We start from the raw sequence: 72,089 nt of genomic DNA, 5'->3' as shown, positions 1-72,089 counted from the left end.
GAACAACCCTTATGACGAGAATATCTTCCTGTTACCTGCTGTTGAACAACTAAACTTACAACCTAAGGCTGCTGTACTAATTACAGATGAAACACGAGGCTTCCTCTCCCTGGAGCGGAGCGCCTCTGTCGTTATCTTGGACATTATTACAGAGGAATACCATACCACTGTACCCACCCATATCCCAGGCATGGGTACCACGACCCTGGACGCTGCTGTTAGGTGATAGGTACGTGTCCAAGCCAGAGGTTGTGCCTTCAACCTCTAACATGATGGCCATCTTCAACCACAGCTTCACGACTCGTCTAGCGACCAAAACATGGCAGACTTAACAGAGCACCAGAGATATACTCTGAATATTTACTACGTGACATGGAGTGTACGGCAGATGTCTGCTCAGTAGAAGGATCCACCGCCCAGCTGTGACGAAGTGCTTCACTCCACCCTGAAGCCACTCAAATTTTCTACTCATGTTGATCTTGTTTGCTGGGATTTTGGGGGGGCCAAAATCTTTTAAAATAACATCTATTCGTTAATAATTTTTGCATTATTGTACATGTAAAAATAAGTTATAACCGTCTCCTTATTTATTGTTTTTTGTTCTTTAACAGGTCAAAATGCACTCACGGAAGTAAAAAATCAAATTCACAATAATAAGTATATATAAAATTCATAACAAAAATTATCGCATCAGGGGGACGAATACACCGAGAAGTGCGTCCCGTGTCTCGTTGTATATACAGTGAGAGTTTAGTTTAGTCCTGGACACTGTATGGGACTAAAGTATACTGGCTGCTTGGTCAGTAGGCTGTTGTAGTCGCCTTATTTATTTATTTATTTATTTATGCATATACAAGAATGTACATAAGGAATGTGAGGATACAAATATGGTAATTACAGTCTTGTAAAGCCACTAGCACGCGCAGCGTTTCGGGCAGGTCCTTAATCTAAGAAAATTTTAAGGAGGTAAATACTTGCAAAATTTATAGACAAAAAATGATAACAGATTACATGGAATGAAAAAAAAAAGATGAGAGAAAATTATAGGTACAGTATATTAAAGCACATAGGTAGCTATGATTGATTGCAATGACAGCTTAAAATGGTAGTTGACAACAAATTGGTAGGCACAATACAGCAGAAACAATATAAGATTGATTGCAATGACAGCTTGAATGGTAGTTGACAAAAATTGGTAGTCACAATACAGCATATGGCTAGCACATAAAAGAAGACAGCAATGAACACAATGATAAGGTTGTTTGATATTACATAAAAATTAGGAGATTGGGTAACACTAGGTACAGAGCAAATTTAAAGCTCAGTGTAGGAAACTAAATAGATGAAGTTAGGTACTTTTTGGTTTTGCTTTTAAATAAGGCAAAAGTTTTACAGTTTTTCAATTCACTAGGGAGTGAGTTCCATAGACTAGGTCCCTTAATTTGCATAGAGTGTTTACACAGATTAAGTTTGACCCTGGGGATATCAAAGAGATATTTATTTCTGGTGTGGTGATAATGGGTCCTATTACATCTGTCCAGGGAGAGTTTCAGAGCATGGTTTGCATTTAAGAACAGGGTTTTGTAAATGTAGTTGACACAAGAGAATGTGTGGAGGGAGTTAATATTTAGCAAGTTTAGGGATTTAAACAAGGGAGCTGAGTGTTGTCTGAAAGCAGAGTTAGTTATTATTCTGATAGCAGATTTTTGCTGTGTGATGATGGGCTTAAGGTGGTTTGCAGTGGTAGACCCCCATGCACAGATACCATAATTAAGATAGGGGTAGATTAGTGCATAATATAGTGAGAGGAGAGCAGAGTTAGGAACATAATATCTGATTTTGGAGAGTATACCAACTGTCTTAGAGACTTTCTTAGTTATGTGTTGAATGTGGGTGCTGAAGTTGAGTCTCTTGTCTAGGAATAGGCCAAGAAACTTGCCATCATTTTTATTACTGATGTTAATGTTGTCTATCTGTAGCTGAATTGCATTTGATGATTTGCTTCCAAATAAGATGCAGTAAGTCTTTTCGATGTTTAATGTTAGTTTGTTCGTTGACATCCATAAGTGGACTTTTTTTAATTCATTATTCACAACATTATTTAGTGTATGTGGGTTGAGGTTTGAGTAGATAAGGGTAGTATCGTCAGCAAACAATATAGGTTTGAGAATATTAGAGACATTAGGCAGATCGTTTGTATATATAAGAAATAGAAGAGGTCCTAAGATGCTGCCCTGTGGCACTCCAACGGTAATTGGTAGAGTGGAAGAAGTTGTATCATTGATGGTTACATATTGGTGTCTGTCACTAAGATAGGATCGGATGTAGTCAAGGGCAAGGCCTCGGATTCCATAATGCTGGAGTTTAAGTAAGAGGTAGTTGTGATTAACAGTATCAAAGGCTTTTCTTAGGTCAATGAAGAGTCCAATCGGAAACTCATTTTTGTCAAGGGCTGAGTAGATAATGTCAAGGAGACTAATGATTGCATCATTGGTACTCTTTTGGGACCGGAAGCCAAACTGGCAGGGGCTGAGTATGTCGAATTTTACGAGGTAGGAATAGAGCTGTTTGTAAATAATTTTTTCAAATATTTTTGATAGAATGGGTAAATTTGATATTGGTCTATAATTGTTTATGTCCGCCGGATTGCCTCCTTTATGGACTGGCGTTACTCTTGCTTTTTTGAGGATATCAGGGAAGGTGTGATACTCTATAGATTTGTTGAACAGTAGTGCTATGGGTGGGGCAAGGGCATGGGAGGCTCTCTTGTACACAATGGACGGAATTTCACTGGTGTTCCCTGCCTTGGTTTTTAGAGAATGTATGATGGACACAACATCTGCCGGGCTGATTGGTGAAAGGAGAAGAGAGTTTGGATAGCTGCCTGAGAGATATGTGTTGATATGTGTCTGAGTCTGTGGGATTTTACTGGCAAGATTAGCACCAACCGATGAAAAGAAACTATTAAATTCATTTGCCATTTCTAAGTCAGTTGACGGTATACCCCCATCCTTGTAGAGTTTTATTTGGTTATGTGAGTGTTGTTTAGTTCCTAGGATACTAGAGATAGTTTTCCAAGTGCTTTTCATGTTGCCTTTTGCTTCATTGAATCTATTCACATAATATGCAAGTTTTGCCTTTCTTATGATACTGGTAAGCATTGATGAGTACCTTTTAGCTACTTCCTAAATAACCTTAATAACCCTCCAGAGGATGATAGGCTTTAAGCCTAACACCAGTGCAAGCTGACAGCAATATATATACACGAGAGGGGCTGTATACCATTTATCGAAGTATATATAGTCTACAGTTTACATTAGTAAACCACATCATAGGTAGCTCGTAAAGACTTCAGTCCTTGTTTACAGAAAACTAGTAAGTAATTATCAAAAATAGTCGCCAAGCAGGGGTGACTATGTAATAAGAGAACTAGTAAAACTAACTTGACCACATACACCTAGTTAACCAAACATGAGCCATTAGGAGATAGGTTGCGTCATATGAATCCAGCTTTTGTTATATGAGGACAATGAGTCACAATAACGTCACAAAATTATTGCTGGGGATTTTGTTTTGTGATGTAATTATTGCTGAGGATTTTAATGCTCATCATCAAGAGTTAGGTGCAACTGGGCCAGCCAATGCAGATGGGCGCCATTTAGCTGCAGCTCTGCGAGAAGTACCTGAAATTACACTTCTCAACACTGGGGAACCCACTCACATTCTAGGAGGTTCCCTTGATCTTACATTCATCTCAACAGCACTCCAGCATCAGGCGAAGTGGGAAGTAGACCCGGTGATCACCAGTGACCACTATGCTACTGTCACAACACTAAACATAGAACGACCTCCTACACCACCTGCGCAGCCTCGGTGGAATTTAAGAAAGGCCAACTGGAATATATACCAAGAAGAACTTGAAAAATGGTATGCAACATACACGCCACCTGAGGATTTGAACATACACGAGACCAATCTGCAGGAAGTCATTGCAACTGCTGCAAACAAAGCTATTCCAGTTATTATCACAGGAAACACAAAGCGAAAGAACTATTGGTTCTATAGTCATGAAGTTAAAGATCAGAGTCAACATCTTCAGAAAACATCTAAAGAGAAACCCCACACCAGAAGGAAGAACTCTGCTAAGAGCGGTGATATCTGAAGCAAGACGAGAGTCTAGAGAAGTTAAGGAGGCAAGATGCTTTGAGTGGTGTGAAACTCTAAATGAACATAGTAGTCTTGGCAAGATATGGGGTCAGATTAAAACCATATCAGGTCGACCAGCCCGACCACAGACATGTATTCAACCATTGCAGGAGGCTGAGAGACTTGCTCTCCAATTTGTAGAAAGAACAGCTTCATATCAGCTTCCTGCAATGGTCCGAAGGCAGCGAGAACAATTAAAACAAGAGAGGTTGACAGTCATTCATGAGAGCATAGCTACAAATGACGAATGTGACTGTCCCTTCACCAAACAAGAACTAATCAGAGCCAAAAAAGGTGGTAAGGACACTGCACCAGGTGCTGATATCATTACATACTCAATGACCGCACATGCAGGTCTTGCTGGAGAACAAGGAATATTGGACGTCATCAATGCATCTAGGCAGCAAGGCAAACTACCAACCTCTTGGAAGAGAGCAGACATCATACCGATTCCTAAGCCGAAAGAACCTGGCAATTACAGACCCATTTCATTAACATCATGCATTAGTAAACTGCAGAACGGATGGTCTTAAATAGACTACTGTGGAAGACTGGAGACCTGCATAAAGACTGGAGACCTTCATATTTGGCTTCACTAGAGAAGTAGGTACTGCCAACTGCATAGCTACATTACTAGGAACAGTTAACTCAGGTCCGGCTATAGTGATCTTCCTTGATCTAGAAAAAGCATTCGAACTTGCAAGCCCGCAAGCAATTTTGCACACCTTAGTTAAAACAGGTGTAAAGGGAAATATGCTAGCATGGATTCAAGATTACCTAAGTCACAGGTATGCCAGAGTAAAGTTGCAAGGACAAGTGTCGGACTACCACTTGCATGAGAATGGGACTCCACAAGGAGGAGTCCTCAGTCCTAGTCTTTTTAACATTCTTATGGAAAACCTTGTTACCATGACATTTACAGAAGGGGTTAAATTGCTAAGCTATGCTGATGATATAGCATTAGTCATTACAGGTCCTTCACTTCTAAATAAAGCACAAGGTGCATTAGATAAAGTAACATCTGAATGCAGCGTTTTAGGGCTAAAAATATCTGCACAGAAGTCTAAGGCAATGAGACTAGGCGACAACACTCCAGACAGGCACCTACGCATTCAAGACATTAACCTTCAGTGGGTTACACAATATCAATATCTCGGAGTGTGGATAGATTTTAAAATGACATTCAACAAGCAAATTGAATATCTAAAGGAGAAAGCAAAATCACGACTAAATATAATGAGAGCAATCACAGGGCCCCGTCTGGGAGTCGGATACAAAGTGTTAAGAATGTTTTACATACACGACGTTCGTTCCCTAGTTGATTATGCAGCGCCTGCCTTATTCACTTTTTCTCCTGGTCAGTGGGCAAACGTTGAGGTTATTCAAAATGATGCAATGCGAATCATAACAGGAGCTCCCAGATGGACTAAAATACTGAACCTAAGACTACAAACCAAGCTAACGTCGATTGAAATAAGGGTAAAAGGGATTGCTGCGTGCATGCTGATCAAGATATTGACTAGACCTAGAATCAGTTCACTTAAAGATATAATCACTGGACCACTAACTCTGGACAGAAGAGCCTCCAATAGCAACAGGTGGACCCATTGTGCGATAAACACCATCAATACATTCGATATAACAAACACAGTCACTGAGAATGGTGTCGACGAAATACATGCAGACTTTGTTATGCAAGCCTCTTGGGAATCTCCGCCAGCAGACTTTAAGATTATGGTTATTGAAGGAAAAAAGAACTAGACAAATCCTCATCTGCTACGTAACATTGCACAGATGCATATAGAAGCAAACATGGCATCCGACAGCTTCACTTACTTCACAGATGGATCAGTAGACCAGCAGGGACAAGAAACCGGAGCTGCAGTTAAAGCAGGAAACTCTGTAAATAGTTGGAGACTCTCAAATGGGTGTTCGACTTTAAAAACAGAGATGCTAGCCATTCAAAAGGCTTTGGAACATGCTCTTGCTGAACACCAACAACATGTTATCATACATACAGGTTCGAGAACCGCCATTGAAACCTTGCAACAAGAACACATATATGATAACATACATCTGATCACAAATGTCATATCATTAATGCAAACACTCAAACGACAAGGCTGACGGGTACTTATCAACTGGATGCCAAGTCATGTGGGAATAATAGGAAATGACATTGCAGACGAAGCTGCAAAACTTGCAACTAAGAGAAGAAATGTAGACATGTACATACCACAGAGTCTATCACAGATTAAGAAAGTAATTAGAAACAGAGCAATGCAAAAGATGTACAGTGACCACAACACAGCAGTTGCAACATCAGGATCTGCGGGTTGGTACAAGAATTCAACCAACTACGAACCACTTAGTTTGATGAAAGGGAGCAGTAGAGCAACAGAAGTACACTTACATCGCATCAGGCTTGGATACCCATGTGCATGGGAAATAGGCTTACAGGTTCCGGAAGATGAGAGGAAATGTCAACACTGGAGAAATGCCCGACAGACCACTGGAACATTATCTAACACAGTGCACAGTTACAAACCCATTAAGATTTCAACTTAGATTCAACAGAGCAGAAGAAGTTGTTAAACACATATGGCAAAATCTTACTGAAACGACCATACGAGTCATAAATACTCATACTCCGCCCAAGTAAAACAGAAACAAGCAACACTTAGTGGGCCAGCCAGAGGCTTAGGGCCTCTGGCTGGCCCAGGAATATCCCGCGCAGGAATATCCCTGAAAAAAAAAAACAGCTTAAGTAATGAGAGGATATCCACCAATATTTGAGACGTGCGTCGCAGCGCTAAGCGAAGTGTCGAGGTATTTGTAAATACTTGTAGAGTTGGTTCCATCCGGTGGGTGTTATGAGTGGGAGGCGGGGGATGAGGAGTACGAGGGGTGGAGCTGGCTAGCCGGGGAAGGGTGATGAGGGGAGGAGGGTACTTGGTGAGTGGTGAGGAGGAGGGTAAGAGGCAGTATAGTCCGTGACGGGAGAAGGTGTTGATGGCGTTGTTAGTCTAGCTGGGACGAGCGAGTTCTCCCGCTTACAGTGTAAGTCTTTTTTCATAGCTTTGTCAAACGGAGTTAATTCAAATTTTTGGGATAGGAGGCGACTGAAAGCAGGTTCAGCGCGGAGCTTCAAGACACGCCTCCTTGTGTTCAATCCTCCTCTCCTCCTTACCCTTCCCATCAAGCCAAAGTGCCGCCCCCTCCCACAGCCCGAGTGAAGCCTCGCCCGCTTCCAAGTGTCGCGTTTAGGCAAATATATAAGAGGAGTCACAGCTGGTATCACCATCACAGCAGTGCTTGAGGTCTCAGACGACAGCCAGGAGTGTCACACCACAGTGCCTAGAGCCGGGTGATTGAGAGGTGGAGTGCCATCACTGCCAGCGGGAATTTCATCTGGCACAGAACATTATGATTAATTAAGTGTCGCACAAACAAATTCCTTCATTTTGGGTCTTCAAGGGGCGATTCATACAGACCTAACGTCTTCAAGTTCACTGTGAGCCTTGAGACAGCACTTGCAGACTGTCACTATATAACGGTATGTTTGCAACATCATCTGTTCAGTTTGCAAAGGCTGATGATAATTACAACATTAGTTGAGTTAGTCATACTCTAGCTATTTATATCTTAACTAATTACTCACTTTTTTAATTTCTAACATTACGTTAATGGTTGCAGATGGTCAGCGTTGAAAGTCTCGTGTTTTTAGTGGTGTTGGTGGCGTCATGGGGCGCTGCCGTCGCCGAGGGCGGCCAATACGCCTTCCAGAGAGTCGAGTACTTCAACTACGAGGTCCCTCCCCAACACCATCATCACCACTACAGCCAACCCGCTGTGCAGGAAGAGCCGCCCCGAGAGGAGTGGATGCCGGTCGACTCTCTACGTGGTTTGGACTGGACCAAAAAAGGCTTTGGGTTTCACACCAGGAAGTTTCGCAGCCCCCATAGACGGGTCAACAGAATACGCGACGGGCGGTAAATCAAAAGTCCACCTTATGATGGAGAGCGTTTGCTGCTATCTGTTGGGGGACCAACGCGTCAACTGACGTTACAATCTGAGGCTGCAAGTGGAGGTCACACACTTCCTGAAGGAGTGCTCTCAAGATGTGTTCCTAAGACCAACGTCGCCGCCTAGCCCCACGCCACCCTGACGACAAGGTCCAGGACTGCCGTACACAACAGCAACTTCTCTAAAAGCATAGTGAGCGTTCCTAGTGGACCGAGGCTTCAACATTAAACTTGTACTCGACGATCACCCAGGAGAGCCTAACAGGCATAACACAAGCAGCAGTGAAGTGTTCATTATATAGCCATGTTGACATTATACTACGGGCTCACCATAGCCCGTGCTACTAGGGACTTTGTGTTCCAGGAAGCGAATCTTAAACAACAACAAATTGTATCAAGAATGTAGACAGCAGTTACCGTATTTGTCAGCGTATATGACAAAGATAGTGTTTGGGACAAACATCTTCAGAATGTTTCATCATACATTTATTCAAAGTGATGTTCAAGTGGCTTTGATCAGAAAACACGATTTTCAGAGCAACAGAAGTACACTTACATCGCATCAGGCTTGGATACCCATGTGCATGGGAAATAGGCTTACAGGTTCCGGAAGATGAGAGGAAATGTCAACACTGGAGAAATGCCCGACAGACCACTGGAACATTATCTAACACAGTGCACAGTTACAAACCCATTAAGATTTCAACTTAGATTCAACAGAGCAGAAGAAGTTGTTAAACACATATGGCAAAATCTTACTGAAACGACCATACGAGTCATAAATACTCATACTCCGCCCAAGTAAAACAGAAACAAGCAACACTTAGTGGGCCAGCCAGAGGCTTAGGGCCTCTGGCTGGCCCAGGAATATCCCGCGCAGGAATATCCCTGAAAAAAAAAACCAGCTTAAGTAATGAGAGGATATCCACCAATATTTGAGACGTGCGTCGCAGCGCTAAGCGAAGTGTCGAGGTATTTGTAAATACTTGTAGAGTTGGTTCCATCCGGTGGGTGTTATGAGTGGGAGGCGGGGGATGAGGAGTACGAGGGGTGGAGCTGGCTAGCCGGGGAAGGGTGATGAGGGGAGGAGGGTACTTGGTGAGTGGTGAGGAGGAGGGTAAGAGGCAGTATAGTCCGTGACGGGAGAAGGTGTTGATGGCGTTGTTAGTCTAGCTGGGACGAGCGAGTTCTCCCGCTTACAGTGTAAGTCTTTTTCCATAGCTTTGTCAAACGGAGTTAATTCAAATTTTTGGGATAGGAGGCGACTGAAAGCAGGTTCAGCGCGGAGCTTCAAGACACGCCTCCTTGTGTTCAATCCTCCTCTCCTCCTTACCCTTCCCATCAAGCCAAAGTGCCGCCCCCTCCCACAGCCCGAGTGAAGCCTCGCCCGCTTCCAAGTGTCGCGTTTAGGCAAATATATAAGAGGAGTCACAGCTGGTATCACCATCACAGCAGTGCTTGAGGTCTCAGACGACAGCCAGGAGTGTCACACCACAGTGCCTAGAGCCGGGTGATTGAGAGGTGGAGTGCCATCACTGCCAGCGGGAATTTCATCTGGCACAGAACATTATGATTAATTAAGTGTCGCACAAACAAATTCCTTCATTTTGGGTCTTCAAGGGGCGATTCATACAGACCTAACGTCTTCAAGTTCACTGTGAGCCTTGAGACAGCACTTGCAGACTGTCACTATATAACGGTATGTTTGCAACATCATCTGTTCAGTTTGCAAAGGCTGATGATAATTACAACATTAGTTGAGTTAGTCATACTCTAGCTATTTATATCTTAACTAATTACTCACTTTTTTAATTTCTAACATTACGTTAATGGTTGCAGATGGTCAGCGTTGAAAGTCTCGTGTTTTTAGTGGTGTTGGTGGCGTCATGGGGCGCTGCCGTCGCCGAGGGCGGCCAATACGCCTTCCAGAGAGTCGAGTACTTCAACTACGAGGTCCCTCCCCAACACCATCATCACCACTACAGCCAACCCGCTGTGCAGGAAGAGCCGCCCCGAGAGGAGTGGATGCCGGTCGACTCTCTACGTGGTTTGGACTGGACCAAAAAAGGCTTTGGGTTTCACACCAGGAAGTTTCGCAGCCCCCATAGACGGGTCAACAGAATACGCGACGGGCGGTAAATCAAAAGTCCACCTTATGATGGAGAGCGTTTGCTGCTATCTGTTGGGGGACCAACGCGTCAACTGACGTTACAATCTGAGGCTGCAAGTGGAGGTCACACACTTCCTGAAGGAGTGCTCTCAAGATGTGTTCCTAAGACCAACGTCGCCGCCTAGCCCCACGCCACCCTGACGACAAGGTCCAGGACTGCCGTACACAACAGCAACTTCTCTAAAAGCATAGTGAGCGTTCCTAGTGGACCGAGGCTTCAACATTAAACTTGTACTCGACGATCACCCAGGAGAGCCTAACAGGCATAACACAAGCAGCAGTGAAGTGTTCATTATATAGCCATGTTGACATTATACTACGGGCTCACCATAGCCCGTGCTACTAGGGACTTTGTGTTCCAGGAAGCGAATCTTAAACAACAACAAATTGTATCAAGAATGTAGACAGCAGTTACCGTATTTGTCAGCGTATATGACAAAGATAGCGTTTGGGACAAACATCTTCAGAATGTTTCATCATACATTTATTCAAAGTGATGTTCAAGTGGCTTTGATCAGAAAACACGATTTTGTGCATGTAAACACAATATATACTTGGTGGTGGACAAAAAATATGCGTCGTGTCCGGCGGGAAATACAGAATTTATGGTATAACATGCAGGCCGTCTCTCCAGCATAAGAATGCAACGCCCTGCAACATGCCCACGTTGAACAAATCCACAAGGGCAGTGACGAGGATTCGAACCTCGAATCCTCGTCAGGGAGGGCCAGGTCCTCCCAGACACCTGGTCAGGGAGGACACATGTGAGCGTCTGGGAGCATCCTTTCAACCCTTTTAACCCTGTCGTAGCTCAGTCGATTAAGGCAGTGTCTGGGATGCTCCCAGACGCAGGTTCGAATCCTCGTCACTGCTATTGTGGATTTGTTCACTTGATGCATCACGTTAGTGTGATCTGTGTGTGATGACGGCGTTGCATGAGGGTCACCATCTCACACATTTCCGTAACCTTTTATCTTCACATCCTTTCTCTCCTTTTCAACATGCTGTTAATAAAAAATATAAATTATATTTTTGTAAATAAAAGAATGATTAAACTTGACTTATATATAACTAACATTACACAATAGGTACGTGGAGAGAGAATAGACTGAGGAGACAACAATGTATTCTTGTCGCGAATGGAATTTCTAGAAGGTGCTGATGTACTAGATTTGTTTTTGTATTTATTATTGGGAACACAGGTGGAAACTTAGTACCCAGATGAGCCACAGGGACGTTAAAAAGAACTTTTCAGTGTCAGAGTAGTTAACAGATGGAATGCATTAGGCAGTGATGTGGTGGAGGCTGACTCCATACAGTCTCAAAAGTAGACATGATAGAGCCCAGTAGGCTCAGGAATCTGTACACTAGTTGATTGACAGTTGAGAGGCGGGACCGAAGAGCCAGAGCTTAACCCCCGCAAGCACAACTAGGTAAGTACTAGCACGCATAGCGTTTTGGGCAGATCCTTAATACTATTTTCTCTCCGGAATACGACCCGCCAAATCGTTTAACAGCCAGTTGGTGTAAATGATGTAGAAAACTGTGCATTATTGCGTGGTTGTGCTTGCGGAGGAATGTTAGCGCGTGGCGTTATTGGTGCCTTGGGGAATGTGGAAGGCAGGGAGCCGCATGCTGAGTTTGCTGCAGTGTGTGGTTACTGCAGTGAACTTACTCAGTGCGTTTTCTGTGTTGGGTGAAATGGTGCTGGTCGTTGGTTCAGTGGGGACTGTGGAGGATGGATTGTTAAGTTAGTTAGTTTAGTTCATTTATTATGCACCCCATACCCATCTTGTGGGCGGTAGTGGAAAGGGTTACAGAGGTACATAATGGGCTCAGGGACTGAACCCCACAATTCATTTAGCTAAGCAAGTTACAATCTTGATGAGCTAGTTACAAAATTCAATATAAGTCGTCACATCAACAATGGGTTTGAGATCGACCACAAGTACAGTTTCTAAATTAAGCAACTGACATATGTGGAGAACTAATGTCACAATTGATATGTTTGTCCTGCACACTGTTACGTACTCCTAGCAGAATACGTATATAAATTTAAAATAAATATTATTTTATTTTACCATTGCATGTATATGTACACACATTGTGTTTTGGGTAAATTGTCGTATGGTGTGGCAGCGTCAGTGGACAAGAGCGCGGTTGTCTCTGCACACGTCTATTACTTGATTGATACGGGAAAGCTGGACCTGTTCAGTTTGAGAGTTCCAGATGTCACTTTTATTTAGTTAGAAATTGTTTCATATACTGTAATTAAACAGGTGGCATTGTACTTATATATTTTGTAAGCAACTATTATATGTAACTTGCAGTCTTATGTGTTTTGAGAACAAGTGGTTGTTCAATTAGTTTATAATATTAAAAAGTCCTTAGTTTCCATCCCTCATCCTGGGATGAGGCAGACGGGAGGTGAGAATGTGGGTGGCGACAGAGCGAGAGTTCAGTAGCTGATACAGGACTAGGAGAGTAACATATGGGAGATAAGTCTGTTATATTCTGTTATATTTTGTTGTGCCATAGTTACTATTATATATTACTTGCCATGACAATATTTTTCATATATTCTACAAGTTAACTTTACCATCTGTGTTTTTATATTATACTGTCTTGAATATATATGTATATAATTTATTCATCTATTCTTCAGTCCTAAACGAAGATTGTTATATATGTGCTCATTACTTATCAAGGGGTTATACTGGTGATTCGCTATTGAGAACAGCAGTTGTGTCGTATCCCTAGACTTATTAAAGTTTGACTGCTGTAGGATCACGAGCCGTAACGTACGATAGGTAACAAAGAGTTATGGGGGCCTGTGCCGGGAAATATTGTCCCACTTTAACTTAACTATGCTAATCTAACCTTGCCTTCCTAGGTACCAGTGTGTCAAGTGTCTGTGTTTCTTAAGAACTATTCCATGTGCCAAGCAAGCCTTCCTGTGTGTCAAGTAACAACGTTTCACGATTTTGAGGTAAGTCATCCTATATATTTTGTTTGTGCAGTGAGGCCAAGCGAATTTTCAGTGTGGTGACAATTTTACAGTGAAGTGTAGTGCAGTGCCATTATTTTAATTATTTTTGTGAATCAAGTGCCAAGTGTTAGTAACAATGGAGGAGAAAGTTGCAGCGTTGGTGGCTCACCCAGACTTTGAAGGGATTCAGAACCTTAAAAAGACTGAGTTAATACAAATGGCAAATCATTTGGATTTGACCGCCAGCAATAGAATGGTTAAAGCCCAAATATTGAAAGTCATTGTGACGCATTTTGTTGAGAATGGGGAGTTAGGTGAAGAAATTCTAGAGGAGTTAAGAGAGGAGTCGAGTGATCAGATGACGTTAAAGCGTCTTGAGTTAGAAGCTCGCCAATTAGAGCTTGAAGCTCAAAAAGAACAGAAAATATTAGAGGCTGAAGCTCAGCAAAGGGAGCTAGAGACTAGGCGTTTAGAAATTGCGGCACAAAACCAGAGAGGTTTAATTGAGTTGCAACTTGAAGCCACAAAGAAGCAACAAGCCGAGGAACAAACTAGGCAATTAGAGATTCAACAACAAATGGCTGACACTAACTTCAGGCTTGAATCACAGCGTATGGCAGCTGGGCATGGAAATACTAGTAATGTTTCAACAAATAGTGATAATAATCCCATCAGGATGAATAAGTATATAGAGTTGCCCAAGTTCAATGAGGAAGATCCTGAGGTTTTCTTTGCACATTTTTATAAAATTGCCATCAGTATGAACTGGCCAAGGGATCAGTGGGTAGCCATTATGCAGTCTCAATTCAAGGGGCGTAGTCAGGAGGTTTTCACATCCCTACCTGACGCTCATAGCTTTGATTATGACTTTGTAAAGAAAAGCATCTTAAATGCTTATCAACTAAATCCAGAGGCACACAGGCAAAAGTTCAGAAACCTAAGGAGGACAAGTGATCAGACAATAGCAGATTTTACTCGTCAGAAGACGAAATTTTGTAACAGATGGTTAAAGTCACTTTCAGTCACTGACTTTGATGCTCTAAAGAATCTTCTTATCATGGAAGAAGTATTGTCATGTCTCCCAGACCAGTTGTCTACTTTTATGGCAGAACAAAAGAATGTAACAGACATTGATGAGCTGTCAAAGCTCGCGGATGAGCATGAGTTGCTGACTAAGGCCCCGTTTACAGCCACTTCACCTAAGTCTAGTCGTAGAGTAAATTATAATGCTCACCGAACTCCTTATCAGAATCCATCCAGTCCTAGTACTCCAGTTACTCCCATGAGCTCTTCTCTTACAAAATCTAACCCTGCTACTACATTGTCAGGAATGTCAAATAATAATAAGGTTATTTCTAAACCTACAGTTGGTTCTACCAGTGTGTCCACTGTAAGGTCCTGTTCCCATTGTAAGAGAAAAGGCCATGGAATTCATTCATGTTTTATATTGCACCCTGAGTTACGACCAACTGGTCTCATTTATTGCAGAGGTGTGCAAAATAAACTTACTAATAAACATGTAACTGTAAACCCCAATTGGGTGAAACAGTATTCACCATATATGTCTTCAGGTGAAGTTTTGTGTATTAATGGGAAGTGGAAGCCAGTGGTTATTCTTCGTGATACAGGTGCTTCCCAAACCATAATTTCATCCAGTATTCTTTCTGATGTGGAAAAGAGAGATACTGGAAAGTTTGTTGTTCTTCAGAGTGTTGCAGGATGTAAAACTGTACCTCTAATAGACATTAATTTCAGATCCACCATTACACCACGTTTATGCACTGTGGGTGTTAGTACACAGTTGCCCATCCCAGGTGTGGATGTTATATTGGGTAATGATGTGGCCATAAATCATGTTGTGGGTGAGAATGATCCCCGTTTGTGTAAACAGCCAGTTGCAGACCATGTTTATTCTGCCTGTGCTGAAGTTAGTTCTATGAATGAACCTGTTGTAGAAGATGGTTTTGTCCATTCTACCTGTGCTGATGTCAGTACTAATATAAATCCAGTTGTCAGTTCTGATGTTGTTACTCAAGCATTTGTTCCAGTAACCAGTACCCCTTCAGTGGAGAAGTGGGATGTGGTTGTTCCAGATTCCTGTGTGGCCGATTTAGTTGTTGAGAGTAAGCTTGATACTATGACTCTGCTTTATTCCAATAAATTGGGAAAGGATGTCCATGTACCATTGTCTTGCCCGCTCACTACGAACGTTGTGCCAGGAGTTGAGAGAAACTTAAAAGCCACGACTCTGTATTCCAGCCAAGTGAATGGTTTAGGACAAGATGTCGGGTTGGCAGAAGTATTCCCGCTCACTCCAAGTTTAGAATCAGTTGTCGAGAGTAAGTCCGTTGTAGAGGCCCCGCCTCACCCTAGTCAAGGTGATATAATAGGGGAGGAGGTCAAACTACCTGTTACTTGCCCGCTCGCTTCAGATTCCCTTCATTTATGTGCTTTGAGTAGAACTGACCCTAAGATTTCAGAGAGAAGCAAGGAGACAGTCTGTACTGTAGATCCAGTTTTGGAGAGTGTGGGAAAGCAGCCAGAAGATCAGCTTCTGTTGAGTAGATGGAGACCTATTGAGCCTCCCTCTTCAGTTGTCTGTGAGGATGTGACCCAGCTTGGTAGTGATATTATTGATTGTGAGCAGACAGTACTCCAAGCAGCTCCAGAAGTCATGGGAGGAAATTTTGGTAAAATCATTAAGAGTGGTAAAGTAGCATTTGGATCTAAGTTGAGGAGTTGTGATTCTTATTCTATGTGGAGGAAGTATTTCTCATTGTGTACCTTGAGTCAGAGTGTGTGTAGGATGTTGAAATCTACTTTTATTCTGCAGGAGCCATTTTCTTGTGAAGTAATGGACTGTGGGACATCTTTGTCAAGCCTTGTGGTTGAGCAGAGAGAGTTTACTCAAGTAGGTTGTGCATCCAGTTCTGAGGAAGTGGTGAGTTATGCTAGAGCAGTGTCTCTATATTCAGATCCAGTTAATTTTGATGCACGAGTGATAAAAGTGTATGTTCCACTCAAGTGTGGTGTTGATTTTCAGAATCATATTGTGGGTGAAGGATTAAATCATACTGGGGAGCAGATGTTTGAGGCTCCAGGTGTGCAATTCAAGTTGGAGGATAAGGTTACCCTACCTAGAGTTAATCATTGTGAAGGGTTTCAGATTGTCCTTGGGCGTTTTCCAGGTAATCTGTTCATCTTCAAGATGTTAAGACCCTTAAACCTCTTGGTTGATTGGTTGTCATCAGACGTAAATCACTTGGGAAGTGATGGTGAGGATTGTAACGTTTTCGGCATGTTTTATTTAGTCTCTTGGAAGACTAGACGGTTGATGAATGTGTGTGTTGTGTTCAAGTTCACCATCAGAGGGTGTGAACTTGTCTTGAGAGTTATGATTGAGATATGGTGCCTAGGCATATGCCTGTTTTCTTTCACTGATCGTTATGACAGAGTTATGAGGCAATTGATTTCTGTGTTCCTTATGGATCATCTGAGTCAGTTCGATCAGGTAGTCTTTGCACTTGTCTTGGGTTGTATTTCTTGGTTGGAAGGTCAAAGGTTTGATAAGTCGGTGTCTTGTGTTTCGGAAGGTTCTATGAATGGGAAAGTTTTATGCATAATTGTGAGGTTTAATGCTACTTTCTCTAATTTTAGTATCCATTGGGCGAGAGTATGTGTTCCACAGAGGATCAAGAGTGATGAGCAGATGTCTGTGTCAGAGCATACCCAGGAGAAGTCCCAACTCAACTCAACATACAGCCTGCTTCACTTAAGCAGTTCAGCTCCAGAAAAAGGGAGTAATGGAAAATCGAGGCTGTCTTGGGAAAATTCACCATGTGGAAAAGGAATCACATGGAAAAATGAAACTGATCTTGGAGAAATAGTAGAAACATATGAAAAGCAAAATTGCCATGATAACTGTGTGAAAGCAGCTACCTTTATTGACAATTCTATTCATGCTACTAATGATAATGTAGATAGGAGTGTGAAATATGATCTAAAACAAAGTGAAATAAATGAGATAGTACCTTGGAGAGATAAAATTGCATACTCCAGTGACACATATGTAGAACATAGTCATAAGACTGAAATTTCTGAGTTTCCTGTAAGACTATATTTGGAGTGTTTTCATTATTGTTCAGAGATGTGTTCTTATTACTTATACATGTTTGGTGTAATTAATACCATAAATCTCAAGTGTCATACATTTTACTTTGAAAAAATGCCATTGATCTTCAATCTATTGCATTTTTTTTCTTGGAGGTGGAAGTGTTACGTACTCCTAGCAGAATACGTATATAAATTTAAAATAAATATTATTTTATTTTACCATTGCATGTATATGTACACACATTGTGTTTTGGGTAAATTGTCGTATGGTGTGGCAGCGTCAGTGGACAAGAGCGCGGTTGTCTCTGCACACGTCTATTACTTGATTGATACGGGAAAGCTGGACCTGTTCAGTTTGAGAGTTCCAGATGTCACTTTTATTTAGTTAGAAATTGTTTCATATACTGTAATTAAACAGGTGGCATTGTACTTATATATTTTGTAAGCAACTATTATATGTAACTTGCAGTCTTATGTGTTTTGAGAACAAGTGGTTGTTCAATTAGTTTATAATATTAAAAAGTCCTTAGTTTCCATCCCTCATCCTGGGATGAGGCAGACGGGAGGTGAGAATGTGGGTGGCGACAGAGCGAGAGTTCAGTAGCTGATACAGGACTAGGAGAGTAACATATGGGAGATAAGTCTGTTATATTCTGTTATATTTTGTTGTGCCATAGTTACTATTATATATTACTTGCCATGACAATATTTTTCATATATTCTACAAGTTAACTTTACCATCTGTGTTTTTATATTATACTGTCTTGAATATATATGTATATAATTTATTCATCTATTCTTCAGTCCTAAACGAAGATTGTTATATATGTGCTCATTACTTATCAAGGGGTTATACTGGTGATTCGCTATTGAGAACAGCAGTTGTGTCGTATCCCTAGACTTATTAAAGTTTGACTGCTGTAGGATCACGAGCCGTAACGTACGATAGGTAACACACACCGCCCCCCCCCCCCCATCCAGTGGGCAGCGGTGGATAGGTTACAATCACTTAGTTACTACCTACAGTTAGCAAACTGGGGATATTTAGCTAAAATTTCTGATATCAGATCATTTTGAATGAAATATTGACACATCGCTGGAACATTGGTTATATAATTGTCTCTAAATTCACATATCTTTTCGCACTCCATCACATATAGTGACGGAGGGTGTGCGAATAATTTTGTTGACGCAGTTTACATTTGGTCAGGTCTACATCAGCAGATAATGAGAATTCCCAGAGATACTTGTAATCGAGTCTAAGCCGAGCAGTAGTAACATCTAGAAGTCTGCTGATTTTATTGGATGAACCATAGATGTGTGGTTCCTCTTGCATGATAGTATGATGATAGATGGAATTACTGGTGTCAATTTCACTTTGCCTCAGATCTACAAGATCTTGTTGAAGTTCTTTTTGTATTACTGCTCTCAGATTGCACATTGACAATCCAAGGTTACACTCAACGTTCATCTCATTTTTTTCTTGCAATGTATCTGTTATCATTTTATTAATTCTGCTAGAATTTACCTACTTAAAATTATGTTTGATTAAGGACCTGCCCGAAACGCTGCGCGTACTAGTGGCTTTACAAGATTGTAAATACTATGCTATGTATTCTCACAAACCCAATGTACCTTTTTGTAAATAAATAAATAAATAAATAAATAATAACGTCTCCTTTAAAGGCAGATTCTTTGGCTAACTTATCAGCTCTATCATGCATTCGGAGGCCAACATGAGATGGAGACCACATGAAATGGACTCTGTTACCATCATTAATAATTTTGTTGTATTTGTGTCTAGCTTCGGACACGAGCATGTTACAGTTATGTCTTAAAGAGTTGAGAGCATTTAAGGATGATAAGGAGTCACTTACAATTAATGTATCAAGTTTAGAGACTTGTACACATTTCAGTGCAAGGAGCAAGGCAAATAGTTCAGTCTGAAGGGTAGAGGTCCAGTTGTTTATACGGACTCCCCACTCAAAGTTCAGGCCATCGTCCATTGTCAGAACAACTGCACTTCCAGCTGCACCCGTGGTGCGGTGTAGGGAACCATCAGTGTATATGATTTGAGAGAGAGAATGCTCTGTGGACAGAGCATCAATATGGCTTAAGGCGTTGAGCTTTGCCTCAAGACAAAGCTTGGGCTGATCTCTAATTTGCTCCTTATATATATATATATATATATATATATATATATATATATATATATATATATATATATATATATATATATATATATGTATATATATATATATATATATATATATATATATATATATATATATATGTCGTACCTAGTAGCCAGAACTCACTTCTCAGCCTACTATTCAAGGCCCGATTTGCCTAATAAGCCAAGTTTTCCTGAATTAATATATTTACTATAATTTATTTCTTATGAAATGATAAAGCTACCCTTTTCACTATGTATGAGGTCAATTTTTTTTTATTGGAGTTAAAATTAACGTAGATATATGACCGAACCTAACCAACCCTACCTAACCTAACCTAACCTATATATATAGGTAAGGTTAGGATAGGTAGCCAAAAAAAGCTAGGTTAGGTTAGGTTAGGTAGACGAAAAAACATTAATTCATGAAAACTTGGCTTATTAGGCAAATCGGGCCTTGCATAGTAGGCTGAGAAGTGAGTTCTGGCTACTAGGTACGACATATATATATATATATATATATATATATATATATATATATATATATATATATATATATATATAAATATATAAATATATATATATATATATATATATATATATATATATATATATATATATGTCGTACCTAATAGCCAGAACGCACTTCTCAGCCTACTATTCAAGGCCCGATTTGCCTAATAAGCCAAGTTTTCATGAATTAATGTTTTTTCGTCTACCTAACCTACCTAACCTAACCTAACCTAGCTTTTTTTGGCTACCTAACCTAACCTTACCTATAAATATAGGTTAGGTTAGGTTAGGTAGGGTTGGTTAGGTTCGGTCATATATCTACGTTAATTTTAACTCCAATAAAAAAAAATTGACCTCATACATAGAGAAAAGGGTTGCTTTATCATTTCATAAGAAAAAAATTATAGTAAATATATTAATTCAGGAAAACTTGGCTTATTAGGCAAATCGGGCCTTGAATAGTAGGCTGAGAAGTGAGTTCTGGCTATTAGGTACGACATATATATATATATATATATATATATATATATATATATATATATATATATATATATATGACAATGTCAGACCACGGAGGAAAAATGAAACAGGAATTTCCTTAAGTACTTTCGTATATTAATACATCTTCAGAAGGAGTCATTAATATACGTATTAATATACTTTCATTAATAGTCATTAATATACTTTCGTATTAATATACGAAAGTACTTAAGGAAATTCCTGTTTCATTTTTCCTCCGTGGTCTGACATTGTCACATTTTTAATCACGTGTTTACTTTCGTGATATACACACATATATATATATATATATATATATATATATATATATATATATATATATTATATATATATATATATATATATATATATATATATATATATATATATATATATATATATATATATATATATATATATAAACGACGTTGATGAAGTATTTATTAATTTATTTATATACAAGAACTACATTGTGAGAGTACAAAACATTGGTGTTCTCATATTCTGCCAGAGCCACTAACACGCATCGCGTTTCGGGTAGAAACGCTATTTAGTTAGCTGTCTATATACTCTAAAGTAGTTAGAAATGCTCGTATTTTCAATTGTCATGCCTTCTTATCGGAGCTAACTAGCTTCTGAAGTGAACATTTAAATTTTATTGTTTCAGTGCTAGGCTGGTGGTAAATCTGCATGACGGTTATTCTGTTTTTGTTCATGACATGTGCGAGTGTGTGGCTGGGTGCTGTAGCGAGTGAACGACTGCTATCTGCAATGCGGACAAGGACTGTGCATTTTACTTTTTGTTTAAAATTAAGAGGAGGCTTGAGAGTGGCTTGTTGTAGGATAGGAAGTGAGTTAGATGAAAGAAGTCACTGAGTCTTCAGATACGCGAAATTATTTGATACCTGTGTCGGTGTTGTAGTGGATTGTAGGTGCCAGAACCTTTGATTCATCAGACAGTTATATAAGTACTTACAAACCCTGTTCATCATTTCTCAATCTTTAGCGGCTTTGTTTACATTTATTAGTTTATGAGATCCGAAGCACCAGGAGGCTGTTTATAACAAATGCAACAATTGATTGGGGAGTTTCGATGCTCGAAAACTGTTTAACAAATATAAACAACGCCATTAAATATGTATAAAAGATATATATTCGTTAGTACATGCGAAAACGCTTGTTGAATCAGAGGGCTCCAGAGGACAGCACCACCACGGTGTTCATCCTAGCAGGCGAAACAGCGTTTGAGTTTGACGATGTTGTTGTTGTTATAGATTCAGTTACTCGGAACTAGTTCCAAGTAGCACGGGCTATGGTGAGCCCGTAAGACAATTGAGTTTGACGTGGTGGCTTGCAAGTGTTGCTGAATAGCAGATTCTACAAAAGATTCAAGTGTACTACAGGAGAACAGTGTTCAGGAAGCCTAAGCAGCCTCGGCGTACTAGCATATACCCACAGAAATGAACACTGCAGGAGTGACGGGAGCTTGAGCAGCATCTGCATTGGTGTGATGTAAATAAGTGTGATTTTTTGTTTACTCATGTTGTGCATGTGGGAATACCTGCACAAACGTATGTAAAGGTTTCTATATTTTATGATTTTTTTTTTAATTTTCTGCATCGCTTTAGATGTGTTTTTAATTGTTTTGTATCCTATCATATCGCTTGTCTTATCCATAATTATTTTTATGTCGTTCATAAATTCGTTATAATGTCTATGGGTTAACTTCCCGCTTCGAGAGCATTGTTTTTCTCGTCTATTGTGCAGTTTCAATCGTTTTGTCTCTATTTATTTATTTATGCATATACAAGAAGGTACAGTGGGATTGTGAAGATACATAATATGGTAACTATAATCTTGTAAAGCCACTAGTACGCGCAGCGTTTCGGGCAGGATCTACTGGCAATACTGCAGTTTTCATTGTCTTGTCTCTACCGTCTATGGTGGTTCTCATAATCTTGTTTCTCCTGACTATACTGCAGGTTTCATTCTCTTGTTTTTCTTGTCAATACTGCAGTTTCTATCGTCTTTCTTCCCTCTGTCTATAATACAGTTTTCAGTCTTGTTTCATGTTATTACTGCAGTTTTCATTGTCTTCTTTTTCCCGACTATGAAGCAGTTTTCGTGGCCTCCAAGACTGTATATGTCACTTATATCAGGGATTGTCGTTTATATATTCATAACTGCTGTCGATCATGTTTTAGCCGTACATGACATTCTTCCTATCGTGGGTGAGGGTGAGGGTTCACTCACCTAATTGGGGGTGAAGATAGCGGACTCTGCCCACGGGTTGAGTTTTACGGCGACCAAAGAGGTGGGGATTGAACACGCACCTACTTACGAACCTGTTTTTAACCCTTCGAACCTTATTTTGAGTGCCACGAAACTTCCCAACTAAATGTTGCTATTGTTATAAACAGCCTCCTGGCGCTTCGGAGCTCATAAACTGTTTAATAAATGCAAAGAATGCCGCCAAAGATTGAGAAAAAAGTTCTATAAAGGTTCGTAACTATTTGTGTAACTGCTTGGTGAGTCCACCTACCGGACAACGTGCCTACGTGCGGACTCGACCCAACTGTCGACACTAACACCTTAGGAACTTCCGCTCGCTAAGCAAGACATGCATTTGGGATCATGGCAGCAGTAGCGGCGTGCGTTGACTCCCATTCTGTATGTCTAGTGCTCTGACCACGTGATCAGGGGGTGATATGACCACGTGCTTGTGTCGTCATGTACGTTCACCCGTGTTATCATGAACGTACACCCGTGTTATCATGAACGTTCACCCGTGTTATCATGTACGTACACCCGTATAACATACATATACCCGTGTTATCGAGAGAAGAAACTTTAACCAGCTGATGAAACGTACTACTGATATGCTTAAACTCTTTCACTCAGTCGCAACTCTTGCGGCTGAGTGATAGAGTTTGGGAAAACGGCAGATAGGGAAACGTTTGTCAGTGGTCTCAGTTGTAACACGCCACTAAGCCGGGCATGGAAGGATATCAATAAGATCATTATTAGGGTGCGAGATCTATGCAGCATTTTTCCTGCACAGATCTCGCACCCTAATCCTCTGCACAGAGCAAATGAGCTGGTTGATGGTTGGGCCACAACTTCCAGCTTCGACAGCCTTCCTCTACCCTCACAGAATGAATTAAATAATAGATATGCTGATAGAGCAAGGCTCCTTGACTTCATGCGTCATCAAGAGGATGACTGTGACATGCTGTTTACTGAATACGAACTAGACTCTGTTCTACATAAAGACAGAGCTACACCACCTGGGGAGGATAATCTTTTTAATCTTGAGATGATTTCGGGGCTTTTAGTGTCCCCGCGGACCGGTCCTCGACCAGGCCTCCACCCCCAGGCAGCAGCCCGTGACAGCTGACTAACACCCAGGTACCTATTTACTGCTAGGTAACAGGGGCATAGGGTGAAAGAAACTCTGCCCATTGTTTCTCGCCGGCGCCCGGGATCGAACCCGGGACCACATGATCACAAGTCCAGGGTGCTGTCCGCTCGGCCGACCAGCCGATCGGGGAAGGATGGAGTTACTTACGACATACTGCGTATGCTTCTGCTAGTTCCAGGGGAAACCCTTGCTTGAACTGTATAATATGAGCTATGTAACTGGGGAGCTTCCGATTTCATGCACCAATAGCCTCATTATTCCCATTCCTAAACCTATCCATCAGTGCTTTTCGCCCAATCTCCCTCACTAGTTGTCTTTGTGTTTTGAGAGGATGGTTCTAAACCGTCTCCTTCATAAAATTAGAAACCTGTCTCCCCAGATATATGGCTTCACGCAAGTAAGATGTGTACATCACTGTATTATTACTGTATTATGTAACAAGCACATTATTACTTGATTGCAAACTGTTTATTGCTCGTAGTGAGGATAGGGAGTCAGAAATAATTAAGCTGTCTACTTCAGTGTTGTCAATAATTTCGAGTGCTACCAGTATTGCTACCAACTCAGCTTGCATTGTGGATGCCTAGTTACTAATTCGTATATTCCTTTGAATTGTGCTGCCATCGGGCTGATGAGTAATAACAGCACTTCCTGCCCTACCTGTAGCTGTGTTGAGTGATCCGTCAGTGTATATGGTCTGTGTAATGTTGTTTTCAGCTTGTATATTGTGAATGTGTTCTATGGTGCTTAAATTAGCAGCAAGATGAGTATGAGGGTAGTTTGTGATTAGTTTCTTGGTGGGGTATGCAGGGGTCAGGATGTCAAAAGGTACTATCTGCCAGGGTGGAAGGAAGTGCTGTACTCTTTCATCTGTATATACGTCGTACAGTCCCATCATTTTAATATGAGTGGCAGTTCTTTGAATCCATTTAGACTCGCTGGTTCCATTACGTATGTGTTCTAACAGTGCAAATGACACAATGTTGTTTTTGTTATCACGCAGAAGTTTTAGTCCCATCATAAGATTGATTTCAAATATTCTATCTCGAATGCTAAGTACATTTAATTCTTTCCGTATATTAAGAACTTTGGTAGTTATAGGACAACCAAGTATAATTCTGAGTGCTTCATTTTGCATTTTTTCCAGTCTATCCATAATTTTGCCATTTTGCATGACTAAAGCTGGTGGATGATAGTCTATCAGAAACTTTATATATGCTAAATACATCATTTTTGCTATTCTAATATTAACACCGTACTTAGGGCTGTACCCCACTACAGTTCTGAGAGCCTTGAGTCTGTCTCTACACTGTTGATGTAACTTATTGACTGCAGTTGAGGTACAAGGGACAGAGACACCAAGGTATTTGAAAGAAGAGACATAGTCTATTGGTATGTTGTCTATCTTAAGTTTTCGAAGTCCACTTTTGCGGTTGCCAATTTGTCTGTTAAATACCTTAGTTTTAGCAGCGTTGATTACAACACCAAGGCTCTCACAAGCTGTATGTATACAATTTAAGATTGTTTGCTTTTCGCGGTGGGTTTTAGTATGTACAAGGATGTCATCTACATAGCTGATAGTGATGTTTACCGGACTAGTTGGGATTGATTTTAGTAAGGCATTAATTAGAACATTAAACAAGGTAGGACTTAGTAATCCTCCTTGTGGGGTGCCTAGTTGCATTAATTTAGTTTCACTCTTGTAGCCTTGGAACAGTGCAGAGGACTTCCGGTTGGTAAGATAGCCTCGTATCCATTGTAATAAATGTCCCCCTATATCCATTCTCGCTAATTCATACATAATCACTTCCCTATTAGCAATATCAAAGGCATTTTTGATCAGGTTGGGAGAAAATTGATACAAGCCTAATGTATATGTATATGAGTTACAATAATGTGGTTGAAGATGTGAGGAATAACTTCATCATATAAGATGAATATATGATGATATATCTTCATCACATACAACTTGATAATGATACAGGACAGACAGAAACATCGTCGTTTCTTCATCCTCTGGTATGTGGTTTGTACGTCATATTATATATATATATATATATATATATATATATATATATATATATATATATATATATATATATATATATATATATGTGAGAAAAGCTGCAGGATTTAGAAGTATTTAGCAAATGGAATGCATTAGGCAGTAATGTGAAGGAGCCAGACTCCATACACAATTTCAAATGTAGATATGATAGAGCCTACCAAGCTCAGGAATCTGTACACCAGTTGACAGTTGAGAAGCGGGACCAAAGAGCCAGAGCTCAACCCCCGCAAGCGCAACTAGGTGCGTATACAATGTACTACAAATGCAGATGCAAACACCTAGCCTAACTGTACATAAAATTATACTATTCAACAATATCAATTTATAATTGAGAAAAAACTACATTTTTCTAAATTAAACAGTACATGAGCGCGTCATAGTGGTTAGCCGTAGCTGGGAAGAGTCTGGCCTGAGACTAGGCTGCATGAAGAGCGTGTTTGTCTGACGTCCGTGTTAGGCAGGTGTTGTGACAAACACGCACCTCCTGCAGCCTATTCTCAGGCCGGGCACGTCTACGTCAGGCAGGTGTTGTGCACGTCCGCGTCAGGCAGGTGTTGTGCACGTCCGTGTCAAGCAGGTGTTGTGCACGTCTGCGTCAGGCAGGTGTTGTGCACGTCTGCGTCAGGCAGGTGTTGTGCACGTGAGGGAGGAAAGGAGGCGGGAAGTGCACCCGCCGAGGGGCGAGCAAGGGGGCGACTTGCGAACACAAATCACGTTAAGGTACGCGAGTAGTTTGCCTGACTGAGGTAATTAAGCAGTCCGTCCTCCCCACCGTTCCCGGTCTCACTAAACTAATTACACACAGAAATCACAATAGCGTGATGCAGCAGTCGATTAAGGCAGCGTCTGGGATGATCTCGGACGTAGGTTCGAATCCTCGTCACGGCCCTTGTGGATTTGTTCACTGAACTCATGTATTAAATTGCTGTTTTTAGATTCAGCTACTCTGAACAAAATCCTAAGGCTCCTTTAGGGTAAACCTTTACCTAAAAGGTTTTTACCTTTAGGGTTACGGTAGTTCAGTCGGGTGCGTCCGGGTTCTAATCCCGGGAGGGACAAATGGTAGGGCACATTTACTTTCACCTAATGCCTCTGTTCACCTAGCAGTGAGTAGGTACTCAGGAGTTCGTTAGTTTGTTGTGGGATTGCATCCTTGGCGGGGTCGGTAATTAGGCCTTGGTGGGGGAGGGATAACCTCGATAAAGCCTAACTTGTATGAATACACTCTGGCTTCCTGTCTCCCGGCACAGTGAATTATGAATTAAAAATATTCCAAGTAGCACGGGCTAGGGTGAGCCCGTCGTGGACTTGCCCAGCACGGGAGCGGGGCTGTATCTGGAGATTTAGGTCTTAAGGGATTTATACGTCAAAATGCGATGTATTATTCGAGAGGAAATGTATATATTTATCTCTCAGAATGTTCGGTAATATATTTATTGTTTGTGATGTGTGTCTATGTATGTATTAACACGATGTACTGAACGGGGTGAGAATAGCTTGAGCTACCTCATCCCTTTGTGTGTATTTTACCGCAATAAACTTATTTCAATTTTATTTCGAGAGGATGCGAGTTGCCTTAAGAGAGGGAGCAGAGGATAGCACTTCCTGATGCGCAAATAATTCGCATTTGTTTACAGTCTGATTTCCCCCCCCCCCCCCCCCCCCACACACACACACACTAGCCTCCCTATCCCCCAGCCTGAGTCAACGGTCCGTCCCACTCAAGCCCTGGGGGGGGGCGGGGCGGGAGGCATATAAGAGGCCCAGGCGCTGGTCTGGCCATCACAGCACCGGGCGAGGGATCACACGGCACCGTTCACTTCCAACACTCAAACGCAGGTGGTTCAAAGTAAGTCTAATCTTGCTATGTTTATTTTACATTACTAATGCCCTCGCTGGTCCTCGACTTGTTCATCAAATATGAAACAGATTTCACTTACAGTCTGTTGTTTAAGATTCGCTACTTGGAACAAAAAGTTCCAAGTAGCACGGGCTATGGTGAGCCCGTAGTGCCTCACACTTACAGTCGATTCTGATTTTGTGGAGTACTAGTGTCGATATATATTTAAATGTATTTTGAAGAAAGTGTTAGTACAAGTAATTCAGAAAAGTTGGAACTTGTTTGGTTTGATGCATTTATGTAAACTTTCCTAATTATAAATGTACTACCATTTGTAAATACAATTTTTGATTGATTCTACACATGATGCTACTTGTGTGGTATTGTGGCAGGGAGGAGGGGGGGGGGGGGGAGAGAAGCCAATAGTAAGCTTACCCTTCAGCCTGTGTTCTTAACCTAAGGGTTCCGGGGTTCAATTTTCGCGACAGGATGGAGACATTTGAGCACTTTTCACCTGATGGTTCTGTTCACCTAGCAGTAAATGGGTACCCAAAGGTTTAACAAATGTTGTGGGTTGCATCCTGGGGAAATTCTGTAGTTGTTCTAGAACTGTGGTTCCCAACTTCATATGTTCAACTCCCTCTCTCCCTCCTTTTCCAATCACCTTCTCCCTCTGTGGACTCCTACAGACAAATAGATCGAGCTAGCAAAACTGTTGTTGTTTAAGATTTGCTACCTAGAACAACAAGTTCCAAGTAGCACGGGCTATGGTGAGCCCGTAGTGGAATGTAGCAAAACTGGCAGTAACCATTGCTGTGACAAATACTTACATTCATGTATCACAAACACTACAGGGTTATTGCCAGTTAGAACTATTGTATAGTATGTATTTTATGCCACAATACCTTTTCCTAATTCCAGTAAAATAAAAACATAAAAATATACAATTCCCATGAACCCCCAAGGGATCTATGGACCCCCAAGGGGATCTATGGACCCCCAAGGGGATCTATGGACCCCCAAGGGGATCTATGGACCCCCAAGGGGATCTATGGACCCCCAAGGGGATCTATGGACCCGCAAGGGGATCTATGGACCCGCAAGGGGATCTATGGACCCCCAAGGAAGCCACTGGACAAGAAAGGATCCATGAACCCCTGGTTGGGAGCCCCTGCTCTTATAGACCACAGTAAACCTAACAGCCTTCCTATCCTTGACAATGTGTAGTCAAACAAGGCATCCAAAGCGTCAGTTATTTTCGTACACCTGACGCTCTCCACAACCGCGAGAGGTTGGTAAATCATGTACAATTTTGTGATTAAACCATGTAGCTATTCACTAGGTAAATCCTAGAAAAAGTTGAAAATATAGCTATCGAGGTGATAAACTAAGAGCTAAATGTTTCGTTCACCATCGTCAAATTTAGATATAACAAAACAATTATATAAACATGCGATAAATATATCTTTTGGCCGCACTGTGCCTAGACTCTTAACACAATCAAATCTAACCTAACATAACCAAACTTACCTAATGAAACCTAACTTAACCTAAACCTAGCCTAACCAATCCTAACCTATCTTGCAATTATCTTGCGATGATTTTGGGACTCAGCATCCTCGCGGCCCGGTCCTCGATCAACCATATTATATCGTCACCTTTACTAACCAATCTGATATAGTTTAAAGTGAACATTTAAAGCAAGTAAGACAGTGCTGTGGCTAGTATAACTGATGTTCTGCCTTGTCCTGATCACTTTTAACCTGAGTGTTTTGTTACAGATGGCACCCAGCTGTACGCTCTTGGTGTTATCTGTGGTGCTGGTGGCGTCCTGGGCAGCCGCTGCTGACGACGATGGAAATCCCTCTCCTGGTGGGAATGGCGTCGTGGGGGATGCCAAAAATTCCAACATGAAGTCCCATCACCACCGCTTTCGTAGCCACCACGAACGCCGTAACAGAAATCACCCCGACCGACACATCCGAAGAGCCTCTGACGATGGGGAGAGGCTACCCCTGTCCGCTGTGAGCCAACTTAATAACTAAACAGTGTATTCTGTAGCTATTGTATTATTCCCAAGCCCTGGAGAACTTGCGGTACGACACGCTGACCAATACCGCCGTCTTGAACGCCATGGACCAAAATTCGTTGTTCAAGTTTGGCAGCTGTGTCCACTGAGTAGGCTGCCGCTAGGCTTGTGGCAGCATTTTCGCCGATGATCTCTCCAACAACTTAACCTATAAGAACAGCAGACCTACAGAGCACCCGAGACATGTCACGCAAAATCAACATAGTTATTATGAAAGTGTTGTTAGATTATAACTAACTAAACATTTACACTGACATAAAGTATAAATTATTAAGGATATGTTAAGGGGAAAATGATTCGCCAACACCTCCTCTTCTTGTTATAGCACGTCGCATTTTGACGTATACTTAAGGCCAAACACTAATGTACAAGAATATGGTAGCGGCTGGCGAATTTGACAATGTCCCGTTTTCTGTTCGTGGGTCCTCTGGTTGGTTAGGTTAGGGCATTTTAGTACCGCAGTTTCTTGATATTGGGAACACTGGCGAGAACGGACCACGTCAACAGCGCTCAGTGACATGGATGAGTCGTCTGGTGTCCGGATATCAGTTGAAACCCCATATTATTTCCATGAAGTTACCTGGAAGTCACCATCTATAATGGCTTCGGAGGGAACAGCAAACTGGCGGCCTGCCAAACCTCTCCCATTATTATTATATTCTCGTCTGGTATTACCAAATATATTGTTAATACAGTACATGCATTTAATGCTTATTTTTACATTGTTATCACGATTATATATATTTATATATATCTTAAAAAAATGCTGAAAATCGGAAATGAGTTTTGTCTATCAACCTCAGTTTCTAAGTTCTCGACTCACAATCAAGGATCTCAGGTTCGATCCCCCCCATAGCAGGACAGAGCTGGTTGGGCACGTTTTCTTTGATCTGATGGCTCTGGTCATCTAGCAGAGTTTGGGAACTTGTGTAGCATGAGTCCTGGGAAGGTCAGTAGATCGACCTGAATACAAGGCTTAGTAAAAGATAATATTATTATACCAAAAGGTGCCACTGGACTTTGTTGTGTAGTATATTGAGTTAATTTCAATCTTCAAATTGGTTTTTAGACTTTTTTTTATTAATATATTAGGTGCATCTGCATTTGTGCAGCTGCCCTAGACTGTATGAAAGGAAGTACAGCTGCCCTAGACTATATGAAAGGGGAATACAGCTGCCCTAGACTATATGAAAGGAAGTACAGCTGCCCTAGACTGTATGAAAGGAAGTACAGCTGCCCTAGACTATATGAAAGGGGAATACAGCTGCCCTAGACTATGAAAGGAAGTACAGCTGCCCTAGACTATATGAAAGGGGAATACAGCTGTCCTAGACTATATGAAGGGGAGTACAGCTGCCCTAGACTATATGAAGGGGAGTACAGCTGTCCTAGACTATATGAAGGGGGAGTACAGCTGTCCTAGACTATATGAAGGGGAGTACAGCTGCCCTAGACTATATGAAGGGGAATACAGCTACCCTAGACTATATGAAGGGGGAGTACATCTGCCCTAGGCTATATGAAGGGAGAGTACAGCTGCCCTAGACTATATGAAGGGGAGTACAGCTGTCCTAGACTATATGAAGGGGGAGTACAGCTGCCCTAGGCTATAAGAAGGGGGAGTACAGCTGCCCTAGACTATATGAAGGGGGAGTACAGCTGCCCTAGACTATATGAAGGGGGAGTACAGCTGCCCTAGACTATATGAAGGGAGAGTACAGCTGCCCTAGACTATATGACGGGGAGTACAGCAGGAGATGTAGGATCTCTCATGACTTTAAGGCAAAAGGTAATGTTGACTTGCATTATTCTCTCTAGTATGGTTGGAAGCTTCAGTTCTTCCCTCATGTTGATGATTCTTGTGCATCTTGGGGCACCAAGAATTATCCTCATGGCCTCATTCTGTACTACTTCAAGTTTGTCCAACACAGAGGCGGGGAAGTTAATTAAGTGCAGAGCATTATAATCAACGAGAGATCTAACAAACATCATATAGAATAGTCTAGCATATTTAATATTGATACCAATATTCTTACCAGTAAGTGTTTTCAGTGGTTTTAGTCTTTCTTTTAACCTACGGTGTAGATCATTTACAATGTCACTGTTAATACCAACTCCAAGGTATTTGTGCTGCCCACACGTTTCAATGTTCTGGTTGTTGACCTTGAAAGCTATAGGGACATGAGTTTTCTCTTGAGGATGGAGAACTCTGGATTTAGTAATAGAGATAACAAGACCACATTCAATGCTTTTAGCAGCGAGTGAATCAAGTAGAGCTTGCAGTCTAGTTTTGGTGTTTGCAACAATGCATATGTCATCGGCATAGCAGATGACGGCTTCGTCAGGTAGTGTGGGAATATCAATTGTTAATTTGTGCATCAGAACATTGAACAGTGTAGGACTTAGCACTCCACCCTGGGGTGTACCCAACTCAAAGGGTGCACAAAGTTTACTTTTGACCCCCTTGAAAAGGACTGAGGCGGTTCTGTTACTCAGGTAACCCCTGAGCCATGTCAACAGTCTTCCCTTAACTCCAAAAGAGGCTGGTTGTTCCAATATTATTTCTCTGTTTACTGAATCAAAGGCAGTTTGGAAATCAATAAATGCCGTCTGAGAGCTTGGTCCCTCTCTGATAAAATATTCAGCAAAGCAAGTTTGTGTGCTTCTTCCAGGAAGGAAACCATACAGGTTAGGAGCAAGGTGGGGCTTGATTTGAAACATTAGTCTGTCGAAGATAATCCTCTCAAGAACTTTACACATGCACGATGTCAGAGAAATAAGTCTGAATTTTTGTGAATTAGGCTTGGATATGGGTATTATGAGTCCCTGTGTCCAGCGGTTAGGTAAGACACCCTGCCTTAGACTTTGATTAAACAATTCTAGCAAAGGGCTATTTGGCAGCTCAGCAAGTACTCTCATGGTGTTGTATGTGATGCCATCCTCTCCAGGAGAGGTAGCCTTACCTTTCTTGAGTGCATTTTTAATTTCAAAGGGGGTTATGCCATAGTTATCATCAGGCCCTATTTCACTACAGGCAATTTCAATATTGAAGTTACGATTTATTTTGGTACTAGCCAGATGGTGTTGTACCTCTAGGGGGCAGGCTGCTTATACTAGCAGTGCTTGCATATTGCTGAAGCAGCATGTCAGCATAGTCTACAGGTGAATGGTGATCAAGTTGACGACTGCTAGGACGAGAAATCTTTTTAATTTTATTCCACATTTGGGATGAGGATGTTGCATGATTGATCCTTTGCAAAAACTGTTCCCAGTGCTGGTTATACACCTGTTCCTTTAGCTCTCTAAACTTCCGGCTGGCCTTAAGAAATATGTTGAGGGTGTCAGTTGCTTTATGTGTTTTATACCGCTCAGCTAGGAATAGAACTCTGTCATGCAGGGGCTTAAGGCGGGAGTCAGTGAACCACCTCTGTCCCTTCCTCACTGTTTTGGGTCTTGTGGATTTTACAATATTGTCATAAGAAACGGTTACTTCAGTGACCAGGTCCTCATATAATGCATTGACGGTAGTAAAACAGTAACTGTTATACCATTCAGAAATGCGGAATTTGAAGTGCATGTGTAAATTTTCAGGGATATCAATTTTTTTTTTCAAAGCTTAGGGTCTGACATTATTGATAGTGTATGAACTGAATATGCCAAAGTGATCACTAACTAATTCATGAACAATTGATCCTCCGACAGCATTATCAATGAGACCGTGACCAATGACATAATCAAGCCTGCCACCCATGAGGTGTGTGACGTTAGAGGAGTCAAAGTTGAACACGGACATGTTATTATCTCTTAAGTATTTTACAAAGACTCTGCCATTCCTGTTTGTTTTGGTGTCACCCAGGCTAGTGTGTCTAGCATTAAAATCACCCGTGACAATGGTTTGAGAGCTGCTGGTAATTTTTGGAAGAGAAGCTTCCACCATTTGATCGCACCTTACATATACATTAACTAAGTTAAGAAACCCGGTCGCTGTAGCAATCTGAAACTGCTGATAATATGAGTCGTCACTTTTGTGGTTTTTAACATGTTTACACACTAGGTTACTTTTAACATACGTCAAGATACCGACATCATGGGAACCAACATTTGAGAAAGCTACATAACCTGGGAGTTTGGGTGGCGTTTTATTTTTTGTGTTTGCAGTGTACGGTTCCTGCAGGCACAGTACATCAATGTTGTTGTCACCAGCGTACATCAGTAGATCAAACAGCCTCCCTCGCACGCTTCTCACATTCCACGTGAGAAATTTAAGAGTGAGTTGGTCGTGGGTAATGGTGTTCATGAACCTGACGAAGAGAAGTGTTTACAAGGTTCACAAGTTGTAGACCATTGCATACAAATGACAATTGTTGACAGTCATTAATGGCAAAGAGTTCTCTCATCTGTGACAAGGTCAGTTGGTTGCCTCCATCTTTCCTAACATTTACAATCATTTCATGTTCATCAAGGTTCATAGAGGTATTGTTTGTAATGAGTTCTTGAGCGCATTTGCTAATTACAGTTAAGACCTACGGGGTGTCATATGTTTCACTCGCCACAGCGGTACTTACAGCACTGGAGGGGGGGGGGGTCAATATTTGCTTGAGACGTGTCAACACTTACATCACTGGATGACATTTCACTAGAGACTTGGACGTTCACTTCACTCCTCAGGCAGGCGTGAGGCTCGCTTGAACACTGTCTCAGGTTGTCTATATTGATCTTAGTATAAATGCTGTTTACAGCCAAAATTATATTGCCTGTTGGTCACTAGGCTTCTGTCGGGAATCTACCGGGGGTTTATTATTTTGAATTCATTTATTTCATTATTTTGAGTGCACTGTATGGTTTATTCATTTGCTAGTGGACTGTATAGATTTAATTTATACCACCGATAAAATTTTACAATTTCCACTTAAAAAAATGGGGGGGCGTATATTTTACTACACGGAAATTAATCCGTGAGTATTTATAGTTAGTATTATTTATAATAAATTTAGATTATTTAAAACTACATTGAATTTAAAAAAAATTCTACCACAGACGTGGCCACACATTTACAATGCTAACCAGCATATATACATTTTCTTCTGTCCTCCATGGACAGGGTTAGAATATTAATATTAGGGTTAGGGTTAGTAAATTAATATTGAAAGGGCACAGCTTAGCTGTATTAGTAGTGGAAGCCTAGTTGGTGCCGAGTCGGCTCATTACAGTCACGTAGTCATGGTGTCAACCACTACAGTACATATATATAATAAAAGAGCTCAAACATCAAAGATTGAACGGATAATTATGAACTCCCAGAAACTGGCGGTGTTAATGCTTGTCGTTCAACTCCACGAGGACAACATGTATTCACAATGGTCAGGATGGTGAACTAGCACGCCACACAGCTGGTATTCAATATGATCTACCTCCTTCCTCCACGTCCAGGGAAGACGCTTCACTAGAACGATTCTATTATGTCTTTTATCAACAATTGGAAGGAGGAATTACTTTTATTTTTTTTTCAGGGATATTCCTGCGCGGGCCCTAAGCCTCTGGCTGGCCCACTGCGCGGGCCCTAAGCCTCTGGCTGGCCCACTGCGCGGGCCCTAAGCCTCTGGCTGGCCCACTAAGTGTTGCTTGTTTCTGTTTTACTTGGGCGGAGTATGAGTATTTATGACTCGTAAGGTCGCTTCAGTAAGATTTTGCCATATGTGTTTAACAACTTCTTCTGCTCTGTTGAATCTAAGTTGAAATCTTAATGGGTTTGTAACTGTGCACTGTGTTAGGTGATGTTCCAGTGGTCTGTCGGGCAGTTCTCCACAGTGCTGACATTATTTAATTGATAATTAAGTACAGTCTTAGGAAACACTTTTATGTTCATTCTAGTCCGCGGTCCAACCACTTAGGCTGAATGATAGAGCGACGGTCTCGCTTCATGCAGGTCGGCGTTCAATCCCCGAACATCCAAGTGGTTGGCCACCATTCCTTCCCCCTGTCCCATCCCAAATCCTTATCCTGACCCCCTTCCCAAGGCTACATAGTCGTTATGGCTTGGCGCTTTTCCTTGATAGTTCCCTTCCCTTCATTCTAGTCCGCAGACTGTTGCTCTAAAGATTATTTAATAATCATTAATATTTAATAATCAGGATTAACTAAGTTATTTGATAATAATTATATTTTAATATTTATTGAACATAAAACAGCGACTCGTTTCTTGCATATTATGTTAATGGTTAATAAATGATGTCAGAAATTTTCGACAGCTTCTAATGTAGACCGCTGACAATCCTCCCGCGGTTCATACACCCTCAACCCAATACCAAACGATCATGCTCTGGAAACACAAACCGAAACTGTTTTTTTTTCCGCTTGTTACAACTTGCAATAAAGTTGTTACATCTTGGCTTAACGTGTTTATGACGTATTAGAACGTTGTTACAACTTGCTATATTGATTGTTATAACTGGTTAGGAGGTGTTAAAACTTGTTCGAATGTTGTACCAACGTCGTAGTTTCGGTGTGTGTTTGTCGGGTATGCAGAAGTACAGTACCAAGGCAAGAATGGATGGGTATGGTAGTGTCAAATAAACTATTGATGGTTGTCCATTCAGCACGTTCTAACCTACAAATTATAGTCATAATCTAACCAGAAGCGTACCAACCCAAAGCACCCACCTAACCTAACCTAACGATGCATAGGAAGCGACAGAAGAGAAGGACAGGTTGATACATTAAGAGCGTGCGGGAAGGTGTGAGAGGGTGGAGGTACGGGGAGTGGGAGGGATGGAGATAGAAGAGAAGAGGGGAAGGGAGATAGAAGGGAATGGGGTAAAAGGGAGACGGAAAGGGAGAAGGTAAGGGGTAGAGGTAGGGGGGGAGCTAGGTTACCTTGGGATAGATCGCAGTTTCACATGCAACGGAAGATTTGTTACTGAAATCGACTGAGGTCGATTATATATTATACAGTACTATATTATATATATATTATACTATATTCTCTTTTTTTTCTTTCATTTTTTTTTCTTTTCCGTTTCCGTAGTAACTAGATAAACAAGGAAGCACACATTTCTAAACATGTATATACCGCCCGGCCAATGATTCACCGCCATTATTGCCGCCCTGTGCACTACTGCGCCACATAACTCACGCTCCTCTATACAACACACTGAACAGGTTTAGAGATATGTTTGTCAAGCTTTCACAAAACCAGGCAAAGAAATATCAAGGCGGAGGAGGAGGAGGAGTTAGAAGAGGTGGAGGTGGAGTTAGAAAAGGTGGAGGTGGAGTTAGAGGAGGTGGAGGTGGCCATGGAAGACCTCAGTTGGTCACCAGTCGTCGGAGGGGCTGCGTCATTCTCTCTCTCTCGCATAACCTTCTGAAGTTCTCTCTCAGCGGTATGTAAAATGTTCTTATTACGAAATATGAATATCTTAGTAACGTTCAGCCAAGTGAGGTGAACTGTCTTTTTTAATCGCATCACGAACCAATTTACATTTGACGATAATGAGTTATTTTATATCAAATTATATTTTGTGTGTTGGGGTTAAGGCTTGTCCACGGGTGAACGACAGGTCACATATATACATTAGTACATATTATATATAGTACATATATACATTAGTCCTAAGCATACTCCAAGGCTATAATATACTCTGTGTTTCTATACACTGAGAAATAGGACACATGACTTGGTGTATATATATACATAAATGAAACTAAATTATCTACACACAAAATCTTATTTGATTACCGTCCAAAACAGAAAAAACTGATGCCTCTGTTCACCTAGCAGTAAATTGGTGCTAAGGTGTTATACAAGTGTTTACGGGCTGCATCCTGGGGATGTGTGTGTGTGTACTCACCTAGTTGTGTTTGCGGGGGTTGAGCTCTGGCTCTTTGGTCCCGCCTCTCAACTGTCAATCAACAGGTGTACAGGTTCCTGAGCCTATTGGGCTCTGTCATATCTACACTTGAAACTGTGTATGGAGTCAGCCTCCACCACATCACTGCCTAATGCATTCCATTTGTCAACCACTCTGAAACTAAAAAAGTTCTTTCTAATATCTGTGTGTGTGTGTGTGTGTTTATTTACTACTTGTATCTGCAGAATCGAGCTATTAGCTCTTGGACCCCGCCTTTCTAACAAATTTATTTTTCCTCTATTATGTCTAGTACATATATTTCTCTCTCAGCACTCATATATTATCATATATTATCTCAGCACTACATATATTTCTCTCTCAGCACACACACTCCCGGTGTTTGTGTGGTAAATGGTAGAGGTTATCATATCTTGAGATGATTTCGGGGCTTAGCGTCCCTGCGGCCCGGTCCTCGACCAGGCCTCCTTTTTGTTGCACATCCCCCAGGAAGTAGCCCGTAGCAGCTGTCTAACTCCCAGGTACCTATTTACTGCTAAGTAACATGGGCATCAGGGTGAAAGAAACATTTTGCCCACTTGTCTCCGCCTCCACCGGGGATTGAACCTGAAACCTCAGGACTACGAATCCGAAGCGCTGTCTACTCAGCTGTGAGGCGCCCTAGATAGAGAAAAAATGGTTTAGGAATCAGTACATTATACAATTGACGATTAAAAAGGCAGAGTTCTTTCTATATTTATAGAAATATATTTATAGATATATAGGACAGAGTCCTATATTTAATATAATATAGTTCCTGTTTAGAGACCAAATTCATGTATTTCTTATTTTATTGTTTTTAACAGGCGATGGAGTAGTTAAATAGTCTCTCAGAAAATGGTGTCGTCAGCAGCCTATTTGGCAGTGACCGTGAGTCTGTTCTTAAGTAAGTATTGAGTGGTTCCTGTTGTGGCCTAGAGTCTCAAGAGACCCTTAATCACTCTTAAGTGCTAAGTGTATAGAGGACCGGTCACTTTCACACCTTGTGGAGAAACTGAGAACTTGGTTTGGTGTAGAGGAGAGGACTAGTAGATCATTGTTAAAAATGCTTGCACCCAAACAAATAGGCTTCTTGCGTCACATAATAATAATAATAATAATAATAATAATAATAATAATAATAATAATAATAATAATAATAATAATAATAATAATAATAATAATATTAATAATTTATTTGGGAACAGTACATACATAGTTGCAGCATTACAGTACAAACATTCTGTTAGATTTAAAGATAGAGGTAGTACATACAATACCAAAAGCCACTAGTATGCATAGCCGTTAGTACCTGAACCATGCAATACTTGTGCCATACGCGAAGTATCTAGACTTGTTCCAGCATTAAATATATCTAAATTAGGGTTCTAATATTTGTATCCCCCATTTAATTTAGGCAGGCTGGCTTTAAGCGAGTCGGGAATAGTTACTTCGTGTCCTGATCCTCCACAGGCCGGTATCGGGGCACAGCTGACTTGGTCTGGGTACAAGGTACGTCCTGGTGCCCTTATATAAATTATTTAGAAACAGGATTAAGAACTAAGATTTACAGATTTGCAAACTATTCAAAAATAGGTCAGGAAATACCTGGAGAGGGTTTCGAGAGTTCTTCTACTCCCAGAGTAGAAGAACCTGGTGTCAGGCTTTTCTGGAATAAATTAAGAAAAAAAATAAAATTGCTACAAGCTGATTTACACAGGCTTTTAAAATGAACGAAAGATTGGCATGCAGCCTAGTGCTGAAAAATGTAGAGTTAAACTTAGGTAATAATATTTTTCTAAATCTCAGCTGGACAATGTTGAAGTTGTGGTGTGAATGCGATAAAGATCTGAGGGTTGTGATTAGTAGGGATCTTGAGCCCATAAATCAGTTCATAAATGTAGGGAATATCGCATGTACGACACAAGGATTTATTTCTAGATGCGTTAGAAACAACGCCCCATTTGTATTCTGCAGTTCGGTTTTGGTGTCTGTACTATATAACATAACTCACTCGAACGAGTACAGAGGATGATAAAAATTAATCCTAGGAATAAGAATCCTTCTCATGAAAAAGAGATTGAGAAAAAACCTAAATCCCATTCTCTAGAAATTCCAAGGATAAGAGGTGATATAACTGAAGAATACAAATAATACAAATTGATAAAAGAGAATACAAAGTTGATATATGTAAGATTTTCAGCATATAAACACAAAATGGAACACGAAACAATGGATATATATATTGGATAAGTTTAGATTTAGGATAATCCTGGGTAAATACTGGTTTGGAAACGGTGCTTCATATCTGGAAGAGATTACTGAGTAAGATGATAGACGTGGAACCACTGGGGGAGTGTTTCAAGCGTAGGTCAGACAAATATATCAATACAAGATGCAGTTTCCGGTATTCTTATATTCTTATGACCACTCCTATAATAACATAATTGTTAACCATTATGTTAACAATTTCAACAATTCTTAACAATTTTAACAATCTAACAACAATTGTTAGCTATTATTGCCCTCCTTTCTACTAACTAACAAATTCCCCACACCTGTCCTTTCCCTCACCTGCCCTCCTTCCCCACACCTGCCCTCCTTCCCCACACCTGCTCTCCTTCCCCACACCTGACCTTCCCCACACCTGCCCTCCTTTCCCTCACCCGCCCTCCTTCCCCACACCTGCCCTCCTCCCCCACACCTGCCCTCCTTCCCTACACCTGCCCTCCTTCCCCACACCTGCCCTCCTTCCCCCACACCTGCCCTCCTTCCCCACACCTGCCCTCCTTCCCCACACCTGCCCTCCTTCCCCACACCTGCCCTTCTTTCCTCACACCTGCCCTTCTTTCCCCACACCTGCCCTTCTTTCCCCACACCTGCCCTCCTTCCCCACACCTGCCCTCCTTCCCCACACCTGCCCTTCTTTCCTCACACCTGCCCTTCTTTCCCCACACCTGCCCTTCTTTCCCCACACCTGCCCTCCTTCCCCACACCTGCCCTTCTTTCCCCACACCTGCCCTTCTTCGCCACACCTGAACTTCTTCCCCACACCTGCCCCTCCTTCCCCACACCTGCCATCCTTCCCCACATCTGACCTCCTTCCCCCACACCCGACCTCCTTCCCCCACACCCGACCTCCTTCCCCACACCTGCCCTCCTTCCCCACATCTGCCCTCCTACCCCACACTTGTCCTCCTTCCCCACACACCTGCCCTCCTTCCCCACACCTGCCCTCCTTCCCCACACCTGTCCTTCTCCACACCTGCTCTCCTTCCCCACACCTGCTCTCCTTCCCCACACCTGCCCTTCTTTCCCCACACCTGCCCTTCTTCGCCACACCTGAACTTCTTCCCCACACCTTCCCCTCCTTCCCCACACCTGCCATCCTTCCCCACACCTGCTCTCCTTCCCCACACCTGCCCTCCTTCCCCACACACCTGCCCTCCTTCCCCACACACCTGCCCTCCTTCCCCACACACCTGCCCTCCTTCCCCACACCTGCCCTCCTTCCCCCCACACCTGCCCTCCTTCCCCACACACCTGCCCTTCTTCCCCACACCTGCCCTTCTTCCCCACACCTGCCATCCTTCCCCACACCTGCCATCCTTACCCACACCTGCCATCCTTCCCCACTACAGACTGTGGCCAGCGTTGCAGTATACAGCTGCAAGTCCGGGAGCTTCGCGTGTTCGGGGCTGACATACGTGACAGCCACCTGCAGCCTCAATTATGTTTGGGATTTCTTGACGGGCACACTACCGTTTACAGGCAGGGAAGGATGTGCACAGGGTAAGAACACGGTGCCAATTCATGCTCCAAATTTTATTTTATAAACACAATTCATGGCGTTTATTTTCCTCAGACGCAAATGCTATTGAGGTGAGGCTGTTTAGAGCGGACTAAATTATAGGTTTCGCGTGGACCTTACAAGGCGGTCTGACTCTATAATGTGGTCCCAGGAGCCTTGAACGCCTGCCCGCGGTCTGGATTGATCCAAAGATCTGTCAATAGATGTTGCAAATTGCTTCCTGGCGACGAAGGTTGCATTTCATATATATATATATATATATATATATATATATATATATATATATATATATATATATATATATATATATATATATATATATATATATATATATATATATATATATTATATATATATATTATATATATATATATATATTATATATATATATTATATATATATATATATATTATATATATATATATATATTATATATATAATATATATATATATATATATATATATATATATATATATATATATATATATATAATGAACGTTGGTTTGTGATTGCTTTAGTCAGTCTGGCACAGTACTATGACACTTGGGTCTGGCACAGTACTATGACACTTGGGTCTGGCACAGTACTGTGACACTTGGGTCTGGCACAGTACTGTGACACTTGGGTCTGGCACAGTACTGTAACACTTGGGTCTGGCACAGTACTATGACACTTGGGTCTGGCACAGTACTGTGACACTTGGGTCTGGCACAGTACTGTAACACTTGGGTCTAGCACAGTACTGTGACACTTGGGTCTGGCACAGTACTGTGACACTTGGGTCTGGCACACTACTGTGACACTTGGGTCTGGCACAGTACTGTGACACTTGGGTCTGGCACAGTACTGTGACACTTGGGTCTGGTACAGTACTGTAACACTTGGGTCTGGCACAGTACTATGACACTTGGGTCTAGCACAGTACTGTGACACTTGGGTCTGGCACAGTACTATGACACTTGGGTCTGGCACAGTACTGTAACACTTGGGTCTGGCACAGTACTGTAACACTTGGGTCTGGCACAGTACTGTAACACTTGGGTCTGGCACAGTACTATGACACTTGGGTCTGGCACAGTACTATGACACTTGGGTCTGGCACAGTACTGTAACACTTGGGTCTGGCACAGTACTATGACACTTGGGTCTGGCACAGTACTATGACACTTGGGTCTAGCACAGTACTGTGACACTTGGGTCTGGCACAGTACTGTGACACTTGGGTCTGGCACAGTACTGTGACACTTGGGTCTGGCACAGTACTGTGACACTTGGGTCTGGCACAGTACTGTGACACTTGGGTCTGGCACAGTACTGTAACACTTGGGTCTGGCACAGTACTATGACACTTGGGTCTGGCACAGTACTATGACACTTGGGTCTAGCACAGTACTGTGACACTTGGGTCTGGCACAGTACTATGACACTTGGGTCTGGCACAGTACTGTGACACTTGGGTCTGGCACAGTACTATGACACTTGGGTCTGGCACAGTACTGTGACAGTTGGGTCTGGCACAGTACTGTGACACTTGGGTCTGTCACAGTACTGTGAAACGTGGGTCTGGAACAGTACTGTGACACTTGGGTCTTGCTCATTACTGTGACAATTGGGTCTGGCTCAGTACTGTGATACTTGGGTCTCACAGTACTGTGACACTTGGGTCTGGCACAGTACTATGACACTTGGGTCTGGCACAGTACTGTGACACTTGGGTCTGGCACAGTACTATGACACTTGGGTCTGGCACAGTACTGTGACACTTGGGTCTGGCACAGTACTGTGACACTTGGGTCTGGCACAGTACTGTGAAACGTGGGTCTGGAACAGTACTGTGACACTTGGGTCTTGCTCAGTACTGTGACAATTGGGTCTGGCTCAGTACTGTGATACTTGGGTCTCACAGTACTGTGACACTTGGGTCTGGCACAGTACTGTGACACTTGGGTCTGTCACAGTACTGTGACACTTGGGTCTGTCACAGTACTGTGACACTTGGGTCTGTCACAGTACTGAGGCACTTGGGTCACAGTACTGTGACACTTGGGTCACAGTACTGAGGCACTTGGGTCTGGCACAGTACTGTGACACTTGGGTCTGGCACAGTACTGTAAAACTTGGGTGTGGCTCAGTACTGTGACACTTGGATCCATGGTACCTTAGTACTGTGACCCGTGTCACAGTACTGTGACACTTGGGTTTGTCACAGTACCGTGACACTTGGGTCACGGTACTGTGAAACTTGGGTCACAGTACTAAGGTACCATGGATCAAGTCTGCGTATGCCGCCACCAGCTTTTACCTCCGTATATTCTCTGGCAGCGTGTCCGAACATCAGCAACGCGATGCAGCCCACTTGGAACTCTGACTACTCGAAATTAATTTACGTGTGCGCGTCAGGCTTCGTGATGTCATCTGGTGCCACTAATTTCCAAGTTCAACTGAATAGTGACGGCACGTGGAGCATCCCACAGGACGCCGCTTGTGGTAAGTACCGTTCGTTTAAGGATCTATTGTGCATTCATGATTGTGTGTTCACCTAGTTGTGTTTTGCGGGGGGTTGAGCTTTGCTCTTTCGGCCCGCCTCTCGACTGTCAATTAACTGTTTACTAACTACTTTTTTTCCTCCACACACACGTGTGTGTGTGTGTGTGTGTGTGTGTGTGTGTGTGTGTGTGTGTGTGTGTGTGTGTGTGTGTGTGTGTGTGTGTGTGTGTGTGTGTGTGTGTGTGTACGCGCGCGCGCGCGTGCGTGCGTGTGCGTGCGTGCGTGTGCGTGCGTGTGTGCGCGTGTAATCCAAATTATCATAGGTAATACTATTTTATGTACTTGTTCATCGTGGACATAACTGGAACTTGTAGAAAAGGAGGCCAGGATCGATGCTTCCTACAAAGAAAGACATCAGAAATGAGTCGGACTGCCGGCGATCTTCACCTGAACATTGACCAGGTGAAAATCGTAGTCAATATTGATCTCCATTTAACCCAACATCACACTGACCTCTTACTTTTGATAATGACTTAGTTTACCCATCAACTAGTATTTGCGTTCACGTTTTCTGTATCAACATCCTCCCTTGTGATGTGTGGTACGGGAATTGTAAGCGACTGTATACGGAGCTGGGGTCAGGGGGTTAGAAATAGCCTAAGCTACTCTATCCCTTTCAGATGTATGTCTTTCTTATCTCACTAATCATACTTGAACTTGACTGTTTATTGCAAGGGCTGATCGAGGGGACACGTCACTGTTGCTGCGGTGTGTAATAATTGTTACAATGACAGCTCGGTGTGTAGATGCTATATATCCTCGGAATTAAAAGCTGTATTTTTCTTGCAGTATGGTCTGGGTCACCGAGCAACACAAAAACATCACCATCTCCATCTGCATCAACAACTACAACACCTACATCTACATCAACAACTACAACACCTACATCTACATCAACAACTACAACACCTACATCTACATCAACAACTACAACACCTACATCTACATCAACAACTACAACACCTACATCTACATCAACAACGACAACGCCTACATCTGCATCAGCAACTACAACACCTACATCTACATCAACACCTACATCAACAACTACAACATCTACATCTGAATCAACAACTACAACATCTACATCTACATCAACACCTACAACACCTACATCAACAACTACAACATCTACATCAACACCTACATCAACAACTACAACATCTACATCTGCATCAACAACTACAACACCCACATCTACATCAACAACTACAACATCTACATCTACATCAACAACTACAACACCCACATCTACATCAACACCTACATCAACAACTACAACATCTACATCTGCATCAACAACTACAACACCTACAACACCTACAACACCTACAACTACAACATCTACATCAACAACTACAACACCCACATCTACATCAACACCTACAACACCTACATCTACAACTACAACATCTACATCTGCATCAACACCTACAACACCTACATCAACAACTACAACATCTACATCTGCATCAACAACTACAACATCTACATCAACAACAACATCTACATCAACAACAACATCTACATCTGCATCAACAACTACAACACCTACATCAACAACTACAACATCTACATCTGCATCAACAACTACAACACCTACATCTGCATCAACAACTACAACACCTACATCAGCAACTACAACACCTACATCAATATCTGCATCAACAACAACTACAAATACATATGCAACAGCAACACCAACAGCTACAACGATACCTACATCTACATCAACTGCAAATACAGGTACATCAATGCCGGCAACACCAGCACTTACAACTGCACCACTGGCAATAACAACAACACCTAGTATTCCTAATATTACAACTACATCAACACCTACATTTCCAACACCTTTCCCTCCATCAACAACAACAACCGCAGCAACACAAAATGGAATCCCAGGTAAAGTAAACTAAAGTAAACTACCCCAAGTAAACTAATGCAAGTAAAGTAACTTAAGGTAAAGTAACTTAAGGTAAAGTAACCTAAGTTAAGACTCCCTAAGTAACCTAGCCAAAGTAACTCAGCATTATTATTAGAGAACATTTAAAAATTCATGGATTATCCCCTGTAAATATTGTAATATTGTACCAATAAGTAGCCTCAGTAAAATATTAATTTAATAATTCTAATATTTGTTTTGTTGTTGTGTCCACGACTAATAATTATATATTCTTCCAGAGCTGATATATATATATATATATATATATATATATATATATATATATATATATATATATATATATATATATATATATATATATATATATATATATATATATATATATATATATATATATATATATATATATATATATATATATATATATAATGTTAATTGTTATTCTTTAATCACCACTTGTGATCTAGATATATTTGTTATTTTCTACTCTCTCTCTCTCTCTCTCTCTCTCTCTCTCTCTCTCTCTCTCTCTCTCTCTCTCTCTCTCTCTCTCTCTCTCTCTCTCTCTCTTTCTCTAATTCCTTGGACAGAAACCTTGACGAACTATGACCTATCCTGTTATGATCCCATTCCTAGTGAGTGTGGGGGAGGGGGGAGAGAATGAATGATAAAGGCAATGATATTTAGTCAATGATGGAAAATTATATAAAATATATATAAATGTAATCATTTTCCCTGTAAATTAATGTAAATATAATTTCTAAAACTGTAAATCATTTAAAGAAAAATAAGTATAACATTTAGAGGTTTAAAGTTCATGCTCTGTGATAATATGAAACACTTGTTTACTGAAAATTATACTACTGTATATGTAATGTAGCATTTCCTTGTAAAATTTATGTATATATGATTTATATTGTATATTATTAAATAAAGATTAAAAAATGTACTTATATGAATCAAATATATTGTAATACAATACTTCACTGAGTATCATGATCCCAACTTTATATATTACTGAACTGAGAGAAAGAGAGAGAGAGAGAGAGAGAGATGTGGAGAGGGAATAGAGAAAGGGGAGAAATTTAAATAGATAAGGGAGAATGGTAGGGAGGCAAGGAGAGGGGTGTTATGACCTAGTTTATCTAACTATAGTTCATAACTGTGAATTCCAGTGTATACGACACATCCATGTATGTTTTTTTGTAGAATTAAGTGAATGCTGGTTCTGTTCCATGTCGCATAATGTTGCATACTCTTGTATTTTTAATTTCATGTTTATATATTTATATTGCATTGGAGTTATTATCTGGTTTATTGTTCTGTATACGGAGACAGTATGTTGTGAGGAGATTATATGCCGAGATACAGTGTTGTGAGCAAGACCTGTATTTGACGGGGTTAGCAGTGGTGGGAAGTTCGACAGGTCTGCCAACCTCGATTTGTAAAGCAAAACTCTATATAATTTTCGGTATAACTCTTGTTCTTGCCAGTTACTATTAACTTTATTATCTTCCTCTATTAATAAATTAGTTTCAGCCCAATTTGCTGTTTGGAGAATATGCGTCAGATGTGAGTGGCTGATGTATGCTGATTCTGTAAGGTTTGTAATTCTGAGTGAAGCAGCGGCGTTTGTTGTGGTCAGTGGAGGGCGGCGCGAGGTCCGACTGCTGGCTGTTATAAGTTAAGTCTATTTTTCCAGTTTTGCACCATTCTTGTGTCATGTAAGTCCACGACGGGCTCACCATAGCCTGTGCTACTTGCCCCGCTCCTGTGCCAGGTAAGTTACGGGCTCACCATAGCCCGTGCTACTTGGAACTTGTTCCCAGTAGCTGAATCTATAACAACAACAACAACAACATCCAGTTGTCTACAATCGTAAATTGTTCTGCCATTCATTCATTTGTTGATTAGTTGATTTATGGATATAAATAGTGAATACTGTATTCCTTGTACTGAGGTAACAGTTATATTATTAAGAAATTGGCCTGCTGAGGCTTAGTGTTTGGTGGGGGGTCCACTGGAACCACCCCCCACCAGGCAATACAATGTTACTGTAGTACAGTGTTAATTTACACTAGGTAGCACTTTCACCAATGTAAGTCCCCATTGTTAGACTTATTCTCTGGAAGTTATAATTTACCCTTGTTACACCTACCAAGTTTAATATACAAGGTTAATCTCAAGATGTTAAACTTCGTCATTTAGTTTAACAAGTACAGTGCATTGTTAACTTACAACTTTAATGTTATCACGTTATTTTTACCCAGAGGAAAACTTTCACTTATGTTTATTACCCTTATTATTACATTCAAATTTATATCACTTATAATTAAAGTTATTAATAATCAAGTTAATTAATAAACTTATCGCCATAGCGTGTTTGACTCACCGAGAGGAAGAATATTATTAATGAGTCTGGTCAGCCATCATTTGAACCCTCGTGAGTGATTATTATTAAGTGGATTGTCTTTATTAACTATGTCAGTGATTCACTTACAGTATTGCATAGTAACTGATATGATCCATTGCGTTTATGTATATAGCTGGACTTCCTTACTACCCACTTCCTTACTTACAGTACATGTACGTTAATTAAAAAATGGAAATATAGAAGACATGTAAATTCTAGAGATTCACCTAAAACACTCAAGTGATCGGCACAATTATTTTGGATTGGCAGGACTTGAACTAACAGCTAGAGTGCATTGCGTCTATTACAAGATACGGGGAAGGGTCCTAATATTACAACACGGAATTCACTGTTCACTCACCAGATTGTATACTGTACTCAGTCACTGAGAAACCTAAAGTAAACAACCTCACAACAGTGAGGTGGACAAATCCACAAGGGCCGTGACGAGGATTCGAACCTGCGTCCGGGAGCATCCCAGACACTGCCTTAATCTGTAATGATGTAAGGGCGAAGAGGGGGAACGGCCTATTGACATAGCTCGGGTGCAGGGGGGGGGGGGGGGAGTTGTGTAAAATCCTGGTTTGTGCCTCGGAGAGGATACGGGATCCAGTAAGTTCAGTAGAACTTCGGTTTCAACTTTTTTTTTTTTTTTTAATCCTGTCGTAGCTCAGTCGATTAAGGCAGTGTCTGGGATGCTCCCGGGCGCAGGTTCGAATCCTCGTCACGGCCCTTGTGGACTAGTTCATTTGATGCATCACGTTAGTGTGATCTCTGTGTTGTAGTGAGGTGGGTGCCTCAAGCGCACCAACACACCCTCAGTCCAGGTCCTAGGCTGGGGATAGAAGGGACTTGGTCTGAGGACGGGTTGCTATATGCTTCACCCATGTACTGCAAATACCAATAATGGGCAACAGAACCTAACCTAACCTAAGTTAGGTCCATTCTAGCAAGAAATAATATTACCTTATATATGACAACAAAAAATAATTTTGAATGCGCAGTACGTTAACATTGATTTTCGGGTTTGGGTTCGGCCGCCGACTTGACGAGCCTAGTCGCAGGACAGATTGCAATCTCTAAACCTTTTGGGGTACAGGTGAAGTGTTTTGGATAATCCGTGGGCTTCATTGCGAGACGCCTACATCCCTCGTCGCACTGGTTGGTTCCACCGGTCAGCGTCTTACCCTGCTGTCATGACAACGACTTGTCTAATTTTCAGAACATTCTGCGTCGTCGTCCTCTGGGTGGGAATCTTCTCCCGCCTTCAGAGTTCCTCATCATCACCAAATCTTACATAAAACTACAAAAACACATTCACACTGACCCTATCTTCGTCTAGGTTAAACATGATGACACACATGATTTTCACCCACAGGGTTAACCCATAGAACCGCCCAATCGCCGAAGCTATAAATGCCAAATGACTGTTAACTTTTAAAGTACAGCTGGAAAAGATCATCAAGGCAAATGGTGATGGACCTTTGACAAGCCGCCGGCTTCCTGTCCTCGTCGAGGCCACTAGTGTTAGTGGCTCTCAGGTAAACGAGTAAAGAAGAAAAACAATGGTTGCCGAGAACAACTCATACGAGAGGAGTTAGCTTAAGCTGCAACTGGAATCATGATAATACATAATAATTTTTTCAGGGCAGCAGGCAAGTGTTACACAATGCATAAAATGGGAAGGCTTCATCCTTTTAACAAGTTACCATCAGTTCAATTATTTATTACAACATTTAAAGATGCAAAATTAAAGGAGTTCCAGCATGAATAGGAAATCGTCGCCCAATGCTTTCAATATCTTTAGTGTAGCCTATGACATAACAGGGTAGGTTAGATTCGGGCAATTTAGTACATAATTTTAGTGAGGTGACAACTGGAGACGAACTGCTCGATTTATAGCACCCATTCATTTGTTCGCTGGGGAGTTCGACGTCAAAATGAGCTGTATTATCCGAGAATATCAGGGAGAAAGCGTCAAGCCATTACGACATATAGCGTATTATCCGAGAGGACTAGTGAACTAAGTAATAGCTGACAAGACTGAATATGCCGTAATATTTGTATATTATTATTTCCTGATAAACAGATTACATAGCTAATTTGATGACAAATTCGATTTATAAGTTTATTTAATGTAAATTAAATGACATTCAATTTTGTAACTAGCTCATGAAGACTAACTTAGCTAAATGAATTTTGGGGTTCCATCCCCGAGCCCATCATCATGTATCTCAATAACCCTTTCTTCTACCGCCCAGAGGTACAGGTACGTAATAAAGGAATTTGTTTTAATACCAAAGAGCACACTGCAGTTTGCTGCTACCGTATTCTATATAAAGGATTACAAAATGTAAATAAAAAACTAGCAATAAGTTCACTTAACATCCCCATCTCATAGGATGGTTAATCATACTAGAATCAGGAGAGAACATAATCTGGGAGGCTGATCTATTAGCATGCACTAGCAGAAGGATAGAGCACAAGAATATCTTCCAATATTCGTGCGCGTATGAATTTGTTACAGAGCTCAAAGTACCTTTACCTGATTTACCCGAGGCTCACTAACACTAGTGGCCTCGACGAGGACAGGAAGCCGGCGGCTTGTATCTCATGGTACCTCAATATTCATATCATTTGGTCTGAGATTATTAATAGCAGGGCAATCACAGATATAGTAACTCTTGTTCACTTAGTTTACGATTGGTGATTCACTACCTGCACCCACCTGTCTTAGATATCGATATCCCAGCCTAATTTTGGCAATTACAAAGTCACACTATCTAGTTTTGTGCTGCCATACATCTAATTCACAGTTCTAAACATATCACAGCTATTTATATTCATGCTTTCTGACCTTTGAGTGTTGGCCCGTGACAACTCTTCTGCCATCCCTAATTTCCTGAAATACTTCGGCCTTTACAAGAGAGATTGGAATGCCCATATCCAACTCAATTTCAGGTTTATCACATGCAGTTTTAGCTGCTTTGTCTGTGTCATAATGCTAAACTAAGTTTATTTAATGTAAATTTCAAAATCATAAACTTCCTCGATTATCTTCATTGATACATATGAGCGCACATATTATCCTACACAAGTGTTGAACTGATATTGATGGTAGACTGCAGCATCTCGACGCGATACCGCCAGCATGTATGAAATATGCTTTCATTATCAGCCTTCTTAGCAGTTTAGTTCATTTATTATGCACCCCTTACCCATCCTGTGGGCGGTAGTGGAAATGGTTACAGAGGCGCATAATGGGCTCAGGTATTGAAACGCAAAATTAATTTAGCTAAGCTAATCTTGATGAGCTAGTTACAAAATTTAAAGTATACAGATGGACACAAGTGTGATAGGAAACGTACTCAAACCATTTCCGTCCCGCATGGATTCGAACCCGGAATTCTTGATTGTGAGTCGAGAATAAACCTTGCACAGTTCAACGGCTCAGTTCAACACAATAATAGATTTATTTTTAATGTATTTATATACAAGTTCATTGGGTTTATGGGAGTACATAACATTGATGTTTTTACATTCTTGTAAAACCACTAACACTCATTTCGTTTCTGGCAGGACCTTAATCTAACATATAATTTTAAGCAGGTTAAACATTGAAGCATAATTTGAGGATTATTTCTAGGAACATTGAAGTAAAATTTTTATTCAACACAACAATCATGATATAAGAGGATGGCAGTGATTACAATAGTCAAGTTGTATGGCTTAATTAGGCACATATACTGGGGGAGTGGATAGCACAAGATGCAGTGCGAGTTTGTTTGAACCATTAGGTTTGAAACTATGAGAATGAAATTAGGTTCATTTTGATTTAACTTTTGAACAAGGCATAGGTTAGACAGCTTTTTAATTCGTTAGGGAGGGAGTTCCATAGACTAGGTCCCTTCATTTGCATAGAGTGTTTACACAGATTTAGTTTGACTCTGGGGATGTCAAAGAGATATTTATTTCTGGTGTGGTGATTATGGGTTCTATTACATCTGTCAAAGAAGAGTTTCAGATCAGGATTTGCATTTAGGAACAAGGTTTTGTACATGTAAATGGCACAAGAGAATGTGTGGAGTGAGTTTATGTTTAGCATGTTTAGAGATTTAAACAGAGGGGCTGTGTGTTGTCTGAAAACATAGTTTGTTATTGTTATGATGGCAGATTTTTGCTGGGTGATAATGGGCTTGAGGTAGCTTGCAGTGGTAGATAGATGTACTGGAATCAAGTTAACGTTAGAAACCTCATGAGCGAGTAACAATGTTAGCACAGGAAGAACTATTTTAGCCAAAACCTAGGAATTTTACATTATAACCATCTAAAGAAACATAATACAAATCAGCTTTCAAGCCGATTGCTAAAAATACCTTGGTTAAGTACCCTTATACGAAACAGGTCGAAGCCCATGTGAGGAATATGTTTAATAATATATTTTGCCGCCATAAATTGCAAATTTGTATGTAAATGTTTTAAATAATTAAAAATAAATTGTTGCCTCTATAAACAGTTATTTACAAAAATTCGAAAAACAATATTTGAAATAATCGACATTCAATTAAAGAGTTTTTATACAATGATAGAGTGTAAACATCGATCAATATCAGTGCTTAGTTCACCAGGTTTAGGACGTACTGGGCAAAGCGTGATTTGAGCATTTTCAGTCTAAAAATATATTTTTACGTAGAGATTTTGATATAGTCAAAGAGACAATTTCCTTATTTTCCTGATTGTCCATATTTCATAATCGCTGAACACCATACTAGTCGGGGAAGGGACGATTGATTGGTCTCGCTTTCATGTTAATGTAGGAAATGTATATGTTCATCTCTCAGAATGTTTGGTAATATGTTTATTGTTTGTGCTGTGTGTCTATGTATGTATTAACACGATGTACTGAACGGGGTGAGAATAGCTTGAGCTACCTCATCCCATTGTGTGTATTTTACCTCAATAAACTTATTTCAATTTCAATTTCAATGTTAATATAATCACCGAGCACGCATTAGCAACAATTTACAGTTCGTTAGGGCCCTCGTGGAGGCGTATAGGACAATAGGTAATACTTTTTCCATGTCACTGCAACGAAAATAAATTAATTAATAATAACAAATAGGCGCAAGCCCAGAAACTATATATTACGCTGTTTGAGAATATTTCAAAGTTTCCAGATATCAATCACGATTCCCATACGAGAACAAAAATACATAAATGGAGCGATGTGGCTATTAAACATTAATTATATTAAGTGGCTATAACAGGAAAATAGTGTCAACATAAGACTTGTATAGTCTACCTGTCATCGTTTTCTAATACTTACACGTTAAAGAAAACGGGTCTTATGTATTAAAATATGCAATCAATCTATTACAACAGCTGGGTTTTTTTCACAAATCAAAATCAAAATGTTTATTCAGGTAAAAGCACATACACAGAAGATGAGTTACAAACATAATGTTGGATTTATAGTTAGAGCTAGTACATAAAATACCTAAAGCCACTAATACGCATAGCGTTCTGGGCAAGGGAAAAAAACCACTTAGACTAAAGCTTAATACTAATTGAGATTAAAGTAGAAATTGTGATGAAAAAAGGAAAAAAACGGGGAGACGTGGCAGATATCAGCAATTATACAACTTGGTCAAACAATATTGTTTGAATATAGCAAGACATGGGTTGACAATTTGGAGGTAAGATAGATTACATGGAGTTAATTAGGTAGTACTTTGTTTTTCATCTTAAACTGGTTAAGAGACGTACAGCCTTTGACATGATTGGGAAGGTCATTCCACATTCTGGGTCCCTTGACTTGTAGAGCATTTTTAGTTTGGTTAAGGCGCACTTTTGGAATATCAAATAGGTATTTGTTTCTGGTGTGGTGCCCATGGGTTCTGTTACAACCTTCTACCAGAAATTTTAGCCAAATATCCCCAGTTTGCTAACTGCAGGTAGTAACTAAGTGATTGTAACCTATCCACCGCTGCCCACTGGATGGGGGGCGGTGTGCAGGACAAACATATAAATTGTGACACTAGCTCTTCACATATGTCAGTTGCTTAATTTAGAAACTGTACTTGTGGTCGATCTCGAACCCATTGATGATGTGGCGACTATTATACTGAATTATGTAACTAGCTCATCAAGACTGTAACTTGCTTAGCTTAGCTTAGCAGGGGTTCAGTCCCTGAGCCCATTATGTGCACTCTTTCCACTACCGCCCACAAGATGGGTATGGGGTGCATAATAAATGAACTAAACTAACCTTCCAGGAAGCGTTTAAGGTCAGGATTGGCATACTGTTCAGAGTTTTAAATATATAAAGTACACATAGGATGTGCAGTGACTTAATATCTAACATTTTTAAAGATTTAAGGGTACCGGTGCTGTCTGAGGGCCAGAGTTTGATATTGTTCTAATAGCAGCTTTGTATTGAGTAATTAGAAGACGTAGATGATTTTGGGTAGTAGAACCCCAAGCACAAATACCATAATTTAGATAAGGATAGATGAGAGAGTAATAGAGCGTCACCAGGGCAGGGCGAGGTACATAATATCTGATCTTAGACAGAATGTCAACAGTTTTAGAAACTTTTTTTGCTATATTTAGAATGTGTCCCTGGAAATTCAGCTTGTTATCGATGAGGACACCAAAGAATTTACCATTTACTTTGTTACTAATTTGGATATTGTTTATTCTTAGATTAATTTGATTTGAGGATTTATTATCAAACAGAATATAGAAAGTTTTATCAATTTTAAGGGTGAGTTTGTTAACAGTTAGCCAAAGATAGACTTTATTTAGCTCAGTATTCACTGTGACATTTAGAGCTAGAGGGTCAGAACTGAAGAAAATGAAAGTTGTGTCATCAGCAAATAAAATTGGTTTGAGATGTTGGGAAGCATTTGGAAGATCATTAATGTAGATGAGAAAGAGGAGAGGGGCCAAGTATGCTGCCCTGTGGAACACCGATGTTGGTGGGTAGGGTGGGAGAAATGGAATTATTCACAGAAACATACTGGAGCCTGTCAGTAAGGTAGGACTGAAGGTATTGGAGGGAGTGACCTCTAACTCCATAATGATGTACTTTAAGAAGAAGGTTTTGGTGGTTGACAGTGTCAAAAGCCTTAGGTAGGTCAACAAATAACCCAACAGGGAACTCATTTTTATCAAGAACTGAATGTATCAAGTTAATCATACTAATAATTGCATCGTTAGTGCTTTTTTGAGTCTGAAGCCATATTGGCAAGAGCTAAGTATATTGTGTTTGACTAGATAAGAGCAAAGCTGCTTGTAGATTAGCTTTTCAAATATTTTTGACAAGGTTGGCAGAATTGATATTGGTCTGAAATTGTTGACATCAGTGAGATCACATATATGGGCTGGGGTTACTCTCGCTTTTTTTAGAATATCCGGAAAGGTTTGGAGCTCAAGTGATTTGTTGAAGAGCAATGTCAGTTTCTATTGGTTTCTTTATTATAATACATTGCCATTTATTAATGATTTGTGTTAGCATTTGTTTTACTGTGTTAAAATATAACAATAGATTTAATGATTATTCAAATAGGGCAACGTATCAGAAATGGGATTACGAACTAAACAGTATTTGCCTTGGGGAAGGGGGACCTTCGACGAGCCGCCGGTTTCCTGTCCCCGTCGAGGAATAGGGTTAATGGCCCTCAAGTAAATATGTATAAATAGGTAAAAAAGTGAAATGTATAAATTTAACGTTCTTTCAATAATTGTAATTATTTATGTAACGATGTATTAAAAAGAAAATTGAGTTATTAATAACTTCAGAATTATTTGAAATTAAGTTAAGTTACTTATGTGGCCTCAATGAGGACAGGAAGCTGGCGGCTTGTCTAAAGTCTTCATATGTGTTCTGATAATTTTGCAATTCGGAAGTGTTTTGGCATTTACGTCCTCAGCGGACTGCTATGTGAACACTGGCATTAGGTGAAATGCAGCTTGAGAGCACAATTGGTCGTAACAGCGTGCTAGATCCCCTACCAGAGCAATAGGTACTCTGAGACAGAACTCTTTTAACATCCGAGGGCCGATACTGTTCAACACGCTTCCACTACACATAAGGGACATAACTGGCCTCAGAGTGTTGTGGTTCTTGTGGTTCTTGGTTCAACTTGTGGTTCACACGTCAGGCCGGATCAGCCGCGATCGTCTAACAACCAGGTACCGTAGTTTTACTGTTAAGTTAAACAGAGGCTACAGTAAATCATCCAACCATCAGGAGGTGCCCCCCCCCCCCAGGCCGTCGACTGTTTTATAATAAATTTATAACATTATTTTGTTATGTATCATTTATGTATTGCTTATTACAAAAAATATTTTGGGGGGACGGTGGACCGAGTATTTTATTATTATTTAAATTATACCGGTAAATATTGTGTTTCCTTATCTTATCGTTACGTTAAAGTAAAGATATCTACTGCTCCAATGATATACAATAAAGCTAATACTCTCCAACAAATTTTGGTTAGGAATCAAAAGATGGCAACCTGCCACATGCAGGGCCGTTCGACTGGAAGCCTCGGAATGAATCGATCATCAACCCCCCCTTGTATGATATGTATCACAAGCATGAAGTCAGATGCTACGGGAGAGGACAACCACAGCCCGGGAGAAGCCCAGGGCTCGACCGTGCGGCAAGGCAGCGGGAGCCCCTTATATGGAAGCGAATGTGACACTAGCGAGCAGACCAGAGCAAAGCTGACCGATCAATGTTCGTGTGTCTACTAGACACAGCTTCCAGCAACACTTCACTTGGAACTTCTATATATAGTGAATGTTATACTGCGGACATACGTTTTTGAATAATTTTACTATTCTCTTTTTATTACTTGATAATAAAGAATTAATATTTTATTTTCTATTATATATTGTATTGCTATCATTATTAGACGGACGTTTGTAAATAAATTTCATTTAAGTTACATACGTAAGATAATTTACATAGAAACTTTAGGATAAGGCTTCCGAGACGGGTTTGTCGGCTATTGGATTCACCTCCCCAATGGCTGGCTGTTCAATGGGCCGGATGGGGTACCCTTACATCATACTGTTTTGTTTAGCTCATTTATTTAACATCCCATACCCATCCTGTGGAAAGGTGACAATCTCCCACATTTACTACCTACAGTAGTAAATGGCTAAAATTTATGGTAGTAGATAATTTTGAATTCAATATATACTCATTTCTTAAAACATATGTTATAGAGCTATCTATAAAGTCATGCATCTATTTCGCAAATCACATAGTGACGTCGGGTGTGAATAATTTTGGTGACACAATTTACGTTTGCTCAGATCTACATCAGCAAGCCATCACGGGAGACATCTCCCGTCACGCAGGGTGCAGTCACACCTCCACAGATCTCCACAGTATCATCTATTGATACTGGTAATGGCTCAAAAAGGCCTCCATTTACGGGCTATTCATGCTCGTGCCACCTTTTGGGTGGCTTAATCTTCATCAATCAATCAGCAAGCCATGTAAATTCCCAAAGATACTTATGGCCAAGTATATGCCGAGCAGTAACATCTAGGAGTCTGCTGGTCTTATTGCATGCTCCGCAGACCTGTGGCCTCTGCTTGCATGATCAGTTACTCTCGCCTCTTGTTAAGACACAATTGTTACATTTGCTCGCGTTTGAAGCTAGACTCAAGTGCAGCATAAGTATTAATGATGGTAACAGAGTCTATAACCCCCCTACACTTCTACAGGGTTATAAACCCATGGAGCCGCCTACCCGCAGAAGCCGTAAATTCCTAAACTATGTTAACATTTAAAGTACAGCTGGAAATGATCATCAAGGCAATTGACAAGCCGCCGGCTTCCTGTCCTCGTCGAGGCCACTAATGTTAGTGGCTCTCAGGTAAATGTCATCTGGACTCTGAATGCATGATATATAAGGCTGATGAAGAATCAGAATCAACCTGTAATTACAAAATTACAGGCTGTTTTAACAAAGCTCTTTTTTTTATTATCAAAATAGTATACACTTTACAATATACAGTTTGGTTTGGCTGTTAGCTAAGGTTAGGTGATATTAGGTTAGGATGGTTTGGTTAGTTTAGCTCAGGTGATATTCGGTTAGGATGGGTTGCCTTAGAAGTTGGGTCAGGTTAGGTATGATGTAATACCGATTGATGAAATGTCTTGGGTATAATGTGCCTCGTATCAAGGTCCAGCACAATTTCTTACTCGCTTTTATCGCATAGAGTCACTTATAATTCGGTAATCAGGTAAATTGAATCAATATATTAGTAGTAGTGCTTGATTTCTATAGTTTACCATTTATCGTTTTCTAATAAGTGCGTTCATCCTTCATTACCTATAATCGATATATTACAACAGGTTTTGTTTATATACGTTACTTCTGTTTATTTATTTACTATACCACACTGCCAATAACATTAGTGATATCGTATAATATTATATATATTTATTGTTCTAATCACATATAATATTTTAAATAAATATCTGGATATTAATGGGAGGATTTTTTTTTTGGGGGGGGGAGGGGGCGAAGAAAAAAGAACTTATTTGAAATATAAAACGTTAAATGATATAATGTGATTCTGAACAGTTTTTTATTATATAATTATTTTTTATGAAAACATATTTTAATTCTTCTTTAAAAATATATTACAATAATATCAAAATTTTAAAAATATTTAAAATACTTACATAATCAATTTTAATTTATAAGATAAAAATATGGAATTTATTCTGTAGTCAACAACCATGTACAAACCCCTACCTATTTGTACTTACCTATTGTTATTTTTAACATCAGCTTCTTGCTGGTATAAACTTACAAAATTATATAGGTAAATTTATAAAACCACCATGGGAAACAAATTTCTTTCACTGGCTAGTTGAAATCTTATTCTTAACAGTTTACCTACCACTATTGTTAAAGTGTAAGGTGCACACAGGATCCTGTGAGATGGGAATATTAGATGAACTTATAAGCTAGTTTTTTTTATCTAAACTGTGCAATTTACACCGCCCCACGGGTGCAGCTGGAAGTGCAGTTGTCCTGACAATGGGCGATGGTTTATATTTTGAGTAGGGAGTCCGTATAAACAACTGGGCCTCTACCCTTCAGACCGAGCTATTTGCCTTGATCCTTGCACTGAAATGTGTACAAGTCTCCAAACTTGATACATTAATTGTAAGTAACTCTTTATCATCCTTAAATGCTCTCAACTCTTTAAGACATAACTGTAACATGATCGTGTCCGAAGCTAGACACAAATACAACAAAATTATTAAGGATGGTAACAGAGTCCATTTCATGTGGTCTCCATCTCATGTTGGCCTCCGAATGTATGATAGAGCTGATAAGTTAGCCAAAGAATCTGCCTTTAAAGGAGCCGTTGAGTGTAACCTTGGATTGTCAATGAGCAATCTGAGAGCAGCAGTACACCGAGAACTTCAACAAGATCTTGTAGATCTGAGGCAAAGTGAAATTGACACCAGTAATTCCATCTATCATCATACTATCATGCAAGAGGAGCCACACATCTATGGATCATCCATAAAATCAGCAGACTTCTAGATGTTACTACTGCTCGGCTTAGACTCGGTTACAAGTATCTCTGGGAATTCTCATTATCTGCTGATGTAGACCTGACCAAATGTAAACTGTGTCAACAAAATTATTCGCACACCCTCCGTCACTATGTGATGGGGTGCGAAAAGATACGTGAATTTAGAGACAATTCTATAACCAATGTTCCAGCGATGTGTCAATATTTCATTCAAAATGATCTGCTACCAGAAATTTTAGCCAAATATCCCCAGTTTGCTAACTGTAGGTAGTAACTAAGTGACTGTAACCTATCCACCGCTGCCCACTGGATGGGGGGCGGTGTGCAGGACAAACATATCAATTGTGACACTAGCTCTCCACATATGTCAGTTGCTTAATTTAGAACCTGTACTTGAGGTCGATCTTGAACCCATTGTTGATGTGACGAATTATATTGAATTTTGTAACTAGCTCATCAAGATTGTAACTTGCTTAGCTATATGAATTGTGGGGTTCAGTCCATGAGCCCATTATGTGCCTCTGTAACCCTTTCCACTACCTCCCACAAGATTATAATAATTATATAATTATTTTTTTATGAAAACATATTTTAATTCTTCTTTAAGAATATATTACTATATTATCAAAATTTTAGAAAATTATGAAATACTTACATAATTAATTTTAATTTAAAAGAAAAAATATGAAATTTATTCTGTAGTCAACAACCTAAAAACTTGCATCATAGTTCAGAGTTTTATATATGTATAATGTACAAAAATTAACTTGTACTTATCAATTATTTTAAACATCAGCTTCTTGCTGGTCTAAACTTACAAAATTATATAGGTAAATTAATAAAACCACCATGGGAAACAAATTTCTTTCACTGGCTAGTTGAAATCTTATTCTTAACAGTTTACCTACCACTATTGTTAAAGTGTAAGGTGCACACAGGATCCTGTGAGATGGGAATATTAGATGAACTTATAAGCTAGTTTTTTTTATCTAAACTGTGCAATTTACACCGCCCCACGGGTGCAGCTGGAAGTGCAGTTGTCCTGACAATGGGCGATGGTTTATATTTTGAGTAGGGAGTCCGTATAAACAACTGGGCCTCTACCCTTCAGACCGAGCTATTTGCCTTGATCCTTGCACTGAAATGTGTACAAGTCTCCAAACTTGATACATTAATTGTAAGTAACTCTTTATCATCCTTAAATGCTCTCAACTCTTTAAGACATAACTGTAACATGCTCGTGTCCGAAGCTAGACACAAATACAACAAAATTATTAAGGATGGTAACAGAGTCCATTTCATGTGGTCTCCATCTCATGTTGGCCTCCGAATGCATGATAGAGCTGATAAAATAACCAAAGAATCTGCCTTTAAAGGAAACGTTACTTGACTTAATCAACTCAGCCCTTGACATAAGTGAGTTTTCGATTGGTCTCTTCATTGACCTGAGAAAGGCTTTTGATACTGTTAACATTAACTACCTCTTACTTAATACCACCAATATGGAATCCGTGGCCTTGCCCTGAACTATATCCGATCCTGTCTTAGTGACAGACACCAATATGTGGCCATCAATGATGTAACCTCTCCTACTCTACCACTAACCGTAGGGGTGCCACAAGTAGTAGCATCTAGAAGTCTGCTGATTTTATTGGATGAACCATAGATGTGTGGCTCTTTTTGAATGATAGTATAATGATAGATGGAATTACTGGTGTCAATTCTACTTTGCCTCAGATCTACAAGGTCTTGTTGAAGTTCTCGGTGTACTGCTGCTCTCAGACTTCTCATTGACAATCCAAGGTTACACTCAACGCCTCCTTTAAAGGCAGATTCTTTGGCTAACTTATCAGCTCTATCATGCATTCGGAGGCCAACATAAATGGAGACCACATGCAATGGACTTTGTTACCATCTTTAATAATTTTGTTGTATTTGTGGCTTGTTTCGGACACGAGCATGTTACAGTTATGTCTTAAAGAGTTGAGAGCATTTAAGGATGGTAAGGAGTCACTTACAATTAATGTATCAAGTTTGGAGACTTGTACACATTTCAGTGCAAGGAGCAAGGCAAATAGTTCGGTCTGAAGGGTAGAGGCCCAGTTGTTTATACGGACTCCCTACTCAAAATATAAGCCCTCGCCCATTGTCAGGACAATTGCACTTCCAGCTGCACCCGTGAGGCGGTGTAGGGAACTATCAGTGTATATGATTTGAGAGAGAGAATGCTCTGTGGACAGAGCATCAATATGGCTTAAGGCGCTAAGCTTTGTCTCAAGACGAAGCTATCCGATCCTATCTTAGTGACAGACACCAATATTTTCTCTTTTTTCTCTAAAACTTTCTGTTAATTTAAGGATATGCTCTAAGTTTAGTTTAAGGGCTTGCCCGAATCGCTATGCGTGCTAATGGCTTTACAAGATTGTAATTTCAACTTAAACTCTATGTTCTCTCTTAACCCCCAATGTACCTTCTTGTATATATATATAAATAAACAAAATAAATAAATAAATAAATAATATATAGCCATCAATGATGTAACCTCTCCAACTCTACCATTAACCGAAGGGGTGCCACATCCTTGGACCCCTCCTGTTTCTTATATACATCAATGATCTGCCTAATGTCTCTAACATGCTTAAACCTATTTTGTTTGCTGATGATACTTCTCTCATCTACTCTGACCCCAACCCACTCATATTAAATAATGTTGTGAACAATGAATTAAAAAAAAGTTTACTTATGGATGTCAACCAACAAACTCACACTAAACATAAAAAAGACCTACTACATCTTATTTGAAAGCAAATCAACAAATGCAATTAAGTTTCAGATAGATAATATAAACATTAGCACTAAAAAGGATGGGAAATTCCTTTGCCTATACCTAAACAAGAGACTCAACTTCAGCACTCTCTAAGATCAGATATTATGTACCCTACTCTGCTCTCCTCTCACTCTATTATCCACTTATCTATCCCTATCATAATTATGTTATCTGTGCTTGGGGTTCAACCTCTGCAAACTACCTCAAGCCAATCATCCAGCAGAAATCTGCTATCAGGACAATAACAAACTCTGGTTTCAGACAACACACAGCTTCCCTGTTTAAATCCCTAAACATGCTAAACATAAATTCACTCCATACATTCGCTTGTGTCAATTACATTTATAAAACCATTTTTTTAAGTGCAAACTTATGTTTTCTATGTATTAGAACACATACTCACCACACCAGACATAAATATCTATTTGATATCCCCAGAGTCAAACTAAATCTGTGTAAATACTCTATGCAAATAAAGAGACCTAGTCTATAGAACTCACTCCTCAATGAATTGAAAAGCTGTCCAACTTTTGCCTTATTCAAAAATATTACAAAAAGTACCTAATTTCATCTTCATTGTCTTCTACCTAGAGCTTGATTTTCGCTCTGTTTCTAGTGCTACCCAATCCCCCCATTCTTTGTACCTAAGCCATATTCTTTACTATTGTAATCTTAGATCATCTGATATCATGGTTGTTGTATTGTATGCATGTTCTACTCCATTATTCCTTGTAATGATCCTCATATTGTGCTTCAGTGAACCAATGTATAACCTTAAGATATTTTCCTAATTGTACCTAGTAATCCTTGTTCATTATTGTGTATTGTTATTATTGTGTATTATATTAATCTGCTTTTGCGTTAAAATTCTTGCAATGTACCTGTAAACATTTTTTTTCTTTCAATTTTAATTATTAATTATTATTAATAATTAACTGTGTAATTATTCTACTTAAAATCATCTGTACTTGTAAAGTAAAGCTGTAAAGTACCTATAAACATTTTTTGTCAATTTCACTGTTAATTCTCTAAAAATCATCTGTTAGTTTAAGGATTTACTCCAAGGTTAGTAGTTTAAGGTTCCACCCCAAGAAGCAAATTAGAGATCAGCCCAAGCTTCGTCTTGCGGCAAAGCTCAACGCCTTAAGCCATACTGATGCTCTGTCCACAGAGCATTCTCTCTCTCAAACCATATACACTGATGGTTCCCTACACCGCACCACGGGTGCAGCTGGAAGTGCAGTTGTCCTAACAATGGGCGATGGCTTGTACTTTGAGTGGGAAGTCCGTATAAACAATTGGGCCTCTACCCTTCAGACCGAACTATTTGCCTTGATCCTTGCACTGAAATGTGTACAAGTCTCCAAACTTGCTACATTAATTGTAAGTGACTCCTTATCATCCTTAAATGCTCTCAACTCTTTAAGACATAACTGTAACATGCTCGTGTCCGAAGCTAGACACAAATACAACAAAATTATTAAGGATGGTAACAGAGTCCATTTCATGTGGTCTCCATCTCATGTTGGCCTCCGAATGCATGATAGAGCTGATAAGTTAGCCAAAGAATCTGCCTTTAAAGGAGCCGTTGAGTGTAACCTTGGATTGTCAATGAGCAATCTGAGAGCAGCAGTACACCGAGAACTTCAACAAGATCTTGTAGATCTGAGGCAAAGTGAAATTGAGAATAGTAATTCCATCTATCATCATACTATCATACAAGAGGAGCCACACATCTATGGATCATCCAATAAAATCAGCAGACTTCTAGATGTTACTACTGCTCGGCTTAGACTCGGTTACAAGTATCTCTGGGAATTCTCATTATCTGCTGATGTAGACCTGACCAAATGTAAACTGTGTCAACAAAATTATTCGCACACCCTCCGTCACTATGTGATGGAGTGCGAAAAGATACGTAAATTCAGAGACAATTCTATAACCAATGTACCAACGATGTGTCAATATTTCATTCAAAATTATCTGCTACCAGAAATTTTAGCCAAATATCCCGTTTGCTAACTGTAGGTAGTAACTAAGTGATTGTAACCTATCCACCGCTACCCACTGGATGGGGGGCGGTGTGCAGGACAAACATATCAATTTTGACACTAGCTCTCCACATATGTCAGTTGCTTAATTTAGAAACAGTACTTGTGGTCGATCTCGAACTCATTGTTGATGTGACGACTTATACTGAATTTTGTAACTTGCTTAGCTAAATGAATTGCGTTGTTCAGTCCCTGAGCCCATTATGTGCCTCTGTAACCCTTTCTACTACCGCCCACAAGATGGGTATGGGGTGCATAATAAATGAACTAAACTAAACTGCCCGAAACGCCATGCGTGCCTGTGGCTTTACAAGAATGTAATTTCAACTTAAACTCTATGTTCTCTGTGAACCCCGAATGTACCTTCTTGTATATAAATAAATAAATAAATAAATAAATAAATAAATAAATAAATAAATAAATAATTAAAAGTACATACAATACCTAAAACCACAAATACGCATAGCGTTTCGGGCAAGGTGTGGAGAAAAAAAAAAACTTTTTTATCACACATTTTCCAAAAACACTGATTATGATCAGTTGCTCTCGGCACTTGTTAAGACACAATTAGTTACATATGCTCGCGTTTGAAGATAGACTCAAGTGCAATATACTTATTAATGATGGTAATAGATTGCTTGATTGTCCGTTGATTAATGTATATAGAAACACTGAGATAAGGACTGTTCCTGAACAAATAGCCTGGATGTGTCACAACGGAAAGGTTGATGATATTCTTGAGAGATATAAGAATGTTGCACCAAGACTGTAATTTTTTGTTGAATTATCTGCATGTCTCTTGCAAATTGTCTATACAGTATACCTAGGTCATAAAAGTATTTGTGTGTACGTCTGATAACATACTACTTGTGAAGGAGGAAATGTATGTTTATCTCTCAGAATGTTTGGTAATATGTTTATTATTTGTGATGTGTGTATATGTATGTATTAACACGATGTACTGAACGGGGTGAGAATAGCTTGAGCTACCTTATCCCTTTGTGTGTATTTTACATCAATAAACTTCAATTTCAATTTCAATGGTAATAGAGTCCATGTTTATAACCCTCTACACTCCTACAGGGTTATAAACTTATGGAACTGCTTACCCGCCAAAGAGGTAAATTCCAAAACTATGTTAACATTTAAAGTACAGCTGCAAATGATCAACAAAGCACATGAGGGGACCTTCGACAAACCGCTGGCTTCCTGTCCTTATCGAGATCACTAGTGCTAGTGGCCCGCAGGTAAATTCAGGTAAATGCCATGTGGACTCTGAATGCATGATATATAAGGATGATGAAGAATCTCTTACAGGCTGTTTCAACAAACCTCGTTTTCTAATTATCAAAATAGCATGCCCTTTACAATATACAGTTTGGTTTGGCTGTTAGCTAAGGTTAGGTTATATTAGGTTAGGATGGGTTGCCTTAGAAGTTGGGTCAGGTTAGGTATGATGTAATACCGATTGGTGAAATGTCTTGGGTATAATGTGCCTCGTATCAAGGTCCAGCACAATTTCTTACTCGCTTTTATCGCATAGTCACTTATAATTCGGTAATCAGGTAAATTGAATCAGTAAATAGTAGTGTTTGATTTCTATAGTTTACCATTTATCGTTTTCTAATACGCGAGTTCATCCTTCATTACCTATAATCGATTACAACAGGGTTTTGTATATATACGTTTATTCTGTTTATTTATTTATTATACCACACTGCCACTAACATTAGTTATATCGTATAATATTATATATTTATTGTTCTAATCACATAAAATATTCTAAATAAATGTTTGTATATTTATTTAGAAGGGTGAAGAAAAAAGAAACTTATTTTAAATGTAAAACGCTACAACATATAATGTGATTCTGAACGTTTAATAATTATATAGTTATTATTTGTATGAAAACGTATTTTAAATATTCTTTAAGAAAATGTTACTATGATATCGTAATTTTAAAAAGTTATAAAATACTTACATAATACATTGTAATTTATAAGAAAAAAATATGAAATTTATTCTGTAGTCGACAACCATGTACTTAAACTACCTATTTGTACTTACCTATTTGTATTTTTAACGTCAGCCTCTGGCTGGTAAAAACTTTAATTACAAATTAGACATATAAGTTTAGCAAGGAAGCATATTTGTTTCAAGGGGTTGGTTAAACAATTATTCTTAACAGTTTACATACCAGTATTGTTAAAGTTAAAGTGCAGGTAGTGTACCTCTGTTACTATAGCTATCATTTTAATTAACAAGTGTAAGGTGCACACAGGATCCTGTGAGATGGGAATATTAGATGAATTTACAAGCTAGTTTTTTATCTACACTCTGTAATCTTTCATATATACTAGAATAGCAGCACCGTGCTGTGTATACCTAAGTGTGTTAATAACAAAAAACTATGTGCACGTTATTTTAGACAACTGGTGCAATTCATAAATATCATATATTTGTACTTTCTCCTAAACATAAGTCATGGTCTGCTTAAACTGCCTTTTATTATTTACGTTTGAAACTAAGTCTCCGTGGTGTAGTGGTAAGACACTCGCCTGGCGTTCCGCGAGCGCTATGTCATGGGTTCGTATCCTGGCCGGGGAGGATTTACTGGGCGCAATTCCTTAACTGTAGCCTCTGTTTAACGCAACAGTAAAATGTGTACTTGGATGGAAAAACGATTCTTCGCGGCGGGGGATCGTATTCCAGGGACCATAGGATTAAGGACTTGCCCGAAACGCTACGCGTACTAGTGACTGTACAAGAATGTAACAACTCTTGTATATATCTAAAAAAAAAAAAAAAAGTATTAACCCCAATTACAGCCCGTAAACACGTTTTGAAAAGCGTCAATTTGGAGCGTTTTTTGCCTAACTACAAACATAGGATTTTTATGGTGCTTTTAACTTCACTAAAGCTTCGAATTTTGACTCTAATGAGAGACCAGGTTGAACCAAGACAACATTGTATTGGGTAAATGTCCAGTCTCACCTCTCTTCACACACACACACACACAATGCATCATTGTTATACGCTAATGATGCTTCCGTTAAAATTTTGGTGGTTATATGACATTAATTCTAAGGTCCCCGTAGTACAGTCGGGTTCGTTCTTGACGCACAATCGACAATTCCGGGTTCGAATCCCGGACGGGACAGAAATGGTTGGGCACATTTCCTTACACCTAATGCCACTTGTCACCCAGCAGTAAGTAGGTACTCAGGAGTTAGTCAGCTTGTTGATGGGTTATGTCGTGGGGCGGGGTCAGTAATGTGATCTTGGGGGGGGGGGAACTATCAGGAGAAAGCGCCAAGCCATTATGACTGTATAGCCCTGGGAAGAGCGAGGGGGGGGAGGGGGGAGAGGGGGGGCAAGATGTCGATAAAATGCCAAACGTGTATGAATACACCCTGGCTTCCTGTCCCCTGACACAATGAATTATTATTATTAATAATAATAATAATAATAATAATATTATAAATGCACCGTAATATCATCGGGTTTTCGGACTAGTGAGCATCGGTTGCAATATGTCAGGTGAGTTAATAGTCTTAGGCAAAATACGTTTCAAATTTGACTCTTGTCAGCTAATTGTGGGGATGGGGGGGGGGACGGTTTGAAGCAGGACTGTACACTAGTACAGTAACCTGTACACCAGTTGATAGACAGTTGAGAGGCGGGACCAAAGAGCCACGGCTCAACGAGAGTACTAGTGCGTGACAGAACGTTCTAGCACGTACGCGGCCACCCGCGCCTCTTCCAGCCCGTGACACACTTCTCAACACTGCTGCCAAGAATACTGTGTCCGGAAATATCTCTGTCTTTTGTTAAGAACGCCACTGAACAGTACGATCAGTAGGATATACAGTATAAGAAACGTTCTGAAACATTCACCAAATGACATAGTGTTGACCAAAGAAATTCGTCGCTCTTCTGTCTTCCCCAATATCCTGAAATATTACGGCTTTTACAGCAAAAATTGGAATGCAATCTCTGCTGTGGCAAGACCCAACATGAGGCTAGACAGCTCATGTATCCATCGTGTAACTTATATTTACAAACTTAAGTATACACATCAGTGTGCTGTTACCCTATTCTATATGAAGGATTATAGATTATAGATCAAGAGCTAACTATCAGTTCATGTAATAACCTCTTGAAAGAAAGAACACGAGGTGTCATTCTAGTTTCCTACAGTTTGCACTAACAAACTTTTGGTATAGTATGAAAATATTTTATACCTGACAACTTTATTGAACATTTAAATATTCTAACTTTTTATTGATTATAGTCCAATACGATAAATGAGATAAGATAAATGATGACATAGTAAAAATCCTGATGCATTTCCCAACATTTTATCGAACTTATCGGCTTCAATCTAATCAGATAGCTCCCTCACCCAATGGTGCAACATTGATTTAAAAATGTTAGCTTCGCCCAGCAATGGTGCAATGTTTGATCGTGTCTAATACGGTGGACCGTTCCCTACACCGCACCACGGGTGTTGTTGTTGTTGTTGTTGAGTTAGGGGCGACGACGATCGTGGGATCGAATGCGCCCCGGCGTACCCGTGAAGGGTGAATCGCAAAGCCAGGAAAGGCGAAACGCTAAGCCAAAACGCGAAACGAGTGACGCCAAACACTAGAAACTAATATGCCACACGGCAAAGCTACGCACAAAGGGAGAGGCAGAAGCACATAATAGAACAGGGCAAACAAACAGCCAGAAGGGCACACAGCATGTCATAGAGCAAATACACAAGAAATCAGAGCACATACTTGCCCGGGAACTTGGCCCGCGGGAATCTCACATTGCAGCTGGAAGTGCAGTTGTTCTGACAATGGGCGATGGCCTGTACTTTGAGTGGGGAGTCCGTATAAACAACTGGGCCTCTACCCTTCAGACCGAACTATTTGCCTTGATTCCTGCACTGAAATGTGTACAAGTCTCCAAACTTGATACATTAATTGTAAGTGACTCCTTATCATCCTTAAATGCTCTCAACTCTTTAAGACATAACTGTAACATGCTCGTGTCCGAAGCTAGACACAAATACAACAAAATTATTAAGGATGGTAACAGAGTCCATTTCATGTGGTCTCCATCTCATGTTGGCCTCCGAATGTATGATAGAGCTGATAAGTTAGCCAAAGAATCTGCCTTTAAAGGAGCCGTTGAGTGTAACCTTGGATTGTCAATGAGCAATCTGAGAGCAGCAGTACACCGAGAACTTCAACAAGATCTTGTAGATCTGAGGCAAAGTGAAATTGACACCAGTAATTCCATCTATCATCATACTATCATGCAAGAGGAGCCACACATCTATGGATCATCCAATAAAATCAACAGACTTCTAGATGTTACTACTGCTCGGCTTAGACTTGGTTACAAGTATCTCTGGGAATTCTCATTATCTGCTGATGTAGACCTGACCAAATGTAAACTGTGTCAACAAAATTATTCGCATACCCTCCGTCACTATGTGATGGGGTGCGAAAAGATACGTGAATTTAGAGACAATTCTATAACCAATGTTCCAGCGATGTGTAAATATTTCATTCAAAATGATCTGCTACCAGAAATTTTAGCTAAATATCCCCAGTTTGCTAACTGTAGGTAGTAACTAAGTGATTGTAACCTATCCACCGCTGCCCACTGGATGGGGGGCGGTGTGCAGGACAAACATATCAGTTGTGACATTAGCTCTCCACATATGTCAGTTGCTTAATTTAGAACCTGTACTTGTGGTCGATCTCGAACCCATTGTTGATGTGACGACTTATATTGAATTTTGTAACTAGCTCATCAAGATTGTAACCTGCTTAGCTAAATGAATTGTGGGGTTCAGTCCCTGAGCCCATTATGTGCCTCTGTAACCCTTTCCACTACCGCCCACAAGATGGGTATGGGGTGCATAATAAATGAACTAAACAAAACTAACCGTATTAGACACGACCAAGATAGTCATGTCTGTCCCGAAACTGCCCGAAACGCTGCGCGTACTAGTGGCTTTACAAGAATGTAATTACTATGCTATGTATCCTCACAATCCCAATGTACCTTCTTGTATATATATAAATAAATAAATAAATAAATAAATAAATAAATAAATAAAATAAATGTCAAGGGGGCCTGAGTGGACAGCGCTCTGAGTTCGTAGTCCTAAGGGTCCGGGTTCAATCTCCGGCGGAAACAAATAGGCAGAGTTTCTTTCACCCTGACGCCCCTGTTACCTAGCAGTAAATAGGTACATGGGAGTTAGACAGCTGCTACGGGCTGCTTCCTTAAGATGTGTGTGTGAAAATTAGGATTAAGGACGTGCCCGAAACGCTATGCGTGTTAGTGTTGTGGCTGTACAATATTGTGTGTGTGTGAGGACGGTGTGTAAGACCATCTGACGTGTAATACACTAAGAGGAAATACCGAAGCCACGACCACATTATACAAGAGTGCTCACGCCCCATACGTTTTCAACGTGTGGTGAACAAGAGAGGAAATAGCAGAGCCTCGGCCACACACGGAGTCACATATTAGTCCGCAAAGAAATGGCTGTTCAAGTTTAATCCCATCAAATGTAAGGTAATGAGATAGAAAATGGAGATAGGAGGCCAGAAGGAATCCACACCATAAAGGAAAGGTAGCTACAGGAATCAGAAAGATAAAAAGATATGAGAGTGGATATAATTCCAAGGCTAACACGAAAGGCACACATAAACAGAATAACATTAGCATAATACGGGAAGTTGACAAACATTACAGTGGTATTTAAAACTTTAAAACACTCTTTCAAAGCAATCTTTACAGTCTTTAGAAAGCCAATACTAAATAAACAGAACCGGCCTGGAATCCGCACATCGTTAAACTGGAAACTATACATGAAAATCTACAGAGGTCTGTAACAAGACTGAATTAAAAGGACCAAACTACGAGGACAGATTAAGGGAACTCGATATTAC

At 40.3% G+C, this 72,089-nt stretch overlaps 1 protein-coding gene and 3 long non-coding RNA genes across 4 annotated transcripts in view; all 4 read left to right on the top strand.

The window, feature by feature from the left end:
• Nucleotides 1-586, top strand: part of LOC123758356 (uncharacterized) — a 4,370-nt gene extending 3,784 nt beyond the window's left edge. Inside the window, exon 2 of the long non-coding RNA XR_011228083.1 lies at nucleotides 1-586. This exon is cut by the window's left edge and continues 242 nt beyond it. This is a non-coding gene — a long non-coding RNA (uncharacterized lncRNA).
• Nucleotides 587-27,678: 27,092 nt separating this feature from the next.
• On the top strand, nucleotides 27,679-30,885 carry LOC123758538 (uncharacterized). Its single transcript, XR_006772894.2, has 2 exons — nucleotides 27,679-28,025; nucleotides 29,798-30,885. It is a non-coding gene; the product is annotated as an uncharacterized lncRNA (long non-coding RNA).
• Nucleotides 30,886-37,401: 6,516 nt separating this feature from the next.
• LOC138363809 (uncharacterized) lies at nucleotides 37,402-39,538 on the top strand. The gene is made up of 3 exons (XR_011228136.1): nucleotides 37,402-37,484; nucleotides 38,816-38,895; nucleotides 39,406-39,538. It is a non-coding gene; the product is annotated as an uncharacterized lncRNA (long non-coding RNA).
• A 4,384-nt stretch (nucleotides 39,539-43,922) lies between these two features.
• On the top strand, nucleotides 43,923-46,530 carry LOC123758496 (uncharacterized). Its single transcript, XM_069323183.1, has 2 exons — nucleotides 43,923-44,287; nucleotides 45,137-46,530. The coding sequence occupies exons 1-2, from the start codon at nucleotides 44,083-44,085 to the stop codon at nucleotides 46,264-46,266; spliced, it is 1,335 nt and encodes a 444-aa protein (XP_069179284.1). The 5' UTR covers nucleotides 43,923-44,082; the 3' UTR covers nucleotides 46,267-46,530.
• Nucleotides 46,531-72,089: the final 25,559 nt, after the last annotated feature.

This window comes from Procambarus clarkii, chromosome 11, assembly GCF_040958095.1.
Source record: "Procambarus clarkii isolate CNS0578487 chromosome 11, FALCON_Pclarkii_2.0, whole genome shotgun sequence".
Classification (NCBI taxonomy): domain Eukaryota; kingdom Metazoa; phylum Arthropoda; class Malacostraca; order Decapoda; family Cambaridae; genus Procambarus; species Procambarus clarkii.
This window is presented reverse-complemented; position numbering and strand designations above follow the sequence as displayed.

Excerpts from the sequence above, each read along its gene's own strand:
- LOC123758496 (XM_069323183.1), top strand. The coding sequence starts at position 44,083 with ATGCCGCCACCAGCTTTTACCTCCGTATATTCTCTGGCAGCGTGTCCG. Across the intron at positions 44,288-45,136 it reads CCCACAGGACGCCGCTTGTG|TATGGTCTGGGTCACCGAGC; the intron begins GTAAGTACCGTT and ends TTTTTCTTGCAG.